This window comes from Lontra canadensis, unplaced genomic scaffold (assembly GCF_010015895.1).
Source record: "Lontra canadensis isolate GAN:19392208 unplaced genomic scaffold, GSC_riverotter_1.0 scaffold147, whole genome shotgun sequence".
Lineage (NCBI taxonomy): Eukaryota > Metazoa > Chordata > Mammalia > Carnivora > Mustelidae > Lontra > Lontra canadensis.
In genome coordinates, this window is record NW_022631141.1 from 2554832 (window position 1) to 2626920 (window position 72089).

Below are 72089 nucleotides of genomic sequence, written 5' to 3' on the forward strand. Positions count from 1 at the left end.
ACAGTGTTGATAGATACAAGTTTTAAATGTTCTATCAAAGTAATGTATGCAGCAGGCATCTAATTCAGTTGTACAGAAAAGTGCGTAATAGAAAACATATTCTCCAGTACAACTCTCCCATCTTCAGTCCCACATTCTACATGTAATTTCCCTAAATTATTCATTTTTGTTTTCTTATGCTGATTTTCAGATCTTTCAAAACATGCATATTTTATCCCTCTTTTTTTTTGATAGACCAAATACAACAATGTTCTTGACTACCTCTTATGAAAAATAAGATGTAGTTAGCTTACCCTGCCCTACTCCCCATGCTGCCTAATATTTCATGATATAATGATTTTTAATTCTTTTCTTGATTAATTTTTAAATATCAAATACTATATTTAAAAATTACAAAATACACAAATAAGGAAATAATCCTGAAAGCAGCAAAAGAAAAAAAAAAAAAAAAACCCTTAACCTACAAGGGAAGACAAATAAGGTTGACAGCAGGTCTATCCACAAAAACTTGTCAGGCCAGAAGAAAGTGGCATGACGTATTCAGAGTACTGAACGGGAAAATATGCAGCCAAGAATACTCAATCAGCAAGGCTGATTCAGAATAGGAGGAGAATAAAGATTTTCCCAGACAAACAAAAGCTAAAAAAGTTCATGACCACTTAAACACCCTGCAAGAGATATTAAAGGGACTCTTTAAGTGGGAAAAAACAAAAGCAACAAAGACTAGAGAGAATAAGAGAAAATCTCCAGAAACACCTAATTTATAGGTAATACAATGGCACTAAATTCTATCAGTAATCACTCTGAATGGGGATACCAGGGTTCAGTTGGCTAAGTATCTGACTCTTGGTTTTGACTCAGGTCATGATTACAGGGTCGTGGGATTGAGCCCTTTATTGAGCTCTGTGATCAGTGCAGAGTCTACTTGAGATTTTCCCTCTCCCTCTACTCCCCCCCATCAAATAAATAATTAAATCTTAAAAAAAAATCACTCTGAAAGTAATGGACTAAATGTTCCACACCAAAGATATAGGGTATCTGAATGGATGAAAGAAAGAAAGAAAGAAAAAAAAGACAGAAAGAAAGAAAAGCAAAGCAAGGCAAGACCCATCTATATGCTGCCTATAAGAGACTCATTTTAGACCTAAAGTCACCTGCAGATTGAAAGTGAGGGAGTGGAGAACCATCTATCACGGTAATGGATGTCAAAAGAAAGCTAAAGTAGCCATATATATATAAACAGACAAACTAGATTTTAAACCAAAGACTCTAATAAGAAATGAGGAAGGGCACTATATCATCATTAAGGAGTCTATCCAACAAGAAAATCTGACAGTTGTAATATTTAAGTCAATTAATAGTAAACATAAAGGAACTCATTGATAATAATACAATAATAGTAGGGGACTCTAATACCCCCACTTACAGCATTAGACAGATCATCTAAGCAGAAAATCAACAAGGAAATGACACCTTGGACCATGTATTTCCATGGTGATGACCACAACAATGAATGACGCGCTGGACCATGTGGACTTAACCGATACATACAGAACATTCATCCTAAAGCAGCAGAATAACCATTCTTCTCAAGTGCACATGGAACGTTCTCCGGAATAGATCACATACTTTGTCACAAATCAGGCCTCAACGAGTACAAAAAGGTTGAGATCATACCATGCATGCTTTCAGAGCACGATGCTATGAAACTTGAAGTCAACCACAAGAAAAATTTTTGAACGATCTCCAATGCATGGAGGATAAAGAACATTTTACTAAAGAATGAATGGGTTAACCAGTAAATTAAAGAAGAAGTTAAAAAAAAATACATGGAAGCAAATGAAATGAAAACATGACAGTTCAAAACCTTGGAGGTGCAGGAAAGGCTGTCAGAAGAGGGAAAGGTATAGGAATATAGGCCTTCCTCAAGAAACAAGAAAAGTCTCAAATACACAACTTAACCGAAGATGTCAACATCACTCTGAAGTACTTCTAATTGGTCAGAATGGTGATTGAGGATTAAACATTTAAATTGACAATGTGGAAGACACTGGTTACATTAATAAGAATTGTTTTTGATTCAAGGATAGAGACAAAAGAGGGACTGGAACTGATTTGAGAGAGAATAAAGGGAGTTTGGGGAACTTTGAAGAGTTATGGGGAGGAGAGGGGTGTGTGTGTGTGTGTGTGTGTGTGTGTGTTGTTTAATGGGCTCATTATAATGTGTTTTGTGGCTATAGCAATGACATCATTCAGTGGGAAAATGATGTAGGAGAGCAATGGGACTATTATTGAACAATGTCGGTCAGCGAGCATGAAGGAGTCAAGTGGGAAGGGATGCCTTAGCCTTAGAATTATAGGAGAGAAGAGTAAGCATGTGCAACCAGGTAATAACAAAGTGGTAGATCTTGAGGCTAGAAATATTCTTCTCTGAATGGACAGTTACTGAGGGATCAGCCCCCAAAAGGTGGAAATACATCCCAACACAGTACATGTCCAGAGATAATTCACAGAGCCATAATAGTATAAATGCTTTTCATTGTTTCTTATCATTTAGAATTATTGTATGAACAAAGCACAGAACACTTGGTTGTGGATGCAGAAGTCAATGAAAATCTTAGGACGTTAGACACTGGAAAACAAAAATATGGGTTAAAAACAGTAGTCTAATTCTAGGTGAAGGGAATTGTATGGGTGTGACTATTATCAGCTTGTATACAGAGAATTGCATAGGGAAAATTAAGCTACTGAGCAACATTTACAAGAAGAAATGAGGGTTAATTAATTAATTAATTTATTTATTTTTCATTTCAAGTTTTTTATTTAAATTCTAGTTAGTTAACATATGTGGTAGAATTGTTTTCAGGAGTAGAATTTAGTGGTCCATCAGTTACACACACCACCCAGGGCTCTTCATGACCCATGCCCTCCTTAATGCCCATCCCCCATCTAGCCTACCCCCTCCATTACAGGTCCCTGCAGTCAAGCATCTCTTATGGTTTCCTTCCCTCTGTCTTTTCCCCCTTCCCCTGTGTTCACCTGTTTGTTTCTTAAATTCCATGTATGGTGAAATCACATGGTATTTGTTTTTCTCTGACTGACTGATTTCATTTAGCATAATAAATTCTAGTTCCATCCATGTTATTGCAAATGATATTTCATTACTTTTATGGCTGAATAACATTCCATTGTACATATATATACCACATCTTTATCCATTCATCAGTCAACATTTGGGCTCTTTCCATAGTTTAGCTATTGTTGATAACATTACCATAAACATTGGGGTGTGTACGCCTTTGAATCTGTATTTCTGTATCCTTTGGGTACATACTTAGTAGTGCCATTGCTGGGTTGCAGGGTAGTTCTGGGGTTTTTTTGTTGTTGTTATTGTTGTTTGAGAGAAAGCATGCAGTAGGGGACGGTGAGGGGCAGAGGGACAGAGAATCCTAAGCAGGCTCCACACGCAGGGCAGAGCCGGATGCGGGGCTTGATCTGATGACCCTGTGATCATGACATCAACCAAAATGAAGAGTCAGACTCTAAACTGACTGAACCACCCAGGTGTCCCCTATTTTTACCTTTTTGAGAACCCTTTATACTGCCTACCAGAGTGACTACACCATGTTGCATCCCCTAAAAAGTGTAAGCGTTGTATTATTACGGGGGGGGGGGTGTTAAGTTTGATAATTTCTTCACAGATTTTAGATACTAACCCGTTCTCAGATATGTCCTTGCAGATATCTTCACCCATCCCACACGCTGCCTTTCAGTTTTGTTCATTGTTCCCTATCTCTGTGTGTCTTAATGGAGTCCAGTGGTTTGTTTTGCTTTGTTTCCCTTGACGGAGCTTTACATCATGTCCTGATTTGTAGTTAGGCAGTCTCCATCCCTTCAACACAAAATTGTTTTCTTAGCTCTTCTTACTGTTGTATTTTCTAAACAAGGTATACAAATAAACTATCCAGTTTGAGAAAATTTCCTGTTAGGTTTTCTTTGTTTTTCTGTTGGGTTTATAGATTAATTTGGGTAGGAAATTGAAATCTTTACATTTGTCTTCTAATCAATGTTGGGGATATCCTTCACAGTAGTTAAATCTTCTTTACATGTCACTCGGTGATTTTTTAAAAATATTTTCCATGCATACCTTGCAAGTATTTGTTTACAATTACCTTCAAATATCTCATGATGTAAATTGCTATTTGCAAGAAGAACCTTTAAAAAGCAAACACTTCCTATCATCTTTTAAATACGAAAATGCTGTTTTATTTTGTATATTGATCTGAATTCTTACAAATCCAGGGAATATATTATTAATTTGAAGAGATTTTTAGTGAATAAAATCATATTTTTCAAGAACAATGATGATTTTATTTTTTGTGTTCCATACTTCTACTTTCAGCTTTCTTGGCTTGGAACTCTAGCGCAAAACTGAATAGAAATATTTTTTACGTGTATCTTATTCAAAGGTAATCCTCAAATATTTCTGCATAAGAAGGCTATAGATTTTCACACATTGTTTTTCCTGTACTTCTATTTTGTTGGTTGGCTTCTTATTAAATATATGCATTAGATTAAGGAATTGCTTTTCTTCTTGTTTTTCTAAGGTTTTAATTATTCTTTATCATAAATGAATTCTCAGTACTATTAAATGCATTTATAAACTTCTTAAAATTATTGCATCTACTTTTTAAATTTTATTTTGAGGAAAGCTGTCCTAAATATGTCTCTTATTAAACTGTAACAACATCCTTAGAGTAAATACTAGTATCATCAAATACTAATTAATAAATATTAGTAGTATTTCAGATATGGCTAGATTTGTTTTGCTAACATGTTTTTTAGAATCTTTACATGAGTGTTTATGAGAAATCAGCCAATATTTTTCTAACTTTTCCTCTTCTTCTAACATTTTGTTTCAGTTTTATATAAGGCCTATAAAAGATTTTAAGAAGCATACTTCTCTTTTTCATGTGGAACTGTTTATTGAAAGTAGAGCATATCAGTTTCTTAGAAGTTCTGTAAGACATGTCTTTACAACCATTTGGGTCTACTCATCATTTTTGCAGATAAATATGACAAAGAAAAATTCATTTATTTAATGTTTATGGGTCAATTCAGCTTTTTATTTTATCATGTATTAAGTTTATTAATTTACCTTTTCTAGAAAGTTTTCCGTGTATTTCCTCTGTGTTATGTGTGATATTCTCTGATTATTATTTTTAAAGATATTATTTATTTGATAGAGAGAGATCACAAGTAGGCAGAGAGACAGGCAGATGGGGAGAGAGAAGGAGGCTCCCTGCTGAGCAGAGAGCCTGGTGAGGGTCTCGATCCCAGGACCCTGAGATCCTGACCTGAGCCAAAGGCAGAGGCTTAACCCACTGAGCCACCCAGGCTCCCCTTCTCTAATTTTTTTTTTTTTTTTGTATTTATGTCTGTCTGTATTCATCATACCTTTTTATCTTGAATATTGCCTCTGTGCTAATTCTTTTCTTTCACATTCAGTCTTGGCTGTCTGTAATTTCATTAGCCCTTTAAAGGGCCAGTGTTTGCTTCAGTGACCTGCTCAGTCCTTTATTTCATTACAATTTCATTCATGCGTTCTTTTGAATCCGTATGATTTGCTTACTTCTATTTATGTATTGGTTTAGCATTTTTCTGACTTCTTAAGTTGAATGCTAAGTTCATATGTTTTTCTTCCTGGTTTTTGTATGTGCCTATATGTACACATAGTTCTATGTTTGGAATCTGTGTGCGTATGCGTGTGTATTTCCATTCTGTGCTATATGCAGATGTGAGGCAGTCTTTCTTTTATTGGGTTCCTAGTATTACCACTCGGTAGTCAAAGACTGAGGCATCTGTGATACATATTTTTGAATCTTTGTGATGTGACTTACATGACTACATGAGCAGGCCAAGTCCAGAAATAAAGCCAGCATGAATTTTTGTAGTGTTAGTTAATCCTTGCAATTCAAAATTCAGTTAACCCCTACAGTTCAGAAACCCTACAATTTTAGTCTGTCCTTGCTTTGGAGAGACAACACAGCACAGATTTAATTAGATTTCAGAGTAAGTTAATAACTCAGATTTCAGAGTAAGTCCAGAACTTTCACTTGCTAACTGTGTGACCTTGGACAGGTCATTTAAGCTCTAAATTATCTGAAAACGAGGATGTTGATAGTAATTACAGGGCTGTTGTAAGGCTTAAATTAGTTACTTATACACAAAAATCCCTTTTAATAATTGAAATCTTTACAATAATATTGACATTCAATTAACCTATATAAATTTTAACTATTAAGTTTCTATTTGACATCTAGAGCATCCTTTTTTTTTTTTAATTTCGTTCAGCTATGTGCTAAAATGTCTATCCAGCATTCTCTGTGGACATGGTAGAAGTGGTATATCTCCTTACATAGTAGTTCTAGTGGCCATGTAGCCAAAATTCCTTACCAACATTCATCCTTCCAGAAGAGTGGACATTATCCAGAAGAGTGGACATTACTCCTTCCACTGCTAACACTCCCTTACATTTTCTGTGATGTTTCTAATGGTATTTGTGTGTTTGTACAAATACACTGAGTTTACACCATCTTGGACAAAAGCCCAACTTATTTTAGATGACAGTCAGGGGCTTGCTAAAGGATAAGATTTTCCTGAAATGTAGAAAGTACAGAAGTCTGGGGAAAAAATACTTAACAAGAAAAACATAGAGCAGGAAGAGAGATACGTGGGATTAATTTGCTGAACTCACACTTTACTGAAGGAAAAAAAAAAAGCTCCACCTATAATGTTGGCCAAGTAATTAATTAGAAAACTTCTTCTAGATCATTCTGTAGGTCCAGGGTCCAATAAGTATATAAGTGAGGAGCTGACCAATTTATAGTTCTTGTCTCTGGACAGGTACTGCCTCCCGTCACCCTGTTGCTAAGGTCAAGTCATGGCCGGTTATGTTCCCCCAGGAAGCACATACCCTCTGAGTCATAAAGCTGGAAAATCCAGCTCACATCTTCCACCTCATTTCCATTCAGGCACCATTTTAACGGAAATCCTATTCTCTGCTAGAGGATGTAAAAGACAGTTCATTTGTTTTCTTTTTTATTGAAATACAAAAGGTCACATGAGCATGCTTTGGTCAAGGTACTTTTCGAAGTTGGTCAAGACCGGCTGCACTGCCTGCGATAGCCTGAAGGAGAGAAAAAGAGCAGAATGTCAAGACAGCAAACCCGGAAAGACCTCAGTCTATTTCTTCTCACAGTTCCATTCCCATCCTCATCTGGGTGGCTTTTGCCACTTCTTTGGCTTATAGTTGTGACTCTTGTCGTCTACTCACCCAAAAGTACTCCAGGTGATCTTTGCAAAAATCTCTGTTACTAGATTATGTCGTTTCTTTTTTTTTTTTTTCTTTTTTAAAGATTTTATTTATTTGATGGAGAGATCACAAGGAGGCAGACAGGCAGAAGGAGAGGGGGGAAGCAGGCTCCCTGCTGAGGAGAGAGGCTGGTGCGGGGCTCGATTCCAGGACCCTGAGATCATGACCTGAGCCGAAGGCAGAGGCTTTAAGGCCCTTAGCCACCCAGGCCCCTGATTATGTCATTTCCGTACGTAAGAGCACTTGAAACGTCCTCTCTGTCTCACTCAGGATAAAATATTTAAAACCTTTACCACATGACCACCAAGATCCACGTGAACAGGCTTCCCACCACTTTTCTGAATTTGTCTCTGCCATTTTCCCTGATCTCATTCTCCCCCAGGTTGCTGCCTCTTGGCACTTCTGTAGACATGTGAGGCTCGTTTCTGCCTCAGGGTGTTTATACTTGCTGTTCCCTGAGGTGGGACACTTTTCCCCCAACAGGTACCACAAGGTCCCCCCCCACACACACAACCTGTCCATTCCTTGTTCTGACTGTACCATTTTATCACTTGAAGGAAATTCTGCCTAAATTAATCTATCTGTAGCCTGACAGCACCCTCCCTCTGGGGCTCTTTAACCTCCTCCATTTCTCTTAGCTCTTCTCCCACTCAACGCAGGATCTGTTTCCTGTGTGGTTAGAGTCTGTCTCCCCTTGCTCGAGCGCGCTTCTCAGAGCAAGGGCTCCACTTGCTTTGTTGCCTGGTATATTGCCAGCATCTGGATCAGAACCTGGAACGTATTTGGTGCCGGATACATACGAGTCCCGTAAGTAAGCCGGTCCCTCCATGCTGTTCTCTTGGACTCATTAGGCCTTAGCAGCTGTTACACTGAAGTATCTGGGCAACTGCGCCGGGACCGTGTCAGAAACCAGGGGCGGGAGGTGGCAGGGGCACACACTGAACCACTGAGATCAACCTCACGATAAAACAGAATTTAAGTGATGTTTCTGAGAGGCAGACTCATAATTGCTTATAATATAAAGCGGCTGTGAGTCAGTGAAATAATTTGGGGTCTAACCTTGGTGTACCCATTCTAAAATATTTTGACCAAAAATAATAATAACAACAATACTCCTACGTGTGGCAGTGGGTGCTCAGGGGGTTCGTGTGCAGCGTGTGCAGTCATGAGAGCACACGCCGATGGGGAGATCCGCTCCGTGGGAGTGGTATGGAACCAGAGTCTGCCTCCACACGGGGTAGCTTTTGGACCGTCTGGCAGTGGTCGCTCAGAGCGGCGACGTGACGCGTGTGCACTCAGAGGACCGAAGTCCGGCTCTCTCCCTGCTCCTGTGTTTCCTGTGTTTCCAGTGTGTGGGAACTCGGCATGTGGGAGGGGTGGGCAAGGGAGGGAATGAGAGAGATGAATGTAAGTCAGTGGAAACATGAGGACATTTCTATTTTAATAATTGCTACGCTGTGTCCTGCACAGTTCATTACTTCCTGACTTGGTTTCGCTCAACTAACCAACGGCTCGATTGTGGAGGTGGAGGTAGGATTCAGATGCACAGAAGTAGAGTAAAAAACAGCAACTAACTGCCAAACTACATCAACCAGGAACACTAATGGGACCAACTAAGCTGTCAGCCGCCATTTAGTCATTGGACCTCACCACCAATATTACTTTCCCATTTACTCCACCTGCGAACAGCTCTCGGCACTTACCGTTTTCAATTGCCAGGGAAGAGATAGAAAGGTCTTGTCAGAGAACTTCGTTCAATGGTGGGCATCTGGGCTCTGACATCTGGTTTTTCAAATGATTGTTGTACCTAAAAACAAAAAGAGGGCTAGATGATGCCTCTTATGAATTCTTAGGAAAAATTTTTCACCATGAGCCAGAAAATTCTGGGAATTCAGGGTGCTCCTAGGATTGATGCGGCCAGCCCCATGGACACTCAGACTCTTTGCCAGTGCTGCCCTACCTCTTAAAAGTGATACCCGGTGTCAGAATATGTCCTTTTTCTCAAATACTTTATGCCTAATCCAAGCCCTTTCAAACTCTATTTCCTGTTTTCTGTTTGTGATCTGACAATTAGTTTTCCCCTGGGGTCGCTTCATGAGAACTGGATCTTGAGAATTCTCTACCTTCTATGTCTACCACGGTTAACTCCTCAATTTAGTGAGACTCAAATCCCAGGATTTTGTTCTTAAGTCCAGAACACTGAGTAACTTTCATATCCCTGCCACCAGGCTGACTTGAAGTCTTTTGCCACAGGCTGATCAATGAGATCCTGCTGAACCTAGATCGATTATTTCTAGTCTTTCCTGGAAATGCCCTTCCGAGTGCAATGTCCAAATCCTACTCATCCAAAGGACTTAACTTGCTAAGTTCCTATTTAGAGGCCCCAACTCATGTCATGCTGCTGACTTCTCCAATTTACTCATGGTATTGCTTTCTTCTTCCAGAAGAGTGTAACTGTTCTCTAAGTTTTTGATTGAAAACACAACCACAATTTTCTATGTTCTTAATAGCAATCCCTTGTTCCCTAAAAAAGGGGAGAACATCTATTTATTTATTCAAGCATTTATTCATTCAATGGATATTAATTCCTATGTGCCTGAATGTCGCATTTAGCAAATCCCCGCTTTCGTAAATTCACATTTGAGTGAGTAAATACAGATTAAAAAAAAAAAAACGAACCTATAAATACATATACTAAGTGCATGGAGGGAAGAGCCACGGAGGACAGTAAACAGAGAAAGGGGGCCACTAAGGAGTGTCCAGAGCTAGGGAAGCAGCATCAGGTCTCCCCTTCTGGACCACCCCATTCACATGTCCTCGGACTTTTCTTTACAGATCCCATCACAATCCATAACCACTCATTTGTTTGTTGGCCTACTTGTTCAGTGACCATGTGTCTCACAAGCAATGTACCTGCTACAGAACCTTAAGGTCACACGTGTCTCCTTCACCCCTTTGTCACTGGGAGAGAGTCCACAAATATGCCAGCCAGTCCATATTTATTTAATAAAGTAAACAATGAAAATTAATGCAAATACCTCCCACTCTTTGAAACTTAAGAACTTATACCCCATGACATACAAACTTATATTTTATTTCTTTTATATTTTGATCTCTTGCTATAGTGTACTGACGTTTTCCTTTCTTTTTTTTTTTTTTTTTTTTTTTTTTTTTTCTAAATCAGGTTTTAAACACCTAGATGACAGGAACCAGGTCCCATTCCACTTGTGTTTGCCTGACCAGTTCCGACATTGTCACCTGGAAAAGGCTTCCTGAACAGACAAATGACTAGAAGAGGAAAGACAAGCTTACCTTCTGAAATACTTCTATTAGGTGATTACACCAAGAGTATTTTTGGAAGCATGTGATGAGTTGTGCAATGAAGAGAGATCCCTTTGTGACGTGTCTCCAGGATACATTATCTATGAAGAGAGGAGGTGGTAAGCCTTGGGCTATGGCCTTCACTCTTACTTTGTTTACAGTTTTCTAAAGCATAGCTTGGTAGTTATCTCGGTGTGTTTCGGTGAAGCAGCTATAACCCTACCTTAACTCATTTTTCCACAGACAGGAAGCAAATAGACAAACAAAAAGCTAGCAGAGGTTGAACTAGCAGGGCAGCCCATCAGGACTGCAAAAGATGACCCAGTAGTCCTATTGTATTGTTAGGACTGACTGACTTTTAACTCTGTGCCCTCTGTTCATCCACTTGGCTTCCTCTGTCTGAGAGATAATTGGAATTATCCCGGTTTACAGAGGAAAGGCGAGAAGCTCAGAAGGATTCAAGACTGTCACCACGTTTACACAGGTGGCCATTAACAGACTAATTACCGTGCTGTCTTTCACAGTGTCATCAGCAAAATAGGTCAACAGACTGAAAAGAAACTTTTGGAGGGGACGGATACGTTCATGGCATGGATTGTGGTGATAGCTTCACAGATACATTCTTATCTCCAGACTCATGAAGTCCTAGCAGGTGTCAGTCATATTTCTATAAAGTGGTTTAAAAAGACTGAAAATAAAAATTTGCAACTTAGAAACACCCAAATGTAAGGCTTCTTCAGATGATTACGTAGAGGTCAAGAACTAAACACTGCTCTACTGTTAGTACATCAAATATGCCCCAAGGTATCATTTTCTACTTGTTTTAAAGGGGACATCCATGGGGCGCCTGGGTGGCTCAGTGGGTTAAAGCCTCTGCCTTCGGCTCAGGTCATGATCCCGGGGTCCTGGGATCGAGCCCCGCATCGGGCTTTCTGCTCAGCGGGGAGCCTGCTTCCTCCTCTCTCTCTGCCTGCCTCTCTGCCTACTTGTCATCTCTGTCTGTTAAATAAATAAATAAAATCTTTAAGGAAAAAAAAGGGTGGGGGGCATCCACACTGGGCTGGGGCATGTGGTGGAAGGCTTGCATGATCCTCTGAGAAAGGGCAGCCAGTCCCAGGATCCAGAAAAACTCTTCTCAAACTGTTGAATGGATTTAGCAGAAAAAGGAATCAGTCATTTGTTTTAAAGTGGTATATGGGAAAGGAGGGTCCTTGCATTAGGTTGTTTTAATGTTTGGTGTACCTTTTACTCAAAAGCACAACCCTTATAATAAAAGTATGATCTTAGAAAGTAAAGGGAAAAAAACAGAATCTTCGTCTCCATAGAACAGATGAGACAAGATTTAAACAATATCAACAACACATAAAATTTGCCTCAGATCATTGCTGCGCGGAGCCTGTTTTGATTTTCTAGCCTCAGGCCCACAAATCCCTGTGCCCTGGAAAGATACATACGTGGGGTCGAGGAGCAAAAAGCAACGAAGTCCTTCTCCACGTGGACCCTGTGGATGGCGTCGCTCTCCAGGAGCAGAGGTTGATGGGAAAAGCTGCCGGCGGAGGCCGCTTTCGAGTCACTGACCCACACTTCCCCAAGATTTTCTGTGGAGACATCACATTTCTGCACACTGTGTGCCTCTTGGGATGACAAGAGCAATTGCCCACAACTTTGTTGTTAAGCAGTTATTCTAACCAGTTAGACACACACACACACACACACACATCCACCCACACACACAGCGCTCTGCCCTTCTCTAGGGTCTTTCAGCAATGTGCCGGTTAGCGCTGACAGCATCACAAAACTGGAAGGGCCCGTTTGCGAGGAAGACAACAGAAGTTAAAGCCTTATTTGCCTAATTTCAGAGAGCAGAGTTACATTTTTTAAGCTAAGTTATGCTTGTTTCCTTTTCCCCCCAAACACTGCTCCACAAAGCAAAAGGACAGTTGGAAGTCAGGAGAAAAGTTTTTTGATTTGGGGGGTTTTTTTGTTGTTGTTGTTCCCGCACCTTCCTACTCATTTCCCTTCCAATATGCCTGAGGAAAAAAGATGCCACTAGTACATCCTATGCTCACTTTCAAAGGAAATTCTTCTCAAGCCAGAGATTGTCAAAATGTAAAACGTTAACAAGGAAAGCCCTCATTAAGATCATTTTGTGCCAGGATTTGAATATTTGTGTTTAACTTCTATTTAGGAACGCTAGTGGTGTTCTTGAGTTGAACAGAAATGTGTCCACTGATGGGACAGATGCTCCTGACACTAGCCCCCTAGGGCACGTTTCCTGCTAATTCAGTCTAGTTTGTTTGCCCCGAATGGGGTCTGAGATCGTCTCCTCTAGAAGCAAAGCACACATCATTGTTCTCAGCAGACACCGACTTGATCTCTGGGGTTTCCCTCTTAGAACTCACCACCCCTGCAGGCCTGGATGATGATGACCTTGGGTTTGTCCCTGAGGTTGAGGCAGTTGACGTTGTTGAAGATCTGGAAGATGGTGTCATAAGGCAGCACGTCCTGATTTTTCGAGCTGAACGCCGTCCCACAGATTCCGCTCAGGATGCCGTGAGACATGAGCACCAGGAACGTGCTATCCGAGGACTTGTGCTCTGGGCGGGAGGCGAAGGCCCGCAGCTCTGACTCCATACCCTGGAAAAAACCACCAGATCTTACTTTGCTAGGAGAAGCATCTCAGTTGGTCTCACCTCCTGCTTATCACAAGCAGCAGCGTAAGAATCATCCAGAATGCCCCACTCACTACGCCTTCAGGCACTGCTTGCTCCAGGACGGGTTTTCTTTCTACAATGGAGCAGTGGGTAGAACTTTCCAGTCCTGATGGCGATATATCAACTGTCCTCTTCATATATTTTATGGTCACTTTTTGTCACTTACATACTTTTTCCTTTCCATCTCTCAGTACTCGATAGGAGCCTTGTGTCATAAATGCGTCCTCCCAGTTCCCTTGTAAAACCGTTACCACTGTGCTTAGAATAAAACCAAACCTCTGATGTACAAATATTCCTCTCTCACCGTGCCTCACCTCCCCTAGGTTCCAGCCACCTGGTGCTTCTGTACAGCTCCTGTGTGGCTTCCCCTCAGATCCAGAACACAGGTCATCCCCAGCTATCCAGGGTGTGCAGTTCCCCAGACTCATGGGTCCGCTTCCCTATTAACTCCCCGAAGAGCCCATCTAACATCAGGTTTGCTGGGATCCCCACTCACTAGTTTGCTCTCATGTTTCCTTGTTCTTTTTTCTCTTTACTTACTTTTAACTTTCTTTTCACTCTTCCATAGATGTACCAAATCTGTGACACATTCTGTTTTGCTTACAGTACGATCATCCCACACCAAGCAAGCCCAGAGCACTGGAGCTGGGAGCTGCCCGTCTCGTTACAGACCTGTGCCCAATGCCAGGAAGAGCCCTGGGACACAGCTGGGACTCGGCACGTAATGGTGAGTACCCTCCCATGACACTGACATCACACTAGGATTTCCAGGGACTGCTGGGACGGACTCCTAATCATCCCGCTTTGGAACTGAGGATTGTCTAGATACACATGCCAGCCACTTTGCCCAGTTATGGAACTGAGGATATTAGAGCTCAAAAAAGACATAAATTTCTCCCTGTTTCTTACTTCCATGTCTTCAACATACAAACACACATAAGGATGTCAAGGTGTTTGCCTAACATGCTGAAGCTAACATGTTCGTAGTAGGATGTGCGTTGAATATACACTTAGGGGCGGGTGAGGGGCCCCGACCTCAGCAGTGAGTTTCTGTTTCACGTCCACACTGTAGCCGAGGCCTTCCAGCAGATTCTTCATCCCTGCAATGTCAGTTTCGGCCCCATTCCTGGGTGGAAGATGATCGAACTCTATATTGCATATGATGAGAGCCAGCCGAGTACGATCGTTTCTCTCCTTTATTGGGTAGATCTGCAGGAAACAGACGTATGGTGAGTTTGATTTACCTCAGGCTCCTTTGAAACCCTCATCTGCTGGTCACTGTTACTGCACTAAGGGCTCCTTGAGCTGCCCAGTCCTCTATCCTGTACCAGAAGACCCTGCTCTCCTATCTCTTTGTAATGGATTGAGTTGGCCGTAGTAAGAAGTGTAGACGGGAGGTAAGTTATCTTTTAAGAGCCCACAGCAGGACCCAGTATAGAGCTGGGATGGTTCCTTAAGAATCTTCAGGAGACTAGAATACTTCCTACCCTCTCCTCCTCTCTCTTCTCCACCTAGTCAAGTCTGTCTTCACATTCAAGATTCAGATACAATTCTGTAGAAGCCAGGAGATGCTTGCCACTGGCTCCAGCTAGAAATGAATACATGAGTGGTCTTTCTTCCTTGGTAACATTATTATTTTGGTACTTTTTTTTTTCTTAAAAACACATCAACATACAATGCTTTGCAGACTTTAATTATATTTTAGAAAATGCTTCATGTCTAGGCTTTTCAACTAGAATGCAAACAACCATTACTCAGCCATATTCTCTTGTAAATACTTCGCTTCGGTAACGACAGCTAAAGTTGTCCTAAATCACAAATAGATTTGAGAACAAATAAATGAACAAGATGAAACATCTGCATTCTGTCGTGCGATTGAAAGAGAATCAGAGTCTGTGTGAGGTCCACATGATTTCCTCCTTGCTCAGAGCATCTAAGGATAAGATTGCCACTGTCCTCACTCCCCAACTCTGCCATTAGTGTTTTAGGAAGTTGTGTGGTGGAAACAGTTGTTTCTCTCTTATTCTCGATGTCACGGACCGAGCACAGCACCTCTGCAGCCTTCTTTTTAGAGAGTTTCACGAATTCTTCATGAGGACAAAGCTTGAGCGTATTGGGAGGTTCTTCTGGTTCAGGTGGCCCAGGTGTGGTTTCCTCAAAAGCTGCAGGATATAGCACGAATCATCAATTAGTATATCTGCCTTTGGGACCCAATTTTCACTTAAGAATACTGACAGAGGAGGGAGATGATGGGAAGATCTTTCAGCGCGTAGGGGTTATAATTATGTCCAACTTCTAGTGTAAGGAGGTGTATTTTGAGTAGGAAAGAACAGGAAGATTTAGTAGAGGAAGCAGATCCACCTGAAAATGCAAGTGTAGGTGTCTGATAATTCTGAGGAAAATACTTTCATGATTTGGGATCAGATTTAGCCTTTCTATATTCAGCAAAAACAGTTTGATTTTTCCAGTGGTTTTACTCTGGGGTTCTCATTTGTCCATGTGGACCTTCTATGGTCTCTGAGCAAGAACCGCCTGAGTTAAGATTTACTGGAGTACTGTCCCTTAGAAATGAGACTGAGCCACATGTGCCATTCGAAATTTTGTCATGTCCATGGTCAGAAACGAAAAAGAAACCAGTGAAATTAATTAATAGGGGTAATTAATTAATAGGATGCAAAATCACATCCTCTCAGCATGTGTTACTTGGTCATGGCTCCAGCCCAGAGTCACCGGGTGTGGCTGGCAGCTCTGCTGTCGAAGAGAGTACGATCCTGAGTCCACTCCCACCTCACGTGGCACAGACAGACACCCATGCACGCATGGAGTGGAATCTCCAACTGTGTGCATTTGTGACCTTCACGGAGGAGACAGGCCGCGGTGGCTCCTCACCCAGCTGCAAGGTCAGTGACTTAAAGGAGAGACTCTAGTAACCAGCCCTACGTTCCAGGGTTGACCAGATGGTTGTCTGTCAGGGATCCTAACATACTCTGGGTGTCCTTATCCCCAACATGTGAACCAACCAGCACAGTTTTCAACCTGTGTTTTCCAATGTGAGAAAATCCCTCCTACCATGTGGAAAAGTTTGTCTCTGACTCATCCTGACCTAATCCCTAGAGAAATGTAGGACTATCAGGCCCTGCTTGGCCTCCCTTAACTGAGACTGTGCAAGAAGCCTGGAAAGTCCTGAGCCCGCCCTTGGAGGAATGAGGAAGGGCACTTCATAGACAGAAGTGAGCAGTTTGCCAAGAGCTAATGTAACAAGGGGTTTGTCCATTAAAGGAATAAATTTTCGTGCTCAGTGACACAAGCCAACCAAGAAGTCTTACTTAAACGACAAAAGCAATGTTATCTTGTATAAAATTTTCAGTTTTCATATTTTACACTTTTTTCTTATTTCATTCGTTTCCATTAGTTTTTAAATCATATTCTTGTGATAAATGTCTTTCTACACAAATGATAAAAACCCAACCTCTGTAGATGTAGCAGATTGTAAGTCCTTAAGGAAGCTAGATGTTCTGAACATTTCTTAAACAGATACATGTGCTCTCCCTTTGTTTTCCAGAAGATTCCACCAATGTAAGGTCGTCCAGGGTCCTGGGCTAGTCTCTGGTCAGAGAGTACATTTTCCCAGCAGAAGTCACCTCTGTTTCCAGGATTGGTGAACATCCTAATTAATAAGCATCAGTTCCTAATGACCATCTTGTATCTGGATACAGATACTGCGTTTGCAGATAAAATTGGGGATCAGATAGGATTTCTATCTCACATTTAGTAGTAAAGTTAGCATGAAAATGAGTCTCTCTGTTACAACATAATATGTGCTGTAGTGCAGCCTGCTGCCCAAAGGGGGTTCCATTCGCCTGGAGGCGCACAGGAGGAAATGAGAGAATTCGGAGTTCAGATAAAATTTTTAACTTTCTTCTCTATTACTTAATGAAATGCTCAAGAAACCCCTTAAAGTGATACAAAAAGGAAGAGACTGGTGCAACGTAAGACAAAGCCATCTCTCTTGGCCAGGTGGTGTCCAAATAGCTATTCCTCAGACTAACAGTGCCCGTTGCATCATATGTACATATATGAGTTTGTTAAATGAAATGAATCAGAATGATATCCATGTCCAGGAGGCCCAGCCAAGGTCTTTTTGTATGTCAGTAGCCCAGCTCCCCCAGCTCCCCGGGCTTTGGGTGCCACCTCAGACTCTGCCGATAGCCTGAACTTTTCAGTTTGATGTTCATGGTGATTCCTGGGGGCTTCAGATTATTCGAAGCTCCTATGACTTCAGTTTCAATTCCCATTTGCTGAGTGATCTGATTTTTTTTTTTTAATCAAAAAAATTGTCTCCATTCCATCCCCGATTTAAGAGGAAATGATAAGCCTGCATAAGGACCAGCTCATGTATTAATGAGAACAGAGCCGAGGTCATCATATTGGAGATCTCTCTGACCAGCACGTGTGTCCTGGTGGACAGAGCACCCCTTCCCCATGAGGGACTCGTTGAAAAAGCGTATTTGGTACAGTGAGATAACTAGAGTTTTCTATTGCCTTTTGTTTATTATTGTTCAACTCTGAGATTTCGGGGCTCGGGTTTGAGCTTAACCTCCGTAGCGGATCAAGTCTGCCGCTGGTGAACTTGGCTTAGAGGCTATTTAGGTTCTAGTAATATTTATAATTCAATCTAGGTCAGAAGTCTTCAAGAGTTTTAATAGATTGGGCACTTGACAGCTGTTCTCCTGATCATGTTTTTGTGACACACGGGAATGAGTAAGCACTAGAAAGATCTAAACATAGAAGTGAAGTAATACTTGTGAGAACTAATATTTCCTGGGTGCCTGTTCATTATGTGTCGTGTTCATCCTGTGTTTCTTCCCGCCCTCCCGTGTGGTCTGTACTCCGCCGAGAGCTACTCTTCCCTCATGAAGAAAACATTTGTGCTCTAGATAGAGAGACTTACTGGATTATCATCCTGTCCACTGAGATAGAAAGGGATTAGAAGCAGAACAGATCTGATGGGGGGAATCAAGGGTTTAACTCTGTAGACATTAGTTTGTGAAGTCAGTGGAGTCTTTGGCTGGAAACGTTGGTTGTGCAGCTAGAGCTAAGTGTGTCTGGAGCTCAGAGGAGAGTTCTGGATGAGGGCTACTATCTTCAGAGTTGTCCGCTGTGCCTGCCATGATGTCCCCAGCCTGTGAAAAAGTTACCAGAACTGTCACTACGTCACAGATGCTGAGACTGATGCCCAGGAAGATGAAGAAGCTAGAATGAAATCATGGAGTGTCTACAGGGGCAGAATCTGGGTTCATGTGCAGATATCCTTTACTCCCCAGAGTCCACAATCAGCTCTTCTTTAAGTAACGGAAGCACAGGGACCTAACTTCCTAGCTAACTGGGAAGTGGGTCCCTTCCCACAAAAGGGAAGGTGGCCTCTCAGAGGATGATGACCAGTTTAGTAAAAATTATATGTTAGTAATGGAAAGATGGCGGGATTATGGAGGACCCTGGAGGGGCCTTGGAGTTAAGTAGAATCTGGAAAATTTGAGACACCCATCATTAAGTGATTTCAGTTTACCTTTTACACTGGTGGAATATTTGTCCGTATTAATGAAAGTTTGGACAAGTGCTTGACCTGCCTCCTGCCATTTCTGTCGCACAGAGTTCAGAAAGACCCAAGGCTTGTCTTCAGGTTTAGCATCATAAATTTTTTTTTCTTTTCTGCTTCCTCCAGTTTCAGAACATCTTTTTCCAACAAGCCATGCAAAACACCAGTAATGAGTTCTTTGTCCATAGTTTCCAAAATCTTAAGTGGGTTTTTGTTGTGTTTGTCTTCTGTCAGAAATACAAACACTCTTTCAACTATAGGCACAATTTAAAGAGTTTTGCCCTGTCTCTAGAAAGTTCTGCATGATGGGAAATACCCCTGCAAAGGCCTTCTGACTGTTTCCCCATCTGCCCCATGAAGTACATTTTCTTTCATCATCTCCATTGAGTTCTCTGGACCCATCGAATTCACACTGGGCCATGTTTTAATGGTTCATCCCCACTGAAGGTTTCGGGAGGAGCTTCTCCTGTTTCTTCTGTGACACTGGGCCTAATACTAACTTCCTGGCCACCTACTGCTTTCATATTTCTCTTTCTCACGGTGATGATGATCCTTTTGCAATATATGCTCCAAGGAAAGGCCATGTTATTGCCTAAAACTGTACATTTTTTCCACTAGATGCTAGGATCTTTTCTTTCTTTTATATTGAATCTCCTTGGTAAAAGCACATCTTTGAATCCTCATCTTTGTACCCACGTCTCATTCCCACATCTTAGTGCTTAAAATACTTATAAACACATATATGCTTGCTGAATGTATAAATTAATGAATAAATTAGTGAATGTATCTAGAGTTCTAATATTTTAAGTTCTTATCTCAATAAGAATTCTTAATTGAAAAATCATCTGATGACTAATCTTTCAGTAAGGTAGATTAGGTTAACACCAGGTTAACTTACTACTGTTTGGGATCATCTAGCTGATATGGTTGTGTGTAGTGTCATTTCCATTTCCCAAATTTTTGACTAGCTTTAATTTGATCGTAGAAATCCTTAAATACCTATTCTTTGTGTTTCATGTATTTTTATGGGATCAGTAAAAGCAGGAACCTTGTTTATCTTATTCATTCCTCTATAAACAGTCCATAGAGCAAGATCTGTAACACAGTTCACATATGTCAGATGTTTTTCTCATGGCCTAGCCCACTAGCAATTTTGATGAGATTATGCAGTGAAATAGTATTTTAACAAACATTTATTGCATGCACACTGAGTCAACTACAGTGATGGGATCTTACCTCCAAATAAATCAGATGTGTCTAATTTCCTCATAAAGTTTAAAGTTCAGTGCAAGAAAGGATAGATTTAATTCTTTAATGACAAGACAAACATAGTAAGAGTTACAGCTGAAGAACCATAGGCTACTGTGAGAACTGGGATTCTGAAATAAAGTAGCAGAAATCGAAGTGGAGGGCAGAATCTGGAGTTGAGAGAGGCAGAAATCGAAGTGGAGGGCGGAATCTGGAGTTGAGAGAGGCAGAAAGCGAAGTGGAGGGCGGAATCTGGAGTTGAGAGAGGAATCTGTAAGCTTGGCCACTGCTGGAATGTTGGAAGTAAGGAAGAAGAAAACCCAAGCTATTTCAGGTTTCTGGTCTGAATAGCTGGATGATAGTGGTGCCATTAACTAGGACAGGGGAAACTGAAGGGGAAGCAAGGGAGGGGAAGGATGACAAGCTCAGCTCCCGCAGGGAACCATGAGTGCTTGTGTTCAGTAGGCACTAGAAGAGTCAAGTGTGGAGTTCCAACGGGTAGTCAGGTTTGGAATACGTTTAGATTTGGGCATATGAACGTGGTAGTAAACTACAGGGATGGCTTCTGCTAAAGCAGGGATTAAGAAGAGAGAAAGGCCTGGGATCAATCCATGAAAGTAACCCATCACCCTCTCACCCTGGCGTCATCCCATGAACCTAGAATTAATGTCAAGAAAGATGAGGTACGAAAAATGTTCTTGCTTGGAAAATACCATTACCTGGTGAAGGAAGAGTTGCTACTTGAGTGTCTGAGTTAAGCTGATTTCCAGATGGCAGACCTGAGGAAAGATTCAGAACATAGAAATGGTGGCTTATCGTCTCTGGAGAATCTTGCCTGATGTGTTGGACCCTCCCTAGTGAACCCACCTTCTGCAGGCCTGCCTCCTAGAACCACACCGGTCACTGAGAAGCCAGAAATTTCCCCCGGATGCAGAACAAAGGAATGTCTGCAAGTGACTCTCCATTTCTGCTTTCTAAGATGAAGGGGTATTGAGACAGCATCCGAGGGAGAATCAAGAGGTCTCTTAATTCTCCTGTCTCAAGATGGCTCCTGGGGTGACCACTGCTGCCTGACAGGGGCGTGCCATGTTGAGGGTCTAACTCAGAGCTGGCCTGGACTTGGGAGAGAAAATGAAAAAGAACAGGCACGTGCCCATGGACACTCAGCTTTGCAAAGACTTATCACAGCAGAAAATGAGGATGAGGTGACCCTTGGCCGACCCTCAGTCGGTGAAGTTTGTTTCCCAAGTGTCGCTGAACAGGAAGGTGGTCAAGCCAGGATACCCATGCAAACCGTCTTCATAATCATCTATGGGCTTCTGATCAGTACGCTACTCCTCCTGCCCACCAAGGCCACCGTCTGGGGACGCACATGCCGGGATCCCTGACCATCACCTCCGTAATCTGCATCCATCCTACTAGGTAGCAGAAGCCATAGCTGGAGGAGGAAAACAGTGGGAAGCTGCAATTACAGTGTTTGGATGCATAAAATCACCAAACCTGTTCATCGATCCTCTTGGGTCACTTCTATGATTGTCGATTTTAAGGACAAAAATTGAATTTAAATTTTTTGAAGGTCTTATGAGGATCTCAGTATGACAGCACCACCCGAGAAGCTTACTCCAGAAACTTTCAGAATTGGCATAAGCTAGCACATGAGAAATGCCCCCCCCCATCTTCATTTTGTAGTACTTATTGAAGACAGGATTTCCATAGACAAAATATGGTCCATTTCCCTCCTCTGAATGGAGGGGAGTCAAAGTGTCAAGGCCAAGGCAGCACACTAGTTTCTCCCATCCTTCCCCTCTAGACTGGTGGAGTCATTAAGCATCAGTGAATGCCAGAACATTCTCTGGAGGAGGCCTTCTTATGGCAATAGAAAGTAGGTCTTCTTACATCAAGAACTTTCTTTTAGAAAGATCTCTCCCATTAAAGTGCATCCAAATATTCTATCTCATTGTCACAGCCTGTGGACCTACAACAGTTGGTGGACGGATGAGGGAGAGATGAAGCCATGACGACCCTGACCAGGGAGGCATCATGTGACGACTGGAGAGGTGGACCCCGGGCTGCAGTGTCCTGGTGGGTTGGACAAGCACCTCCAGGACTGTGCAGGGAGAGGAACGGGAGCAGGGTGAGCTCTCTGGCTGTTGTGAAAGTATTCTAGACCCTGACCATTATTCACTGGTTGTCTTTAATTTGGGGGGATTTGTTAAATGAACGAGTTACTGAAAGAAACATGAGAAACTCATCATCCATCTGTGAATGTTTGCTATGTCACCTGGAAGGCAGAGCCCTCAACCAATCTCCAGGAAAAAGGGCTTTTCGTTTTCAAAGAACATCACTTTCTAAATGGAGTTGGCAAGTGCCGAAGAGACCAGGGGCTAGACTCCACTGGAGTGTGGAGGGACTAAGTGACCACAGAAGGGGCCGTTCTGCTGGTCTCGGGCTCTTAGAAGGACTGGAGGTCAGGGGCTGGGCCTCACAGAACGTTCTGCAGCCAGAGCCACACCAGTGGACACTCCTGCTCAGAGGAATATGTGAGGAGGTAACCGGAAGGAAGCGTCCACTTAAAACCCTTACTTTTCTGTAGGCCCTGAATTTATTCCCAGGGCTCCACCGTCCCTGAAGTATATTTTGTTGCTCCTGGAGAGCCAGATTTTGGAGAGATGTTAGATAAAGTGTCCGAGTCTTTATGTGAGATGACTACGAAAGTTCCCAGGTAGCCCCGGACTTTAACAAGAGAGAGAGACTGAGAGAGAGAGAGAGAGACTGAGTCGGTGTTTCACCAGGGTGACTGGAGAATCAGGCACGAAGCTTCTCAGACCGGCTCATGAAGTCCCACAAAGGAGCTGCGGCGCACTCAGAACAGGAGAAGAGCTTCAGTCAGAAGAAGGCTGCTGAGGTCAAAGGGCCAGGAGCAAAAAGGAAGCAGAACACTTGCAGTCCAGCCACTGATACAGAAACGGGGCCCTGCTGCCAGGAACCGGGAAGTTCTCTGCAAACTAACCTGAGTGAGAAAGAAATCAAACGTTGGGCACAAGGACTCGGGCCCTCTGTGCACTGACCCTTACCTGAGAGCTCCAGCTTCTCTGCAAGGAAAGAATCCTCCACGCAAATAAAAGCAATAAGAATCTGGCAGGCCTGTGGCCCTTTCCGAGTGACAGAGTCGATCAGAGCCCGGGCCTTGTCCATCGCGGTAGCGTTTTCGCATCGCACTCTCTCCATCTCCTCCTGGTTTATCACTTTTTTGTCTAACAGCTCATCCAGCAAGCTGTTGAGGGTCCCAGGGCTCACTGAGCTGACAAACAGCTTCCGTCTGTCCTTTAGGATCTTGTCTACATGAGGCACAAGGATTTCTCAAGTCATGAAAACAGTCTCATTCCCCTCACGTCACCTCCAAGGAGCAGCCTGCTTTAGGTTAGATTGGAAAGACATCCCTCCCCTCAAGCCCTGAAGACCCCTGTGTCTCTCACTGCCCCCTCAGCACTGACCCTGGTCACTCACTGAGCAGCCTGAGGACAGAGGTCCTCTCCGGCCACTCGCAACTGAAAACCTGGACTGGTCCCCACGTGCCCCACCTGCCTCAACTCCACACAGGAAAATAATGAATTTAGGGGCGCCTGGGGGGCTCAGTCATTAAGCATATCTGCCTTCCGCTCAGGTCAGGATCCTGGGATCAAGCCCCGCATCGGGCTCCCTGCTCAGCGGAGAGCCTGCTTCTCCCTCTCCCACTTCCCCTGCTTGTGTTGCCTCTCTCGCTCTGTCTCTCTCTGTCTAATAAATAAATAAAATCTTAAAAAAAAAATGCAAGTGATGTCCTATTTCCTTTCCCGGGCCACTTCTATACCCTCTATCACCCCAGAGCCTTTGACATTCAGCTAGGAACACAGAGCAGACCCAGGATGCCAGCGGAGCCCCCCAGTTCCCTCCTGGCCCTGGCCTTGCCTTTCTTCAGGCCGTAGGGAGTCTCCGGGCCCTCCTTTTGCCCTCCCGCCTGCCCCCCAGCGGCCCCCACCCTCTGTTGTGCCCACTGGAACAGTCCCGGAGACCTAAAGACCAGCTGGGCCCCTGTTCCCCCAGACACGCCCTTTCAGCCAGCGGGACACTCACCAGCCATGGCTCTTCTCTCTCAGCCTCGATGCACATCTGAAACTGAAAGCTTACCCGCCTTCCCTTTGAGCAGGGAGTGTGCGCTGGTTGAGAAATACCCAGGGCTCCCGCACAGACATCCTGTTTTGTTTCCCTCCCCCCCACCGCCCCCACGAAAAACAGTTCCCCGAAACCCAGCCTGCATGGACGTGGAGGAGAGTATCTTTGGGGGAATTTCTTTCCAGCACTCTGATGAGGTCAGAGAAGGAGGGGAGTGGGGCTGGGAGAACTGAAAAGTGCACTTGGAGTTTGACTCACAGTGCTGTCTCTCCCGTTCCTTTGGAAGGAGGATGTGTGATCTGGGAGAGTCACTCCTCCTTTGGCACCTTAGTCCATGCAGGCTGTTAGCACGGAATACCATAGAGGGATGCTTCTGAAGGAGAGGGATTGATTTCTCAGGGCTCTGGAGGCTGGAAGTGTGCACTTCAGGGGCCAGCCAGGCCAGCGGGGCTGCGTGTGCGCCACGCTCAGGGTCACAGGCTGCTGACCGCTTGTCCGCCCCGTCCTCACTTTGTGGAAAAGGCAAAGGGTCTGTCTGGAGCCCCTCTTGTAAGGGCTCTGCCTTCAGGACCTCATGGGCTTCCAAAGACCCCAGCTCCTCCTACCAGCACGTTGGGCATCAGGTTTGCGGCACACGGATTCTGGGAGGCAGCACAGACTTCCATTCTGAAACGTTTGGAGAAGATGGACACCTGTGTCCTGTGCCCCAACCTGCAGATATGGGCGACGTTCCTGCAGAGCCCTGTTGCTTTTAGGAGTGGAAGCTGTTGGCACCGGAATTAAAGTTTTCTTTCCTATTGCCCCCCCATGGCAGATGGCTCTGTTTTTAGGGACACCACAGAGACCACACTTCAGGCTCTGGACTCGGAACATCTGACAGAGCAGTTTAAATATCCATTCTTTCTACTGCCTTATTATCAACTGAGAGAATAAGTACCCAGAATTATTAAAATATCCTCTGTGTGTATGTGTGGGGGTGTGTGGCTGTGTGCACATGTGTGAGATATGTAAATTAAATATTCGTAGCAGCGGTACTGTTGTTCTAAAACTCTTGTATAATTAAAAACAAACTTGCCTTTTGACGTGAGTCACTAGCTTAGCTCCTGCATTCCAGGCTAAGTGTTAGGTTTCTATTAATTAGAGTAAAATTCACTGTGCAGATTCTAATCTGAGCTTTTTCTCAGCGCACTTTGATTTTACTTTACTTCTTATCACATGCACTTTGGGGTGCAGGGAACGTTCCAGGAAAGGAAGCAGGAATGGTAGGTTCTTTGCTTCCCTGTCACTTTTTTTTTTTAAATTTTTTAAAAAAGGACAGTTTTTCTTCTTCTTCTTCTTTTTTTTTTTTTTAAAGATTGTATTTATATTTATTTGACAGAGAGAGAGATAGTGAGAGAGGGAACACAAGCAGGGGCAGTGGGAGCCGGAGAAGCAGGCTTCCTGCCGAGCAGGGAGCCCGATGCGGGGCTTGATCCCAGGACTCTGGGATCATGACCTGAGCAGAAGGCAGATGCTTAACGACTGAGACATCCAGGCACCCCTTCCCTGCCACTTTTATATGTATTTATTTTTTAAATGTCTTGAAGATTTCACATGAGGGTCTCTGCCCTAGCTGGTGATGCACACCATGGAGAGGAAGTCCGCCAGGATGACACCCAGCCCTGGGGATGTGGAAATGAAAGCATGGGTCCCTGAAGCGGAGCAGAGAGCCACTCCGTAGCAAGGACCATGTGCAGAAGAACAAATACCTTAGGACTCCAGTTCTATAAAGCTCTAGAGTAGGAAAACCTTACATACCATGTTGGGAGTCCCATCACTAACTGCCCAAGGAGGAGGCAAGGGAAACTGAGCGTCCAGGGCAGGAGGGCACCTTCCGAGGGGACGGAAATGTTCTGCACCCCTATGACATTATAGTTAGAACACATATTCGTCAATAATCACCTTGTACCATTAAGAGGGATACATTCTGTTTTAGGTAAATTATGATCAGGTAAATTATGATTTAGGTAAATGATCACATTGAATTTTAAACACTAAAATCAGGGCTTATAAAGATAGCCTGCATCAGAACTGATTTTCTTCCCTTTTTTCTGGATGCGCTCAAGCCACCACAAAGTGGTCAAAGCGGTAAGAGGAAGAGCTTCCGTTAGTGACCGAACCAGAGCCGCCCACAGGTAGATGGGGGTGTAGACAGAGATAAGTTATAGAGATGATCAGTGTATCTACTAAGATACGTACCTAGCTAATAGGTAGACACTCAATAGATACTCATCCTGAAAGAAATTAGCGTTGCGTCTGATTGTTAGTGGTGTTTAAATGGAACGTAACAGTCCGCAATCCTCACGTCACAATGGCCTAGGGTAGCCTAGGGTGAAGCAGTACCATTTCTGATAGTAGCCCCTGTGGGAAGCTTGCACATAGAGGGCAGAGGAACCCTAGGCTTGTATCCCCGCCCTGACATTTTCAACACTTAGAAAGTCACTTCCCTCCCAGTTATCTGTCATGTATTCCTGTTCATATCTTCAGAGCCGTTCGGACATGACAACTAATGCATCTTAGTGAGAGCTCTCACCAAATGTAAAATATTATTTTTTTCTAAGCCTAAAGCCTCTCCTCTTCTGCATCCTATGATTATGGACATTGAGACCCAACAGCTCTGGGGTTAATTTGCATTCTTTAGCTGTAGATCTTGGGAAGTTACTCACCATCTTGAGCTTCTGTTTTCTTCCTGTACGGGGAGGGAGGGCTCATAATTATTCCTACTTTCCAGGATAGAATGGCATGAATACACCTCAGGGCCCAGTGCGTCCCATTCCTCAGTAGCCCTGAGCTATATCCCAGAAAGAAGGTCATGTCAAAATACACTTCTTTGTTAAATGCTTCCAATTTTTTTTTTTTTTTTTAATTTCATGGCCTTGGCAACTGTGTGCAGTAAGTAGACGGGTTCCATAAGCATGGATTCCATTTTATGAATGAGAAGACACAGGTAAGCTGTGGGTTTGGGGACTCCATGAACGCAGGCCATGGAGCTTGAGTGAGAAGACAGGTCCCCCCCTTTCAGGCCCTGCTCAGGTGGCCGTGGAGGTTGCCCAACCACTGCTCTGGGCAGTGGGAGGACCATCTCCACACTTAGTGCTGGGAAATGGAAGGTAGTTTGAGGAGATGAGGTGTCAGCATCGAGAAGGACTAGAATGACAACAAATGAGAGTGTAGATAAAGTGCTGTGAGCTGTCAGGAGAGAGACGATTATATACGGCCTGGAGCAATTAGGGATACCCACAGAGCCTGCCAGGACATCCTGCAGCCACAGGGGGAAGATTTGGGGATTGTTAATAGAGGAGGCAGAAGATGATGAATGTGAGGTATTTCTGTGTTCTAGGTACTGAACTAGGTTCTTTCCCCCACTCAGAAATGCTGGAAAATTATTATTAGTAGCTCAGTTTTAAAGATCAAAACACTCAGGCCCAGGGTGGGCAAGTGTCTTTCTCAGGAGCCGAGTGCATGAGTACATGGTGTCATTGATCGCTTTACTCTGAAGTCTCTGACCTATCGCAATCTGTCTATCATCTGTCATCTACAAAAGGTAGCGTGTGCAATGAGAACAACCCAACCAGGGGAATCATAGAAACAAAATGCTGAGGCCAGAATCCTAGGAAGGAGGGAAAAACAAAGTTGCTTGAATCAAAGGGTATTTGGGATCAGAGGGAGGTGCGTTTTGAGAAGTAGATTAGGTCTAGAGTGGGATGATTTACAACCAGGCAGCCTCAGTGAGGAATTCAAAATGGAAACAAAGGTGACAGGCAAAGGGGAGCCAACGTGGGTTCTTGAGTAGAAGAGTCGTAAGAACATGCCTCCCAAGTAGCTATCTGACATGGAGTCTTTAACAAAAACAGGGCCCTGGGTTACCTACCCACACACCTTGTCTGGTTGCACTTCTTAGAGACTATGTTTTTTTTGTAAAGTTTCGCAGGCGAGGTAAACATAACACCAGGCAAGGTGGGCGCAAGGCAAGATTTATTAAAGGCATCTCCAGCGAAGTTTCAGGGTTCAGGAGAAGGGGAGCCAGGAAAGTCACTCTGGAAGGAGGTGGGCACTCTCCGGGAGATTCCTTAACTTTGGAAAGGGGAGTGGGGGAAGTCGCACTGGGAGGGGGTTGGCGGGGGTCTTTTATCAGGCCAAGGTAGGGCATGGGCTCACATCCATATTTGGGGATCGGAAGGTATAGGGTGAGGGCCGTCCGTGATGGGCAGTTCCCAATTTGGAAGCTGCTTTGTGGAGAGTTTCAATCTCCTGACGGTGACATGGAGGCGGCAGTGAGGGTGGCGGGAAAGTCCGCCATCTTGGAGAGGGCTGGCGGGAAGATCCGCCATTTTGGAGCCCCGGTTTCCCAGCTGGCCCATCAGTTTTGTTTTGCTTTTTTACACACTGAGGGTTTGTGGTGACTCTGCACCAGGCAAGTCTGCGGGCGCCATTTTCCCCACAGCATTTGCTCACTTTGTCTCTGTCACATTTTGGTAGTTCTCACAGTGTTTGAAACTTCTTCATCATTACTGTGTTTGTTATGGCGATCTGAGTGATTTCTGAGGTTGCTATTATGATTGTTTCAGGATTCCACAAAGCGTGCTCCTAGAAGACAACAAACTTAATCCGTAAATGCTGTGTGTGTTTCCACTGCTCCAACACCCAGCTCTGCCCCCAGCTCTCTCCTTACCCCGCAACCTCCCTACTCCGTGAGACACAACAGTATTGAAATCAGCCCAGTGCAAAACCCTCAGTGACCTCTGACAGCCCAAGTGACAGGAGAAGTCACACTTCTTTCACTTTTCAACCAAAAGCTAGAGATGATTAAGCTCAGAGAGGAAGTTATGTCGAACGCCAAGATAGGCCGAAAGCTAGGCTTCTTGACCACACAGCCCAGTTGTAAACTGTTAAAAGGAAAAACACAGGCCCAACATGGTGTCGTTTAGGACAAGTCAGCAATCTGAGGCTTCACCCCTAACCTAACTGCAGTTTCAGCCTTCCTCAGAAATGTTGCCTTACCCGGTCAGCCAAGAATTTTCTGCTTCTGTGATGTGATCTGTCACATGAGCCCTCTTCATCCCCCACCAACAAAGGAAGCAGAGGTCTCATCCACCTGAGACCTCCTGGCCCTTCCCCCCAGGGGAAGGTGACCTTGCCTAGAAAAATCCTCTCTTTTCTTTTGCTCAAGACTTTCTTGCCGCACCATCCTTCCTATAAAAACCTTCCATTTTGTACACCTCCTCAGACCTCCCTTCCACTTGCCAGATGGGATACTGCCTGCCTCATAAATTGCTTAATAAAGGTAATTAAGCCTTCAGATTCACTCAGTTGAACTTTTGTTCTTTAACAGATTTGGTGGCAGCATTGATATCCGAAGCAAACCTCTGTCAGCACCTGGGGACAAAGAGAAACACAGACATGTCGCCCTGCAAACAGGTTTGAGTTGTCTTTTTCTGCTATTTCTGAGGCCTGTTGGTGAGTGCCTAGTGGTCTGAGCTCTGGTCTTTTTGTGGTCGAGCACCAGATCTAGTCAGCTTTGCCGTCCAGGGTTCACAGAGCCCTCCAGAGTAGGAGGCTCTTAGCAGAAGGCCAGCCCTTTGCTCTGGGTTCAGCCCACAGCTGTGTGGAGGAACCACTTCTGCAGTTGTCTTCGGCAGCCTCCTTAAACTGGGTTTCCTGGCTTAGTCCCGTCCCCAGGCCTAGTCTGTGCCCCCCATTTCCTGAAGTCTGCTCATTTAGCCCACACTGAGAATTCCTCATGGTCACCAGAGTACTGGACTGGGTCAGAGGTAAGAACTCGCCTGGGTCTGGGACTGGACTGGGTTTGATTTCGGCTGGACTGGGGCCGGTGCAAGGCCTCTGGGATTGTTTTCAATAAAAGCCACTTGCTGCTAAAGGGAATGTTGGAAGCCAAAAATAAAGCCACAAACATGATGCGCATGGGTCAGCATTTAAAGGCTGGTACCGCACTTACCATGTTAAGAATCCTGAACACGGTAAGTTGGTCATGGGACTGGTTAGACTGGCACTAGGTTACCTGCCATTCAAGAACATTTCATGCAATGAGGTCCACTGTAAAGCACCCCCGAGTCCCCAGCCCTGTGGCATGTACCTTTTAGGTATTCCTTTGGCTCAGAGAAACCCAAAGGCCTAGTGAGAATATACGGGAAGTTTTATAACCTCCAGCACACCTGCTTATTTTATGTGTAAGAACAAAAGTCCCTAAAGTTGCCACTATCTAGCAAGATGGAAAAATTTAACCAAAGGTAACCTGGAATTATAATGGCCCAGTTGTGGGGAACATTCTCATTAAATAAGATCATTTAAGAAGTGCCAGTGAAAGGAAACAAAGAAACAATGGGACACTTATTTTAATCAGCGCGTAGAAGGCTCCAAAAGGTTTCAAGATTATGAAATACGTTTGTTGAAAGATTTATTGCAAAAGGCTACTGAAAATCTCAAAAGAGCAAAGCTACCTGAGACAAAAAACGTTAAGACAACTTTATAACACCCGTCCTTTTAGGAGCAGAGGTGTGGCTCCCGGAACAATTTAAAGCCCACTAAGTTTTTTTATCTTAACCAATTCCAAAACCTCCCTGTTTAATCTAAGGAGGCGCCCAAGCCTGGTAAAAACTCTGCCCTTTACTGCATGCTCCTCCTTCTAGGAGGGGCTGGTGTTTTCCTCCTGTGCCTTTGAAATGCAAATTAATTAGAAAAAATAAAATGAAAAGTTTGCTGCAATTGGCCCTTCAACAAAAAGAAATGTAAATGATCTATCTGGTCTCAGAGACCCTTATCAAGGCCATCTCTTTAAAATGCAAATTTGAAGGCAGTAATTCTTATCAAGAAAACAAAAGGGGGAAAGGTCTTTTGGAACTAGCCCTGTCAAGGACAAAGGCTTATCCTGTGTCTTTTCCATAAATACTAGTAGAAAAGGCATTAACTCTCTAGGCAGGTAATCCTAACTTTTTCCATCTACTGGAAAAACAAATTGAGATTCAACTTTGTAAGGAGCGAGTTTTGTTCATGGCAGTGATTTTAAAACAGAAGCTATGAGGTCTATGTCTGTGTGTTCCTCTAAGTATGTGTTGGAGATGTGTGGCATTGGTAAACCAGATAGTATTGCCAACATTTTGTAAAAGTTCTTTCTTTCGTGGTCTGTAAACAAACAGGCACTTATATAAATTATTATTCATAGAAACTCTAAGAGGTGTCACAGAAAATAACCCAAATGTTTTCCAAGGTCACGTTTCCTGGTGATGTGGTTTTGGAATACAGGTGAGGCTCGGTGTGGTGAGGTCCAGAGCCAATGGCCAAGAATTCTTGAGACACCTTTGGTGTCAAATTGTGGCTTAATAAAGCATAGGGACAGGACCTGGGGGCAGAAGGAGCTGCTGCCCACGGAATGTGAGGGGTGGCTGATTTTATACTATGGGGTTGGGGGTAGGTAGGGAAAAGGGAGGTTGCAAAAGGATTTTCATATTTTAAAGGAGCCACACGGGATACCTGTGGCCTTGCCATGGTCAAATTAAGGTTTACCGCTCCAGTAAGGCATTAACAGTAGGGTTGTTGGGAGCTTCCTGGAGAGACATTGCACTCTGCACACTTTCAGTATCTGTTAATGGGCTGCTGATTATAAGGACATTTCATTGTTTGTACATTTCCTTCTGGAAGCTAAGTTATTGATGGAAATGCTTTGTTTTTGTAGATTGCTAAAACATCCGTAAATGAGGGAGATTCCTGTCTTGCAGGATTAGGTCTCTCTAAATTAACTGTTTGTCCTTTCCTTAGCTTTAGGGCAGGCAGGAGTGCCTGAGGAATGTCACCTATATCCCATGGGGGGGTGGGGGAGGGGCCTCAGCTTCTGCTTTGTCCTAGGCTTGCCTTCCTTTCCGTCATCTCTGGGCTAATCTTAGGTAAACTAAAGTTTCCGTTTGTCGGTTTAGTTAAATTAGTCATGTCTTTAGAGTTATCAACATTGAATACGATGCAGTTAAACAAATTAAATGATTTCTTGTAATTACCTGAATTTCCTGGTTATGTTCATGTTACCTGTTGTAATTTACCAGCAAAAATACTGCAACAGTGGCTGATTTTGTCTGATGTCTCATGACGTTTTCCTGGGTAATCTCAACATGCTTCTGGGAGCAAATGAGTTCGGTGGGAGTGAAGTAAGAGTGTACAGATAAACTGTCAGCAGCAATTACATTTTAGGGTACGTGTACTCAAAAATAAATTTCCAAAACTTTTGGTAACTCGAAACTGTAGAGTCTTGCTAAGTTAAATCAAAGATGGACATTTATTGAATATTTAGGTCATCTCCAAATAAGATAAAATAATGAAACCGTAGTTACCGTACTAAAGAGGAAAAGGATAGGGCAAAACCTGAGTGCAACAGTGAAAGCTGTAGAGGGTTGGTGAGACAGGATTCTTTTTAATGTGTGGTCAAGCACTCTAAGATTAAAATGAATTAGAAATGAATTTTAATATCAGAGGTAGCTTAGTGCAAAATTAGAACTTGGTTTTCTAAGTGAAAGGGAGCAGAAGGCTCCGTGATGCTGATCCCTTCAGACTTCCCCCCACCCCCCACTCTTGGGTGGGGTCTGTGTGACCCTCTTCCGGGGATCTTCTAACTATCTTAATGTGAATGCCTGCTGTGGAGGGGGGGAGGGGGGGGACAACCTGAACTTAACAGTGGCAGTGCCTCCAGTGTCCTGTAGGTCCTTTAGCATATGAAAGTTCTTTTGAAACCTCCCTTTTCCTTACTTTCCCCCAGCTCCGGAGTTTGTAATCAGCCGCTCCTTAAGCCCCCAGAGCAGCAGCTCTTTCTGCCTGTGTGTCCTGTTTCCGTGGTTTGAAAAACCTTCTGCCCTTCTGCACCAAGGACACCTCAAGAATTCTTCCTTGGCCGTGGGCTCTGGACCTCACCCCACCAAACCTCACCTATATTCCAAACCACATCATGAGAGGACAAAGTTTTCTTGGACTGTTGGTCTGGTTTTGATAAGAGATTGTAAAAGGTTTTTTTGGTTTGCTTTCCTTTTAAGTGATACACCTTGAGAGCAAAATGTCTGCGTTTTGTCAAGATAATTCAGAGGTATTTGATTCTTTAAGAAAGCTGAACTCTGTTAAGAAAAGCTAAGGTTTTATGTTTTTGTTTGCTATTTCAGCTTTTAACTTTCTGTGTTTGCAAAATCTTTAACTGTCACTGTCATTAAGTTGATACTTTGGTGTTTCATTTGACCAAGTGCTGTTGGTTTTGTTTGCTTTTTTTGGATTTTTACTTTTTGGTATTTTTGACAAACTTACCAAAATCAAATTCTAAGTGAAGCCTTTTTGACCTGGAAATAGCTTTGGGATTTTTTCCAGAGTGTCTTTGGGACATTTCAAAGAATTTGTTCAACTAACCCGGCTTATTAGATATGTTAAAATACATGGGAAGTATTGAGTATTGACAAGTAAGAACCGATTCTAGGTCCTCCTTACGTTTTATTTGCACAGGTCTGTAAGTGTTCCAGAAATTCTGTAAAATACCTAGAAAGCTGCTATGTCCTGGTATAACGTTATCACTTGTAATTGTTCCCTTACCTTCTGAATTGCTGTCATCAGAATTGAGGCTCACAGTAAGAGGACTGAACCCCAGTATTAGGGGAGCCCCCGCTGACTCTCGTGGAGAGTTCATAAAGATTGTGGCACAGGGGCATGAAGTCTATGCTGCTTACTACAGCAGTGGGTTGCTGCAAAAAGCAATCCCTCGGAGACAGACTTGGGCCAACCTGATGTTCTTGTGGCATGACAACAGTCTGCTCCTGGGGCAGAGAAGTAAAGATTGGTAGACAATGCCTATAAATTAAACAGACAGGGCTCTGGGAAACCCAGGATGGCCCCCTGATTGTCCCTGGCTTTCTGGCGAATCTCATTTTGGGGGGCTTGGGGGACCTTGCAGTCCTTCTCCTTAAATATATAGTGCATTTAAGATGACTCAAATTACGAATTGATGAGGAGACTTCTACAAAATGTCAGAAACTGACAACCAGCCATGTCTGACCTGTTAGGTCTCTCGTTTTGGAAAAACTACTTTTGTTCCCAGAGATTCAGAACTTCTCCCTCTGGACCCCTTGAATACCTCCAGCTAGACTACATCTGCCTGGTACTCAGTATGAGTTATCAATATGTTCCTCACCCGTCTGTGTTTTCTGGATGGACTGGAGATTTCCCCTGCTTCGAGGCTGATGGGCTTATGTGGCAGAGAAACCGTTAGAAAATGTGTCTCCTGCTTGGGGGTTGTTCTCCGTGATCTCTGTTGACCAGAACATCCACTTCACGGGGCAGATATATGAAGGTAATGAAAACCCTGTCCACTTCTTAGGATTACCATGATGCCAATCACTTCAATCATCAGACAAGTTTGAGAAAACTGGTGGGATCCTCCAACTTTACATTTCTAAACTTGCCCAGACTACTGGACTTCCCTGTCTAAGGCATAGCCTCTGGTCTGGCGGACTGTTCCTAGTTTGCCCTTGGGGAGAAACATACACTCACTCCGCATGAGATGGGTGCCTGCCAGACCAGTGTCTAATGGATACAACTTCCTGTTGGTCCCTGTTGTCTCCTTTGAGGACGACCAGCCCCTGTAAGTCTCCAATGCCTCACACTCAAGCCTTCATCAGCAGGTTCAAGCACATGATCTTCCCAACACTGGAACACTGGAGGAGAAGCAACAAGTGTGACTGACTTCTATGGCCATGAATATCACAGAGGTTAAGCGAAAGTGGGATGATCTATGGGTGCCGCACGGAAGGAACAACAAACATTTCAGGAATTTCAGAACAGTCACTGGAAGTGGTTCTAATCCCTTAAATTTTTATCATATCTCTTAAGTAAACGGAAAGTCTGACCAAAAGAGGGGGAATTGTTACAAAGAAAACCACCAGCCTACCGTGGCATTACTTAGGACAAGTCGCCAAACGGATCTAATGACTAACTTGATTGCATTTCCAGCCACCCCCAGAAATGTGCTCGTAACATGTCAGTCAGGAATATTCTGATCAACATCAGTGAGGTCATCTGTCACGGGGTCACTCTCCATCCTCCAGAGGAAGTTGAGGTAATCCACCTAATAAGACTGGCTCCCCTTCTCCCTGAGGGAAGGTGACCTAACCTAGAACAATACCTTCTGTTCTTTTGCTGACAGCCTCTTTGCCCTGCCCTCCCTCCTTCAGACACCTTCCACGTAGCACAACTTCTTGCCACTCCCCGTCGCTTGCCGGCTGGGATCCTGCACCATTCGTGGGTCTCCTCATAAAGTCGATTCAATCTTCAGATTCACTCAGCTGAATTTTTGTTCTTTAATGGAATACAGATGGAAAGTTCTTGATAAAAATGAAAAGTGCTACTCCTGTGAACACACAAGCGATGAGCAATTGAAACAGCGCGGCGAGATGCCTGGGTGGCTCCGTGGGTTCAGCGGCTGCCTTGGACTCAGGTTGTGATCCTGGGGGCCTTGGATTGAGCCCCGAGCTGGGCTCCCTGCTAAGCGTGGAGTCTGCTCCTCCCTCTCCCTCCGCCCCTCCTCCCACTCATGCATTCTCTCAAATAAATAAAATCTTTTTAAAAAGAAAGGAAGAAAGTTAAACAGCTTTACTGCTGATATGGGGAGTGCTTCAGTGGTCTGGATGGAAGTTCATACCAGCCACAGCATTCCTCTAGGGCAAAACCCAAGCTTCAGAAGAAAATGTCGAAGCTAACAGAGGCTGGTTCATGAAGTTGAAGGGAAGAAGCCATCATTTTCTCCTAAAAGTGCAAGGTACAGCAGTAACTACTAATGAAGAAGGAGCAGCAGGTTTTCCAGAAGTTCTAGCTGAGACGATCAACCAAGATGGCTTCACCAGACAGAGATGTTCAATACAGATGAAACAGCCTTATGTTATAAGGAGATGTCATCTAGGACTCTCACAGCCGGAAAGGAAGAAGTCAATGCCTGGCTTCAAGGCTTCAAAGGACGGGTTGACTCTTCGGTTAGGGGCTCATGCAGCTGGCCACTGTCAGTTGAAGCCAGTGCTCTTTTACCATTTTGAAAATCCTCGGGCCCTTAGGAACTATGCCAAACCTGGGGCACCTGAGTGGCTCAGGTGATGATCTCAGGGTCCTGGGATCAAGCCCCATATCAGGCTCCCTGACCGGAGCCTGCTTCTCCCTCTGCCTCTGCCTCTCTCCCAGCTTGTGCTTTCTCTCTATCTCTGTCTCAAATAAATAAATACACTCTTTAAGGAAAAAAAAAAAAAAAGAACTACTCTGCCTGTGTTCTATAAATGGAACAACAAAGCCCGGATGACAGCATATCTGCTTACAACATGGTTTACCGAATATTTTAAGCCCATTGTTGAGACCTACTGCTCAGAATAAAAAGATTTCTTTCCAAATATTACTGGTCATTAATAATGGCCCTACTCACTCAAGAGCGCTGATGGAGAGGTGCGGCAAAACTTCATGTTTTCATACCTGCTAGCGCAATGCCCATCCTGCAGTCCATGGATCAAGGAGTGGTTTCAGCTTTCCAGTCTTACCATGGAAGAAATGTGTTTTCTAAGGCAGTAACTGCCATAGGTAGCGGTTCCTCTGATGCATCTGGGCAAAGTAAATCAAAAACCTCTGGGAAGGGATCACTATTCTATATGCCATTAAGAACGTCTGTGGTTCATGGGAAGAAGTGAAAATATCGACATTGACAAGAGTTTGGAAGAAGGTGATTCCAACCCTTAGGAGTGACTGAGGGATACAGGACCTCAGAGGAGGAAGTCACTGCAGACGGGGTAGAAACAGCAAGAGAACTAGAATCAGAAGTGGAGCCTGAAGATGGGACTGATCCGGTGCAATCTCATGGCCAAACTTGAACAGATCCGGGGTTGCCTCTTACGGATGAGCGAAGACCCTGGTTTCTAGAGATAGAATCTGTTGCGGCTGAAGATTGTTGAAACGTCAGCGGATGGAGAGTACAGCATAGACTTAGCCGATGGAGCAGCAGAGGGTCTGAGAGCATGGACTCCAGTGTTGAAAGAAGTTCTGCTGTGGGTAAAATGCTATCAGACAGCCTCCTGTGCTACAGAGAAACGTTCCTGGCAGGAAGAGTCAGTCGATGAGGCAGACTACACTCTTATTCTGAGAAATCGCCCCAGCCACACCAAACATCCCTGTCAGTCAGGAACCATCAACACAGAGATAAGGCCCTCTACCAGCAAGATTATGACCTTGATAATGCTCAGATAATGAGGAACATTTTTAGCAATAAAGTATTGCTAAATTTTATAATTAAGGCAATGTGCATTTTTTGTTGTTTTGTTTTTTATGTTTGCTAATGCGTACTTAGTAGACTACAGTGTTGCATAAACAGAACTTTTACAGAGCTTCATGCAGATTAGCACAGAAGGCAAACATGAGTGACCCTCTGGCTCGTATCGAGAGCACGGATGTGTTTTCTTTGACCCTCACAGATTTGATTTCTTTCGGTGTTGGTTATGTATCAGAAGTTAAAAACTGTGAGATTTTAAATACATTTCTGGATCATGGGCTTCCCTTGCCTGGATTTCCGCAGCACAGTGATTACCTGGAACTGAGTCCATACGCTACATTCCCGGATTCAGATGCTCTCCCGTTTGCCTGTCCCGCATAACCTGATTGATGGAGTTAATGTCTCTCACCAAGCCTGTAGGGTGTTTACATTTATGGCCTTTGCTGGGGAGATTAAGGGCCAGACTTTGGACTGAGTCATTCTTAACAATCTCAACACTTTACACCAGTGCCGTGATTGACAGGATAATTATCCAACTCAAGTCTCAGTTTCCCTTTATGGAAACTAACTGTGTTGGATAAGTTGTTGGATTAAATTTAATGCATAAAAATCAATATCACCTGTTGGACAGCAGATGTCCAGTAATGTTAATTATAACCTTAGTATAACTCCTTGAGTATCTATAATACTAGTAGAATATAAGAAGTGTCCTAAGAGAAAAGATCTCATAAGAGAGACACAGTGTACTTCCACAAGGAGTTCAGAAGATTGAACAATTACATCCATTTCAAGGGCAGAGGGAGGGTGGCATGGATGTTTTGTTGAGTAAGGAAGAGAAGAAATTTAAGGCATCTATAATGCAACAATACAAGTTGTGTGGTGTGTGGAGCTGATTTGGACTGTGAATCTGAGAAAATCACCATCAGACGCATGGCCCTAGAGCCCACGTGGCCTGAGCGGCCTTTAGGCACCGAGCCCAGCAAGTGGGCAGCATCCCACATCAGCCGGCATGCCTCCAGTTCTTCCTGCTTCGCTGTCAGGAGGTGGTCACCAGAGATCTGAGGGGCTGCTCAGCTGTGAGCACATCCACCCAGAAATTTGGGTGTAGGTCTGGGCTCCCCGCTGGAGGCAGACTTCAACCCATGGAGGCCAGTGGTCAGTTGGTAACTATCTCGCATTTCCCCACCTTCTGCTGAGTTAGATTCTACAATTCAAGAGGATCCTTCAGGGAGACTGAAAACTAGTTGCTCAGAATAGGAATGAATTCATTAACGAGACTTGTCTGGGTGGTTTTCTCCCTTGCATCTATCTCCCTTCCCCACCACTGCTTCCTGGGAACCGCTTCCAAATAAGCTACATGCACGCACCGCCCAGACTCCGTCTCTGCTCTCGGGAGCATCTCAGTTGAGACAGTTGGGGTCCCCATCCCAGATGTCACCATCCTCATCCCCGTCTTTGCTGAGCATTCACTGTGTGGAAGGGCCGAGCTTCGTTTCCTGCATTTGTCATCTCTGGTAGTAGTAACAGTCCTTAGAGGTGAAAATTTGTCACCAAGATCAATGGCCTATGTAGTCATACTATCTAATAACAAAGGTTGGTTTGAGAAGATACCCAGATTAGGTCAGCAACCAAAGTCTGCTCTAAGCAGAGCATGAAATTAATCTGTAACAGCTCCTGCATCTCTGCACGACGTTCTTGGCTTGGCTTGTAAAGCCTGAAACTGTGTTACTGATACATCTTACCAGAATTCTCCCCACTGCTATCCACCATATTCATTCACTAACTTTCAACAAACCACGCTGCTGAACCATCTCCGAGGTCTTCGTCTTGTTCTCCTAATCAGACTACGAGCTTTTTATTCCTTGAGTTTTGTTTTGTCTTTGTCTAGGGATCCCTACGTCTTCTTCTCGTTCTTCCAACACCCCTTGCAGAGCTCATTGAATGGTAGGTAAACTGCACGTGTCAGGGAGACGCAGGCTTGGTTTCCGTGGACAAGTTCCATGGAAGCTGAGATAGTACAGAGAGGATTTTGCATGAAACATGCAAAAATCATCGTAAAACCTAAGACACTCATTTCAGCTACCTAAATGTGCTCACTAAGGTCTGCATATTGTGAGGCCTCCTACTCCTTCCATTTTGGGATTTGCTGAAGTTTGGGTACTGGTGACTTCGACTTGTAAAAACTGTCTAGAAAACTATTTCCTTGAGATTAAAGGGAAGAAAGCAGAAAATTGTTCCTCCCGTGGGCTTTGTCAGTGGCGCATCTGGGTCCCGTAAAGAAGTAATCCGCAGTTTTCTAGTGACTTCTTCACCCATACATGTTTCTTCACAGAGCAGATTCTTTCTTTTTTTTCTTTCTTTGACAGAGAGAGACACGGCCAGAGAGGGAACACAAGCAGGGCTAGTGGGAGAGGGAGAAGCAGGCTTCCCGCTGAGCAGGGAGCCTGATGTGGGGCTCAATCCCAGGACCCTGGAATCTTGACCCTAGCTGAAAGCAGAGGCTTAACGACTGAGCCACCTGGGTGCCCCTCACAGAGCGGATTCTTTTCACTGCTTGCTACTCACTGGAAAGGATGAAGAAAATGCTGGTGTACTCATCCTATTTTCTTTCTCTTCAGTAGTCTCCTCTCATTATTTTCTCTCTGCTGTCTCCCCCCTGCTGCCCCACCCCACCCTCACATACACACACACACACATACAGGCACACATGCATACACACGCACATGCACGTATACACACACTCATTCAAAACCCACCGCCTCACTTTCCCACAAATAGTCAAGGCTATATTCTGCTTTTTCCTGGAAAGAATGCTAATTTAGCACAATAGGTTTTGAAAACGGATATAACAAACTCATTATCCAGCAGTAAAATATCAGATTAAACATTTAATTTCAAGTTATACTATTACTCTCCGGCAAGATAAATGCAGCAAGAAGATAAGGTCCCCGGGGCACCTGGTTGGCTTGGGGGAGGAGGGGGCCGGGGAGGGCTGAGGAGAAGGCCATTGTGCTAAGAGGAGATCACGTGTAGGAGGGCGAAGCATGGAAACAAGGGAAGGTTCAGCACAAGGATTAGTGCACCCCGGCTGGGGGGGGGGGTGCTGGCTGGTCACAAGGCTGCACAGAGCGACCTGTTAGTTGTGTTAAAGGCCAACAGCTGGAAGCTGCTTTTCTGTTTTCAGTACACGTCTAACATGTATTTCCCACCACGTTCTGGCTTCAGCAGCGGTGGTTCTAAAATACTTGTGCAAGAGCGGCTTGTAGGCGGCCGTCTGCTTGAGAGCAAAAGGAACTGTTTTGAATTGTTTTTCTTACATCTTATTGCTTAGGACAGACCTGGCTGGCCTCATGCCTGTGCTCTGGATCTGTGAGCCCACTGCCCCAGCATCCTCAAAGTGTGCTTCCTTGACCAAAGTGTCTATTTCGCAGAAACTATCTGATTACATAGGGAAATGGATCCCTGACACCCCTCCCCGCCGGTGTCCCACAAATACACACTTCCCTTCAGTAGACATAACCTCCTCAGGGAAGAGAAGCACTGAAAACCTTCACCTGCTGTAGGTAGTATCCACCCAGCATAACGGTTTCCCAGCAGTTATGGCCAACAAATTCCAGAAGGAAAAAGAACCACATTAAGTTTTAGTTTAGCTTCAAAAGAAACTCAACAAAAGTGCCCAAACCTGGAAAATCCAATAAATGGTTTGATCTTAGTTCCTGGTCTTCCATCCTTTGCTACTATCTTTGCTGGAAATTTAGTTTTTGGCATGCGATGACAGCATTCTGGAAGACAGAACTTCGTTATTTCTAACTAGATGCGTGAGGAAAATAGAGTGTACTTGATATTAGTGGCCCCTTCCCTGCTCTGCCACCACCCTTCGCTGTCCCTCAGGCAGCAACAGCCACAGTTTGTCCCAACCTGCACATTTGGTCCTGAAACTGTGTTTATTATCAGTACATTCATGAACAGTTTTTTGAGGAAGCTTTTTTCCTGGCCGTGGAGTATCTGTCTGTTGGTTTTGTCTGGTCCTCTCCCAGCAAGGAAGATCTGTTCATTAGCGTCGGTCATTATCGGAGACAGGGCTTCACCAAGCTAGCAGAAAGGTGAGCACGTTACCACGAGGTGATGCTCTTAAAGGCTGACTGAGGACTTGCTTGCCCAGTAAAACAGAACCCAGGAGCTGAAAGGAACCAAGTGGGCTCTTTGCAGGACTGCTGGATTACAAGGGAACCAGACAGAAAGCCAAGAGAAGGGGACACAGCGTTCTCAATGAGAATGCAATTGCCCAGGGCCTTTGCTGTTACTGACAGAGTTGGGTTGAGGGGAGGATGAGAAGGATGCGTCTGAACAGAGTAAGAGATTTGTTAAAAATCGATGGTCATGGAGATATCCAACAACCTTGCGGAAACACATTGCTTTTCTCCTACATTTACGTCTTCTTTCTCTGAAGTGGCTTTGAAAAGTGCAGAAAGTGCAGAAAGCCCACCAGCTCGTCCATCTTCACTCTTGGAGGACCAGCTGGATGCCGGAACCTGGAACTGAGCCATTAGGAGGCCCAGAAGCCAGAGGTGAAGGTGGTGGGCCTCCGAGGACCACTGACAGGCTGGCACTATGCCAGTGGGCAATATTGCACAAAATAATAAGAGTTGATTAGAGAACAGAGTCCATTGTGATGTAATGCACATGTAATTAGTTTATGCACACTTAATTTTATGTATACACTTGATTTCTGCTTTGACAACTCTAGCATCACTATATATCCTGAAAAGCACATGAATAGACAGACGGATTATACGCCAGGGGTGGGGGTGTAGGTAGAAAAAGAGTATACATTGTCTTCTCCTATAAATGCATGAGTCCATAGAGCTCCAGGAAGAGTGATATCCCACATTCATCAGAGGACTCAGGATGAAGACATCAAGACTGTTTGAACGAACTACAGTCAATGAGCTGGGACCTTGGTGAATTGTCATCAGCACTGGGAGCAGAGAGAAGGGACACGGAAGTGTAGAAATGAGAACATGTGCTAGGGACACACGTGGAACAATGGGGTCTGAGGTTGAGATGTCAGGAACCCTGTTCTCAGCTGACACGTGAATGAAGATGGTAGATCCCAGGCCTACGTTCCAGCAACTTCTTGGGCCTCAGCTTGAACCACTGGACTTTACCTGAGTGCACCCCAATGCCTGCACGAGGTCAGGTCTTCACACACAAGTGCAGGGATGGTATGCTGTCCCCATTACAGGGGCACTCAGGTCTCAGGCCTCATCCATGACTCTGGCATCTTTGTCTCACCTCTGTCCACTCTTCCTGGTGACTCAGTCCATCCTCAACTAAGTCATCGAGGCCAGAAGAGCATTTATGGCACACGTGCCTCCCCCTCTTACGCAGGACCTTGTCTATCAGAAGCACAAAGAGACTTTGAGTACTGAACACAGCACGGTTTCCCTCCCATTTCGCCAGTTCTAACCCTTTTTTAACCCAGCTTTCATCTCCACGGGGGTCAGCAGTCTTGAAGAATGATCTGCTGTCTTTGAGCCTTGCAGGACAGATGTGGAGGCGTCTTCTGCCCATGATTCCTTCTCATCTTGGCATCCCCTGCACATGCTCACTGAGTGAGCTGGGCGAATGCACGTCCTGCTTTTTCTGACAGCCTCCCAAAAGTCAGAGGTCGCTCTGCTCCCCCACACCCCACCCAGGCTCTTGGATTCTGGAGGGTCTGATGGGCTGTTTCCTTTGTGAACAAAGGCTGCCGAAACCCATCCCATCCCCATTCTCAACTGCGGGTGATTCGGTGCTGCAAATTCAAGTAGGACCAGGAAAATAATAGCAGGATTCCCCCAGAGCTGCTTCTTGCTCTTGACTGTTTACCTCAGAGATGCTGTAAAGGCTCTCTGAGCTCCTTCCCTTCCTCCCCCCACTCCCCCTTCCTCCCCAAGGTCACCCATATAAATCTTCACCAAGCCTGATGAGGACAGCGGCCCCTTCCCAGACTGAGCAACACTCCCCAGCCATGGCACCTCACCCTTGCCGTGGGTCCACGGTTGAAATGGCAAGCAAGGTGGCCCTACTTTTTTAGGTGGGGCATGAGCACAGATTGAGAAATAATGAGGACACCTACATATCTGTGTTAAAACTTAGGAGGTTTTAAATTATTCTCACTTCCCAAGATGCCTTCAGGTCACCGAAACTCACATTGTAGCAGACATTGTTCCCCTAAGACACTGGCTTCACCGTTGCTTGGGGAAGCGAGAGTATAGAACAAAGGGGAAGGCGCACACGGAGTTAACTATAGGCCTTAAAGGATCTTCATGTCACTGAGGTTTAACTAGACAGTCGACTGAAGGGTTTGGAATTTTTGTCACCTAGATCCAGTACTAAGACTTTTTTTTTTTAATTGTGGTAAAACATGCTAATCATAAAATGTACCATGTTCGCCGTCTCTAGGTTCCGTGGCATTAAGTACACGCATCCACATCCTTGTGCAACCATCCCCACCACGCCTCTCGAATTCTTCTCATCCTGGAAAACGGACATTAGCGGCTACGAAACACCAACTCCCCATTTGCGCCTTCTGCCAGCTCCTGGGGGGCCACCAGCTACTTCCTTTCCCACTCTGCAAATTCGACCCTGCTAGCTAGCTCGTCTAAGTGGACTCATGCTGTATTTGTCCCCTTGTGAGTGACCTTTCACTCCGCTGACCCATGTTGGAGACTCTGCTTCCCTTTTAGGGTTGAGTAACAATGCGTGCACGTATGTGTGTTATGCATCTCTGCCTATCCGTCAGCAGGGACTTGGGCTGCTTCTACCTTTTGCTACGGTGAATAATGCTGCTGTGAGCATGGGTGTGCAAATATCTCTTGAAAACTCTGCTTTCATTTCCTGTGGCCACACACCCAGAAGTGAAATTGCCAGATCAGAGGGTAGTTCTATTTTTAATTTTTTGAGGAACTGAACTGCCGTTTTCCATAGCGGCTGCACCATGTCGACTTCCACCAGCAGTGCAGAGCACCTGCCGTTCTCCCACATCCTCATGAGCACCTGCTGTTTTCTGGGGTTTGTTGGCTTCAGTAGCACCTGTCTTACCTACAAGAGGTGGCTGAGACACCTCGACTCCTTTCCCTGTGCTGTATCCCAGCTCAGGGCTGCCTCCCACCGAGAAGGGACCCATGTCCCTGGGAAGCAGCTTGGCTTCTAGGAATACAAGTGGTTTTTTCCTTTATCTAAAGCTCTCCCTCTTCAGATGGCTCTGTCTTAAGTGACACTATATAGGAGAGACTGAGAGCGTGGATTCCAAAGCCAGAATGGTTGAATTAACGTTTTAACCGCTGATCGTGGACAAGGAACTTCATTGTGACTTGGTTTCCCCATCTGCCAGATGGGTTTCATGATCATTCTTATATTGCAGTGTTAGTATATTTAATGTGTATCTTAAAAGTCATTAAAATAGGAAGCACTCTGTAACATTCTGAAGCGGTGTGTGTCCACGTAGCAAGCCCCGTTCGTCTAACTGGTTCATTCAGCATAAACACTTGACATGGGATGAGGACCGATTCATGCGCCAGACACTGTTGTAGATGCTAGGGATGGAGCAGGGACCAAAACAGACAAAATTTCCAGCTGCAGCACAATGTACGTTATAATGGGAGAGACAAATACTCATCAATCGCACACAACATCCTTTGTGTTAGGAGAACTCCACATAAGGAGGGGAAGCTGAATGGGGGGCGGGGCAGGGTTAGGGGGCTGCATTATATGTTGCGGGGTCAGAGAGGCTGCAAGGAGCAAGTCAGTGATCTTCATAACACACATTTAATTAAGTATCGCAAAAATAAACTCAGTGTGGCCAACTGCTTCCTCAGTGTGTGTTGAAAACTGGAGTACGATCCAGATGCTCATACAGCTGGTTTCTAACCTTTAGTAGATGTTTTAACGGTTAAAAGAAAAAAAAAATCTCAGAGGATCTGAGGAATCACATTTCTCACTAATTGCTTATACGTGTGACGTGACTTGTTATGTACTTAGTCTGAGCCAGAGGCCACAGCTCCGGTGCCTGCGAGCTGAGGGGTGAACTCACCTGAGAGAGGCAGGTTGATGAGGGGGAGGTCTGTGCCCACCTAAGGAGGACACTTGTCCTCGTGAAGATCCCGGGCTCCTTGGACACACCGATTTTGCCCGGGACAATGAAGACCCTATTTACTCTATCTTACACTTGTGTGCATTTTATCTGTCATTAAAAAAAAAAAAAAAATCCACCTGGTTTGCTGTTTTTTCAAAACACTATGCAGATGAAACAAAGCTTATCTCTGTTTCACATTTGACCCGTGGGTCACCTGTTTGTCGTTTGTGCTCTTGGGGAAGAATGGCATTTGCTTTCTTCGGGAATAGGATCCTTTGTCTCAGCAAATTGTAGTAGAAAATTGGGACATGTGATCTATGGTTTTCTTAAAGTAGTTTTTTCTTTCCCTTCCCGCTTCCTCCACTAAACTTGTTGGAGGCTCTATGTTCTCTTGTCATAGGGAATATCTGTGACAAAGCAGCATTTAGAAACGTCCAGGAAGACAGTGGGATCCAGAGAAGGAGAAAGACCAGGTGTACAAACACACACACACGCACATGCACAAAATGTCACTATGTGGAACCTAGAAGAACAGTGTCTGCATATTTTTTTTTTTAAGATTTTATTTATTTGTCAGAGAGAGCAAGAGTGAGCACAGGCAGACAGAGTGGCAGGCAGAGGCAGAGGGAGAAGCAGACTCCCTGCTGTGCAAGGAGCCCGATGTGGGACTCGATCCCAGGACGCTGGGATCATGACCTGAGCCGAAGGCAGCTGCTTAACCAACTGAGCCACCCAGGCGTCCCCAGTGTCTGCATATTAATGGAGTTTCTCTCTGTGAACAGGGAGAAGAGTCATGCAGCCGGGCCAGCAGGCATGTGTCCTTACCACAGACACTGGTCGAACCATACTTACGAGGAAGTGAAAATGTAGACGCCAGGATGGCCAAGTCAGGCATGGTTCTCAGGTTTCGGAAGCCTAGCAGAGTGCTGCTAGATGTGAGAGTCCATTCCTGGCTTTAGAAGGAAAAATGTCCATGATGATAATGTGTGCATGGAAAAGAACAGAATTTTTGTTTCCTCTTTCTTCTGGAGACTACATGGGCACGTGTAAATCTGCTAAGACTGAAGGAGAGGATGGGGCGCCTGTTATCGGCTGCTGCTGGAATCACCACTGTGTAGACAGAGACTTGGATTCGGAATATAATCTGGATTCAGAGAGAATGACCAGATGATAAATGAATGGTGGAGGAGACAATAAGCAGGTTTTATAAGACGGCTAATGACCTTAAAATTCAGATCCAGGCCCATGTCCAATTTCCGGGGTGTGATTTGCTGCTGAAAGTTCAGATCTGCGATCAGATCTGCGTGGGTGCTGGGAACGGATGTGCTACGGCAGGCAGAAGGTCCCTATACCTACCTGTATCGTCCATAACTCTTAGAGACACAGTATTTCTTTCTTTCTTTCTTTTTTTTTTTTGAAGATTTTATTTGTTTTTTGACAGACAGAAATCACAAGTAGGCAGAGAGGCAGGCAGAGAGAGGGGGATGCAGGCTCCCTGCTGAGCAGAGAGTGCGATGCAGGGCTCCATCCCAGGACACCGAGATCATGACCTGAGCTGAAGGCAGAGGCTTTAACCCACTGAGCTACCCAGGCACCCCTTGGAGACACAGTATTTCTTCAGTCATCCCTCTGTCTAGCCTATGGTGTCGATCTTCTAGAATGGATTTGGTGGACCCATCTTAGAGGGAGCACTAATCAAATATAAGATTTTTCCTTTTCTGGAATCTTCCCCTCTTCTCAGGTACGAAATCACATCACCCTTGAGTCAAGTACACTTTATAGTCCTGTAATGCTGAGTGACTTAGTTAACCCATCAAGCCTTAGTTGCCTTATCTGTACGATTACTTCCTCTGCATCATTTCCGTTATCTGTGTTTGGTTCAGTATAATCTGGATAAAGTCATCGCCTGGCCACAAGTAGAAGAAATTGTTCTCAGTGGTGTAGTCTTAGAGGCAGGTATTTTTTCATAAGGTACTTACCAATTTATTTCTTCATAGTCCTGTTTCATTTTCTTTGTAAAATGCCTCTCTGTATTAGTCAAATGTCTGTTTTAGGAAGAAGAGTACTAAGTATCAGTGGCTCAGGGACTCGCCCAGCATAAGGGGCCCCTCATGTGATGTGCACCTTGCTCCCGGCCTAGCATGATAGTAGGAAACACGGAAAACATCAGCATTTAGCATAGGACTCAGACCCTGCTCTTACGGAGCTCAGAATAATTTGGGGATGACAGGCATAAGCACAGGAAACTGTTGTGTGATGTATGGGAGAACGCAGGCTGAGAGTGCATTAGTAAGGTCGCAGAGAACAGGGGCATTAAATCTGGAGCAGACAGGAAGCTCTCACGCAGGTGGCAGGCCTCCTAGAACTTGTAGTGTGTAGGTATCTAAATAGTGCTGGGGGTAGAAATAGGGCTGATGATTTGTTCTATTCTTACTTAACCAGCAACACCTGGAAAACGGCATTTGCGTGCAGCTTGGCCCACGTGGAAACTGAGGCTTCCTGAAAATAAGCTTCTTGCCCAAGAATATAGAGTCAGAGAACTGGGTGGGGGGGGGGTGCTGGGTGGGAAACAGCACTAGGAAACAGCCCCTATGAATGGAAGTTAGCCGACACAAGAAGCCAGAAATACAGAGTCGGAAGGATTCCCAGGTATCGGGCTATCCAGATAAAAACTACAGATGACCAATGTAGATATCGCTGAAATCAGTCATGAAGAGCAAGAGCCATAAACATCAAGAAGCAATCACTTTTAAAAAGATACTTTTTATTGAAAAGGGTCTTCCGGAAGTAGAAACTACAGTCATTGCAATAAAAACTCAAAGGACAGGCTAAACACATACACAGTTGATAATGGATCAGTGAACGGCCAGATGCACGCAAACACGCTCTCTAGAAGGCAGCACATAGAAACGGAATGGGAACACCCAGAGAGAGTGAAAGATACGTAGGTTAGAATAACAAAGTCTAACGTATTAGCAATATTAGTAACCTACTGTTGCCATGACAAATCGCCACAGAAATAGTGACTTTAAACAACACACATTTATCTCCGAGTTCTAGAGGTTAAGTTTCTAACATGAGTTTTATTGGCCTAAAACCAGGCTGTGAGCAGAGCTGTGTTTCACCCTGTGAGATCTGGGAAGTCATCTACCACCATTCAGGTTGTTGGCGGAATGCAGTTCCTTGTGTTGTAGGAGTGCGGTTGTGTGTCCTTCCTGGCTGTCCCTTGGGAGGTATTCCTAGCTCCCCATGACCTCTCCCTGGTCCCCAGGTGTGACCCTCCACCTAGAATCAGCAAGGGTGTGTTAGAACCTTCTGAAACTTGGAATCTTTCTGACTTCCTCCACTGTATCTTGTATGCATCCAGCGGGAGAGAGTTCTCTGCTTTCAAGGACTCTGGTGATGACATTGGGCCCACTCAGATCATCCAGGATGGTTTCCCTATTTCACAGTCAACTGATTAGTCCCCTTTATTACGTCCCCTGAGACTCGGAACTGTGTGGCATTACATATCCACAACTGTGACACAAAGGTGTGAAGACCTTGGAGGCCAAAATTTGCACATCTCATCCCAGATGAACACAATGGAAAGAATGAGTAAGAGACTGTTTCTTAAGAGAGGTTTTCAGAATCATGTCAGAGAGCACAATATCAGAGTTCTAAAATATACAGACGCACAGCTAAAAAAGGCGCACTTCAGTAAGTGTGACAAACACAAAGAAGGCCAATGCCTTAGAACACCCCTGTGAGATGCGCATTATTTTGTTTTTCAAGATTGTATTTATTTATTTATTTGTCAGAGACAGAGAGAGAGAGGCAAAGGCAGGCAGAGGGAGAGGGAGAAGGAGACTCCCCGCTGAGCAAGGACCATCCCCCCTCCCAGTTTGCAGGACTCAATCCCTGAACCCTGGGATCATGACCTGAGCTAAAGGCAGACGCTTAACTGATTAAGCTACCAAGGTGTCCTGAGATGCACATTATTGTTCCCACTTTGAAGAGGAGGGAAAAAAGGGGCAGAGGGTTCTTTGTCAAAGGTCATCCAGGCTGGTCTAATTCAGGTCATGAATAGGGTGGTAGAGGTCCCTTCGTGCCTCTCTTCTTGTGAAATTGTGAATGAAGAAAATTCTGGAGCTGGCTTTTATGGTGTCATAGAGCCTGCAGAATGTAGGCCCATGATGCTTTGGGAGTGCTCTGTATGTATGGCTCATTTGCATACAACAGAAACCACTGTAGCTGGTTTAACTAGGAAATGATTTAGTGCTGTATGTAGCTGGCCACCACTAACGTGGCCTCCTTCCCAGTGATGTGCCCTTGTGTAATGCCTTCTCCTTGAGGGTAGGCTGAACATGGTATTTTGATTCTAATAAACAGAATAAGGTACATGTGGTAAGGTGTGTTTTGCAGAATTAGTGACCAAAAGACTGATTTCCATCTTGCCCATTTCTCTTCATTCTCCCTTATTCACTCTGATGGGAGCTGGCTGCCATGTTGTGTGCTGCCCTGTGGAGAAACTCCCATGTTAAGGAACCGAGTAGAGCTTCTGGTCAACCTGTGCTGACCTGAACCCTGCCAGTTGGTGAGCAGGACTCATCCAGTCCACCATGGGCTCGAGTCTGGGAGCAGATCTGACCCTGTTGCTGGACTTTCAGGTGAGACAAAAGCGTTGGGTGCCATCTTGTTGGCTCCATATTGCCTGGATTCTTATCACATGTAAATAGTACAATAACAAGTCTTTGTGTGTTAAGCCAATGCATTTTGGAAGCAATTGGTTACACACATGTCATTACTATGTGATGTAGAGGGTGGCAGACAAAAATCAGTATTAGAGCTTAAGAGCAGGATCTGACTGATTAGGAAAGCCACGGCCAGAGACTGCTGAGTCCGTAAGTCCAAGACTGAGTTTTCATCTGACCACGTTCTCTCCAGACCATGATCGTCATAGGAAATACACACAAATGAAATCATCCTTATGTCCTTTCTCATTAATTTTGTCATTGCTCCTTTCTTTACCCCCTTATAACCTTAATTTTATCTTGTATTTGTAGTTTTTATCTTTCTCTGTCTTATACCCACACAAACACACACACCATTAGCAACACCTTTACTCCTTTTTTTCTTCAAATATCTAAAGATGTTTTCTCCAATTTTAAACAGAATGATGAGTTAGCATTATAGATTTTGAGAAAAGGAACTATATATAAGTATGCATAGCAATAAAACATGGGAGCAAATTCTCCATGTTCCAATACTCATGGGAACGAAAGCAAGTGTAGCGCAAAGGGCAAGTCCCAGGAGGTATCTCATCAAGGGCGCAGGGACCATGTCATTATAAAACCCTCCACAAAGATTAACTTGGAAATGATTTTATATTATAAAACCCTACACAAAGATTAACTTGGAAATTACTTTATACTTCCTGCACTAAGACAACACAATCTTTTCATTCTATGATCTGGGCTGGATGATGATGATCGTCAGCTTATTCTTAAAAACTGGGGCTCGGGGGCACCTGGGTGGCTCAGTGGGTTAAAGCCTCTGCCTTCGACTCAGGTCATGATCCCAGGGTCCTGGGATCGAGCCCCACATCGGGCTCTCTGCTGGGTGAGCAGCCTGCTTCTCCCTCTCTCTCTGCCTGCCTCTCTGCCTGCTTATGATCTCTGTCTGTAAAATAAATAAATAAAATTTTTAAAAACAAAACAAAACTGGGGCTCGGTGTTCAATGTTGGGAATATGGTGTGGTTGCTAGTTTGGGGGTATCCCGTAGATGATTCTTGCCACGACTACTGTCTGGGATACTAGGAGATTAAAACAGTGAAAGCCACTAATGGAAGTCTAGAGTTTAGGGGAGGAAATGAATGGCAACCCTGATAGCACAGTCTTCACAGAACTCCAGGGCCACTGGTTTGGAGCACATGAGCCTCTATGCAGGTTTAAGCACGAATGCAGTTTACTCAGTTAAATTCCTTCGGCTCCTCCTCTCCTGTGCGCTCCAGAACACCCTAACCCTATTCCTATGGGAAACTCTTTCACCATAAGTAACACCATAGATATCCAGTTAATTGAACAACAACAACAAAAATAATTAGCATGCAAAATTATTTTAAAAAATCATGCTAGACAGGTAAATTTCCTCCAGGAAGTAGGGACACAAGGACTACACTGCTGTGGCTTTCTGCAGAATAGAGAGGTGGCTAGGTGTGATAATAGTTGTTCAGATGTAATTCCTATAATAATGAATAGTTTTGACCTTGTCATGTCCCAAATACATATTAGTCCAGGAAAGATAAGGAATATAAGGACGTGTTCATACTGGTTTCCAGTCCCAAGCTTATGCTTATACAAATATATCATTGTAAGCTACTTACATGATATGTATGAAAGAGTAATATCTGGAAAGTAAAAATGTAATTAACTAAAGGTGCATATTATAAAATCTATAGCAATTTCTAAAAAATAGTAGCATAGCCAGTAAGAAGTAAAATAAATACTAAATAGAAACAATCCAAAAGGAAACAGGAATAAGAACAGATAAGACCTACAGAAAACAACCAACGAGATGTCAGACTTGAACTGAACCGTATTAAATAGATAAGATCTGTGACTTAAATAATTAATCATAATTCACCTGTACATTCTGAATAAAAGATACCAGACTGTTAGACTAGATTAAAAAAATAAAAGAGTAAAACACAATTCTTTGCTTCTTAAAATAACCACACTGTAAATGTGTTGATAGGGTATGATAAAGTCAAAGAACAGAAAACAAGACACATTTCAAGCCCATAGCACGGGACCCAAAAGTCACAGACCACGTAAGATAGAAAAAAAAAACCAAAACAGAACAAGATTTAGTCATTGTAACTTTAAAAACCTTTGCTCCCCAAGATACAATTCAGAAAATTAAAAAGCAAGCTGTAGCTTGAAAGAAAATATTTGTAATACATGTATCTGGCGAAGATCTTGGAGCAAGAATATTTAAAGAATACTTACAACTCGGGAAAGAAAACTACTCAGTAAAAGTGGACAGAGGATGTGGACACTGGAAGAACAAAGATGACCCAACAGCCAAGTACATGGTGTTTCACAGCTTTAATCACTGGGAGGATACAAATTGAAGCCACATAGGATATTACTGTGGTAGTCAAAATCTGCAGCCCCCCAAGTCTCCATCAGCCTGTGAATGGACAAACTGATCTATGTTGATACAGCATACCACTGACTCATGTTCATATCCTAACAACACAAACTACTGACTTCTAAGTGCATCAAAGTAGAAAACTCTTAAAAATATTTTGTTAATCAAAAGAACACTTACACAAACACCCCATTTACATGAAAAGATGGAACTAACATAACTGGTGTATGGTTACAGAAATGAGATCAGGTGTTTCCTTGACCTCGGGTTGGTGCAATTAATTCTCTAATTTGACTTGTTAAGATAAAGGAAGTACTGGGCGCCTGGGTGGCTCAGTGGCTTAAGACTCTGTCTTTGGGGGCGCCTGGGTGGCTCAGTGGGTTAAACCTCTGCCTTCAGCTCGGGTCATGATCCCAGGGTCCTGGGATCAAGCCCCGCATCAGGCTCTCTGCTCAGCGGGGAGCCTGCTTCCCCCTCTCTCTCTGCCTGCCCCTCTGCCTACTTGTGATATCTGTCAAATAAATAAATAAAATCTTAAAAAAAAAAAAAAAGACTCTGTCTTCGGCTCAGGTCATGATCTCAGGGTCCTGGAATCGAGTCCTCCATCGGGCTCTCTGCTCAGCAGGGAGCCTGCTTCCCCCTCTCTCTCTGCCTGCCTCTCTGCCTACTTGTGATCTCTGTCTGTCAAATAAATGAATAAAATCTTAAAAAAAAGAAAAGATAAGGGAAGTACTCTGCAAGTAGACTTTGGCAGTATGGACTCTAGCAAAGCCCACTGAACTTTATACCTTAAATGGGGTGCATTTTATCGTGTGCAAATTATACCACAGTAAAGTTAATTCAAAATGAAGTGAAGCAAACAAGTCGAAGGACATGTTTTATAGCACAGAGGCAAGGGTTTAAGTATGAGTAGGATTCCAACTTTCAAACAGGAATTTATTCACAGGTACTAAGCCGGGCAAACGTGTAGGGCATCCATCAGGAGAGATGACCTTCATTTAGAAGAGAGGATTAACCATGTGAACCTGGCTGTTTGGTTGACTGAGTGTTGTGAGGATAGTATTGAGAGCTTGTCCATTCTAAAAGGCATTCGTGATTACCCATTTCAGTTTTAATTTACTTTTTCCTCATGACCTGTGAAAACCTTTACACATCCTGATTTGCCACAAGATATTTTGGTTTGTGAATTGTCTGGTCAAAGTGTTTGTGGCTGTTTTTGTTTAGTTTAGTTTTTCTTTCTTTCTTTGTTTTCTTTCGAGTATTATAACTTCTTTTCTTTTCATATATTGTGAATAAAAGTTTTATATATTATACATAAAAGTTCTTTTTATATTATGAAAAAATTAAAACTTTTCTCCCAATCTAGAATTGTCTCTTCGATCTCCCAAATATGTCTTGAGATGAGGAGACAACCTTATGTCTGATAAAAGCCAGAAATATCTGAGACTGTGCTTCTGATGTCGTGGCTAAGCATAGACAGAGGTCACAAAAAATTCGCTCCTAACTTTTCCTCTAGAATATTTACAATTATAGCTTTCATATTTAGGTCTCAGGTACACTTGGGATTAAATTTTTGCATCCGTTTTTAGGGTGAACAGGAGTTTATTTACATACAGGTAGCCCACTGTCCTCGTACCACTTCTTGAAAGCACTCTCTTCTCCACCAAATTGCATTCATAATGTTGCCCATATATGTTTCAGTCTGCACTCTAATATTTTTCCCCAAAAACCTTTTTATGAGGTTTTTTCAACCATACAGAAAATGTGAAAGACAAAAAAAAAAAAGTGCAATGAACATTATGTTCACCTACAAATGTTAATATCTTTCTATATTTGTTTTATTTGTGTTTCTTTCTCCAAATTGCATGTGCACGTGTGTGTGTGTGGTGTGTGTGTGTGTGTGTGTGTGTGTGTGTGTGTAACCCCATCTCCCCATCATTGTGCAGGCTTCCACCAGCCTTCATTCCCTGAACACTTGCTTTGTGCCAAGACCTGTGCTCAGGGATTTGTATGGAACATCTGATCCCAGAGGATAAACCCTCAGTTCTTTTGCCATTAAATATATTAGTTGCAGAATTTTCATAGATATTCCCCATCACTGTTAGGAAGTTTTCCTCCTAGGTTACTGAGGGTCTTTTATACTAAAGGGATGCTGGATTTTGTTAAATGGTTGTTCTGTCTTCAAATGGCCATACTGGTTTCCTTCCTTCCTCCCTTCCTTCCTTGTTTCCTTCCTTCCTCCCTTCTTCCCTTGCATTCCTGGAATGAACCATCTCCTTTTTTTAAATTGTTGGAGCTGCTTGCTAAACTTCTGTTGGGAATTTTGCATCTACATTCATGAGAAATATTTGTCTGTATTTTGCCTCTCTTATAATGTCATTATTTGGTATTGTTAGCAGTGAAATGCTGGTCCCATAAAATGAGTTTGGAAGTATTTCTTACTTTTTAATTATCTGGATGAGTGTATATAGAATTTCTATTATATCTTCCTGAAATGTTCGGTGTAATTCAAAACTGAAACCATTTGAGCCTGGCGTTTTCTTTGTGGGCATGTTTTTAAGCACAAAGTTAATTTGTGTAATTTATATAGGGCTCTTCTGGTTATTTATTTCTTCTTCATTGAGCTTTAATGGTCTGAGTATTTCGAGGAATTTATCCATTGCATAGAAGTTGTGGTAATCATTTGCATAGTGTTGTTAATTATAGTCCCTTGTTATCTTTTTACCATCTGTAGGATCATAGCGATGTCAGCTTTTCCTTCCTGATAATAATAATTTTGTTTCTCTCTGCTTTCCTGTTCAGTGTGTTTGGAGTTTTATCCAGTTTGTTAACCTTCCAAGAGAAACATCTTTTGATTCCGTGTACTTTCTCTGTTGCTTTTATGTTTTCCAGTTGATGAATCTCCATTCTGATCTCTGGTATTTCCCTTTGTTCTAAGTTTTCTTTTTACTTGTTCTTCTTTTTCTAGTTTCTTAAAGGGGAAGATGAAGTCATTGTTCGGAGACATTGCGTGTTTACTTATGTCATCATACCGTGCTTAAAATTCCTCCAAAATAAATCTCTACTAGCATCCCACAGTTTTTGATATGTTGTGTTTTGTTTTTTTTTAAAGATTTTTTTAAATTTATTTATTTGACAGAGATCACAAGTAGGCAGAGAGAGGAAGGAAGCAGGCGCCCCGCTGAGCAGAGAGCCCGATGCGGGGCTCGATCCCAGGACCCTGGGATCATGACCTGAGCCGAAGGCAGAGGCTTTAACCCACTGAGCCACCCAGGCACTCCGATATGTTGTGTTTTAATTCACATTCAATTAAAATTGATTTCAAATTTTCATTCTAATTTCTTCTTTGATCCTTGTGCTCTTTAGAGTGAATTATTTAATACCAAATATTTGCAGATTTTCTACAGGCCTTCCTATTATTGACTTCTAATTTTATTCCATTTTGGCTAAAGAACATATCCTGTATGACCGGAATTACTTTAAATTTATTTAGACTCGTTTGACCAGACTCCTTTATATGCCAATAGGGTCAAGTTGTTTGATTATGTTGTTTATATCTTATCTGTCTTCTTTGATTTGTTGGTGCCCTTTTTCTGTCGATTATTAAGTGAAGGTTAATGAAATCGCTGACTTTAGCTGTGAATTTGTCTATTTCTCTCCGTAGTTCTATCCATTTTGGGTTCTTATATATTAAAACTGCTCTTAAATGTCTAAATGTTTAGAATTTTTATGCTTCCCCTATGCATTTATCCCATCATCCTTATGGTATTGAACATTTTTATTCCTGTTAAAATTCTCTTATAAGAAATTTACTTTATCTGAATCTAATTTATTTTATTGTTGACTACAGTTAGCATGATACACTTTTCCTATCATTTTATTTTTAATCTATTTGTCTCATTATATATATTTTAATACAATCTCATAATCTCTAATATTTAATTGGGCTGTTTAGACTATTAACATTTAATTAAAATTATTTGTAATGTTAGGTTTAAATCTATCTTGCTACTTTTTATTTTTATTTATTTGTTCATTTAATTTTTAAGTAGGGTCCACACCCAGCATGGGGCTCGAAATCATGACCCTGAGATCAAAAGTCACATGCTCTACCAACTGAGCTAGCAAAGGGCCCCTATTTTGCTACTTCCTAAAATAGTATTACCTGTTCTTCTTTTGCCTTCTTTACAGTTTTTCTGCTTTCCCTTGGATTGAGTATTGTTATGATTTATTTTATTTCTTTTGTTGCTTATTAGCTAGAATTTTAAATTTTCTTCTTTTAGGAGTTAACTCAATGGTTATAATGTATGAGTTTAACTTAGAGTTTCACAAGTGTTATTGTTTTAGTTTAACCATCAATTTTCCTTTAAGGTTTTTAAATAATATATAGTTTATATTAATAACATAATTTAATATCTGATATGTATTTTATATATCTTTTATATTTTTATATATATTATATATTTTTATATTGTATCTTTTATATACATTTTTCCTATGTAGTTATCATTTCTGGTACAACGATTCACTTTTATAAACCTTTATTTCTGTATGGTATCATTCCCTTCTGTCTGAATGACTAACACTAACATTGCTTTTTTGTTTACTTATTTATTTATTTTTATTCACATATAATGTATTATTTGCTCCAAGGGTACAGGTCTGCGAATCATCAGCTGACACATTAACATTACCATTCTTATAGTTGATGTCCACCCATGATGGAGTATTTCAGCTTTTTTATTGATGAAAAAGTCTTTACTTCACCTTTGATCTTAAAAAACATTTTTATGTTTTTTGCAACGTACAATTTTTGGATGACTTTTTTTTTTTTTTTGTCTTTCACTACTGTTTTCTAACGTTGTTCCGATAGTTAATCTGCTACCATTCCTTACTCTGTTTCTCTGTATGTAGCATGTTTCTTTTTGTCTTTATGTTTTATTTCCTCTCTCTTTTAGGACTATCTTTTTACCAGTGGCTTATAGAAATGTAATGATTGGCCGTGCTGTATTTTTTCCCATTTTTTGATTTTTATTTAGTTATTTATTTATTTTTTAAAGATTTTATTTATTTATTTGACAGACAGAGATCACAAGTAGGCAGAGAGGCAGGCAGGGGGGCGGGGAAGCAGGCTCCCTGCTGAGCAGAGAGCCCGATGTGGGGCTCGATTCCAGGATCCTGGGATCATGACCTGAACTGAAGGCAGAGGCTTTAACCCACTGAGCCACCCAGGCGCCCCTTTCCCATTTTTTTAATACTCGGCTCATCACCCTTTTTAAATCTGTGGGTCTGTAGTTTTCTCTGCATTTGGAAAAATCTTGGCCAGTATTTCCTCAAATATTATTTTTCTCCTTCTTCTTCATGACACCACTTACACACCTCTGAGGCCTTTTGAGTGTGTCCTAGAGCTCACTGACACTTCATTTTTCATTGTGTCATTTTCTGTTCTCTGTGCTTCACCTTGGGTAGTTTCCTCAAATTCACTAATTTTTCTTCCAACACATCAGATCAGCTCCTCATGGCGTCCAGTGTATTTTCCACCTCACATGTTCTAGCTTTCATATCTCAAAGTGCAATTTAGATCTTTTAATATCTTCCATGACTCTACTTACCTGTTGTTTGAACATCAGGCATACTTCTACGGGAACTATTTGTTGTCTTTCTTGTAATAGTAATGTCCTTACCCGTTATGGGTTAATTTTGATGGATTGATTATTTCAGCCAGCTCTACTTTATAGATGACCATACTTAACATGGAGTTTTTCCTGTATTCCCCCTCACAGAACTCTCTTATTGTTTCCCACAGAAATGGGAAATGGCATTTTTTAATAATTTTTTTAAAATTTTTTAAATTTAAATTTTAAATTTAAAAAAATTTACTATTTATATCTCCTACTAGAATGTTCGCTAAGCAAGGAAGGACTGTGTCTTCCTTTCTTCCTCTCTTCTCTTTTATTATTTTATCTGTATCAGGTAGCCCTAGCTCTTGTTTGTAAAGAAAATTAATAAATATTTATCAAAAATAAATTTTTATACCAAAATTTTTCTATAATCTGAATAGTTAAGTAAATAATATTCTATACCACATGTGATCTTCTTGGAATACTTCATAGTATTTCTTGATAATAGTATGCATTCTTTGTTTCTTTATCTTTATTATATCCCAAAATTTTAAATATTTTGGATACAGAAGTTTAGCACACATTAACTGTCTTTGCCTACCAGAACTTAGTACTTTGCAAATAATTAAAAAGCATGGTGTGCCGCAGTATGAATAATACCCTATCACTTGTGTAAAATATGTGGGTGGGTTTTCATATACATTGACTTTGGCTTATATGAATATGAATAAAAGGTATAACAGGTAATACAGTACTAACTGTCACAAATATTTGTGTCGGGTGACAACACCAAGGATATTTTTGAACATAATTTATGAATTGTGTAACAATGATGGTGGGGTTCCTTGCAGTTCTCCAGGAAACATTATCTGTGCGTAAAGGAAATGATACATTTTGAGTTCTAGCATTTTTCCTTTCAGAAATATCATATATTATATTTCTCTCTAGACAGACTTAAGCAGGTAGGGGAAATAAAGACTCAGATTTCTGTGCCTGACTTTATATACAAAGTAACATGTTGAACTTAGATTGAACCATGAAAGATATCACATAGGGGTTATAGGATCACAGATAAAGGGATAGGTTCTAGAATCATAGTTCTGAGATTCAAACTATAAAATATATATATATATATATATATATATATAATTTTTCTTTAGAGGGGCACCTGGGTGGCTCCATTGGTTAAAGAGTCCACTGCTCAGGTCATGATCCCAGGGTCCTGGGATTGAGCCCCCTGTCGGGCTCCCTGCTCAGCAGGGAGCCTGCTTCTCCTTCTCCTTCTGCCTGCCACTCTGCCTACTTGTGATCTGTCTGTCAAATAAAGAAATAAAATCTTTAAAAAAATGTTTTTTTCTTTAGAGATGGGGAGAGAGCAGTGGGGGAGGGTCAGAGGGAGAGAGAGAATCCCCCATCTCCATGCTGAGCACAGAGCCTGATGCAGGGCTCCATCCCACAACCCTGAGATCACGATCCAAACAAAATCAACAGTCAGATGTTCAACTCACAGAGCCACCCAGGCGCCCCTAAAACTGATATGTTTAAATTGATACTATAGATAGTATCTTCCAGCAATGAAAATGTTGTGGGGCTGGAATAGCTACAGACTGATGGAATGTCTCAGGGGACACTGTAGCAATGCACCTGGGACGCCGTCTTCAGAGCCCAGGCCAGCCACCCTGTAAGCCTCCGAGCACGCTTTCTGAGCCCACGCGGGTGGGTCCACTTCCCACATCAGCCACAGACGGAGACTGCTTGCGCTAAGGCGGCTGTGTTCTGGTGTTTGAATAGCCCATTCCTGGGAACAAAGCCTACATGTGTCTGACGTTGGAATGGGCCAAGGTTCTAAATAATATAGCCTGTCTACTGCTTTTGTTGGTTTAGCTAAAGGAGTCCGCACTGCAGAGTCCAAGTGTCTTGGATTTATATCTCAGCAAACGTGGCCAGTGTTGTTTATTCTGGCGATTTATGACTTCTGTGAGCTTTCGTTCCCTTTTTTCTGCATGAGTGAGATAACAGTGTTTACCTAATAGAGATGTGCGAGAGATTCCCTTATATATATTTATGTATGTGTTTATTTATGTGTGTAACATTTATTTATACTCATATATATACATACACACACACATGCATACATATGTATGTGTTGGCATAAAATAAAATGACATATATTATGTAAGAATGAGCCTTTTAGAAATTCTGTCTGCCTTTTTCCGGGCCTCAGAGTTTTCTCTATTATACTATCTTCTAAAAAAAAAAAACAAAAAACAAAACATATATATATATATATATATATATATACATATAAAAATTACATCATCTTAAATAGGATTGTTTTTAGAATTGATCCTCTAAAACTCTTTCCACCCCCTAGGTTGTAATCTCACTTTACCAGATGCTACTAATTATTTGATGATTTTTTACCAATATTTCATATCTAGATTTCTTATTTTCCAAACCAGAAAATGCAGTGTCTACTGAGCAGCAGAAGCAGTCCCTTGTGCACAGTAGACCCCCTAAGCCCGTACTGCTCTGTGGAGTGATCAGGAACTAGGAGGACACGGCAGGCTGGCGTGTAGCTGGCCGGGTCGGGGGGGCAGAGCAGCAGGGCTCCCTGGAAATCCACAGCAAAGCTAGAAAAGAAGCTTGCAGGAACCTGGACGGGTCTCTCTTCCTTTAACCTTGCTTTCCAAGATGCTCCGCCTGTGTGCTTTCCTGGGATATTGGGCCAAATCATGTAGGCATGCAGGCCCCAGTCACACAAATCCTGGCTTATACGGGGAAGACATCCGTGCAGGGTTGAGGAGCAGGAAGTAGTGAAATCTTTGCCACATGGATCTTTCCGGTCATCTGGAGACTGTGCAGAGCTGTCTCCTGAGGCTGCTGGGCAGTCACCCACCCACAGTGCTCCACCGCGTGCAGAGGGGACGCTGTCCTGCTCTTCAGTGCTAAAGCCATCTCAGCCGTCTTGGGCAACTGAAGAGATCGGGTGCCCCTTCATGAAGGTGTTCTAGTTCACTGTACACATACACACAGAGTAAAGCCCTAACACCACTCTCCTCACATCTAACAGGCTATCAGTGAACAGCAGCCACTGTACCCAGAAGATGCCCATTCACCAGGGCAGTAACGATGCCAAAACTATTGACTATTCCTAAGTAAAGGGAGCAATTTCCAGTTTATTGATAGGAAAGGAACAGCCATGCAGTTTCAGGGAAGGGAGTATGTGCTTCATTCAATCGCAGACCCGAGATTCTGAAACAATCTTTCCACCCTCTTTTTCTCATGGTCGCTTCTTCCTTGTGAGTTCTTCCCCCATTTGCATAATTAAAGTTTGAAGTAAAATATTTATGGGAGAAAGCAAGGTCATAATGACATGGCTTATTGAGGCATAATGTACATGCAGTAAAATTCGTGCTCTGTAGGTGTACAGTTTAAATAGGTTTGAAAAATATATACAATCATGTAACCACCACTGCAATCAAGGTGTAGAACGACCCTCCCATCCTCTACCTCGGACCTTCATGGACCTGGTTTTGTCCCTATACTTTTTCCATTTTTCTGATGCCATATAAATGGAGTCCTGTGATATGTAGACATCTGGGTCTGGATTTTTTCACTTACTTAGCTTTGTTAAATGTTGATCTCTGATTCTCGTGTAAAATACTTCTCAGGTCAGGGTCATCAAATTTTGATTAGAAATTGTTGGAATTAAAGCCTTTTCATGCCACAGTTTTAATGATTCTATAAAAGGATAATTTACAGTTTACGCCATTGTGGTCATTTACGGTTGACTGAAAGCGGATGATGTCTGTGTTGAAGCTGGATACCAGTCTCTGTTTTGCCATCCTCTGAATTCTCTTCCCAAAGACATCTATTTGGTATGGTTGCACTGAAGTGAGCCGTAGGGTCATGCGAACCCCAGTACTGCCTTCAGCCTGCATGAACATATCTCCCTGAGCTCCAGACCCCATCTGCATTCGCCACCTCCGCGGCCTGGATGATGGTGACCTTGGGTTTATCCTTCAGTGGGAGAAGTTGTGGTTGTTGAACACCCAGAAGATGGTATCATAAAGTAGCACATCTGGTTTTTCGTTACTGTGCCTAGTCTCATAGACTCCTGTCTAGGACACCAGGAAATGGGAACACCAAGAATGTGCTGTCTGAGGACTTGTGCTCTGGGTGGGTGCAGATGTCCATAGCACCCAATCCATGGCCTGAAAGAGAGTAAATCTTTAAACATCAGATCAGAATACCTACACTTTCTCCCAGCCGTGCTTTGAGCAACAGAGTAAATGGAAAGTGCCTGGCACAGTGTTTGATACATTAACTGCTTGTAAGTGTACAATTCATCAGCATTAAGTATATTCACAGTGTTGTTGTATAGTCATGATCTGTCCTCAAAACTTGCATCATTCCCAACATAAACTCTGTACCCATTAAACAGTAACTCCTTACACTATTGTCCTGGCCCCTGGGAATCTGCTCTCTTTCTCTAGGAATCTGCCATTCTAGGAGAATCACATGGTACCCATCCTTTTGTGCCTGGCTTGTTTCATTAAATGTGTTTTCAAGATCCATTCATGCTGTAGCATATGTCAAAAATTTCATTCCTTTTTGTGGCTGAAAAATATACCACTTTACGTATATGCTAGCTTTTCTTTATGCATTCACTTGGTTTTGGATATCTAGATTGTTTCCACCTTTTAACAGCTAATGCTGCTGTGAACACTGGTGTACAGATATCTGTTCAAATCACTGCTCTCGGTTCTTTTGGATATACTCTTCAGGGTAGAAGTGGTGAATCATCGGCTAGTAGCAAATTCTGAGAAACCACAAAACTGTTCTCCGCCATGGGTGCACAAGTTTACATTCCCACCAGCAATGCTCAGATTTCCAGTTTCTCCACGTAATCATCAGCATCTGTTACGTTGTGTGTGTGTTACGTTGTGTGTGTGTGTGTGTTTTAATATATCCAACCCCTACCCCCCAAAGGTGTGACATGGCATCTTACTCCGCACTTATCTGCACTTCCTTATGGACTAAGGATATGAGCATCTTTTCATGGGCTCGTTCACCATTTGTATATTTTCTTTGGCGAAATGACTATCCAAGTCCTTTACCCACTTATACATTGGATTGTGTATTGGTTGTTGTTATTGACTTTAGATGTGCTTTATATATTCTGGATATTATTCCATCATGAGGTATAAGGTTTGCAGAATATCTTCTGTTCTGTAGATTACCTTTCCTTTCTTGATCATAATCTGTGAGGCATAAACATTAATATTTTCAAAAAAGTCCAGTTTATTAATTTTTTTTCTTTTATTGCCTGTTGTCTTGGTGACATATCCAAAAAGTTGTTTTCAAACCCAGTGTTGTGGAGATTTCTCTAATGTCTTCTTTTTTCCAACAGTTTTATAATTTCAGCTCTCAAATGTGTATCTTTAATTCATTTTGAGTTAGTTTTGTATATGGTGTAAGCTAAGATGCAACTTTATTCTTTTGCATATGGATATCCAGTTTTCCCAGCACCACTTGTCGAAAAAATTGTCCTTCACCTTTTAAATAAACTTGGTGCCCATGTTGAAAAACAATTAATCATACATACAGGAATTTATTTCTAGGTGCTTTATTCTAGTCCGTTGATCTATATGTTGTCCTTATGCCAAACAAGCATATTGTTTTAATTACTACACTTCAAAATTGAGAAGTATGAGTTCTCTAACTCTTCTTTTTACTTTTTTTTTTTTTTATGATTACTCTGTTTATTTAGGGCCTTGCCTCTTGTAGTTTCATGTAATTTTGAGAATCAGCTTTTCCATTTCTGCAAAATAAATAAATATAATAAAAAGACTCGGGATTCTGATAGGGGTTGTATTACAACTGTGGATGACTTTGTGTGGTATCAACATTTAAAAATATCATCTTCTCCATGAAAGTGAGCCGTGTTTCCATTTATTTAGATATTCCTTAATTTCTTCAGTGGTGTTCTGTAGTTTTCAGCATGTAAGTCTTTCACATCCTTCAGTAGATTTATTCCTAAATGTTTAATTATTTTGAGGGCTAAGTGAACTTGCTTTCCTAATTTTCTCTTCAGATGTTCATTGCTGCTGTACAGAAACAAAATTGGATTTTTTTTTTCTGCATTAGTCTCATACCCTGCAACTTTGCAGAATACATTTATTAGTTCTAATAGATTTCTTGTGAATTCTTTGGGTTTTCATCTGTGAATGGAGATAATTTTACCTCTTTATTTACAGGTCATATGTCTTCTATTCAATTTTCTTATGTAATGGCTCTGGCTACAATTTCCAGTATGTTGAATAGCATTTAGTGTAAGTACCCTTGTATTGTCCCTAATGTCAGTGGAAAGGTCTTCTGTCTTTTATCATTGAGATGTTAGCTGTGGATTTTTCATGAATACCCTTTATCATGTTGAGAAATTTTCCCTCTGTTCTTACTTTCCTGCGAGTTTTTATTATGAAAGAGTGTTGGATTTTGTCATATGTTCTTTTCTGTATCAATTGAGATTATCATATTTTTTTCTCCACTCTATTAAAGTGATATGGTACACTGGTTGATTTTTTTTATGTTGAAACACCCTTACATTCTTGTGATAAATCCCACTTATTGAGGTGAATAATCCTTTTAATATGCTGTTAGAGATGATTTAGTAGTATTTTGTTGGAGATTTTTACACCTATATTCACAAGGGATATTGGTCTGTAATTTGCTTCTCTTAATGGTGTCTTTTTCTAACTTTTTAATTTTAGCCTCAGAATAAGTTAGGTGTCACCTACTCTTCAACATTTTTTGAAAAGTTTGAAAAGGATTGGTGTTACTATTTTTTTTAAATGTTTGGTGGAACTCACCAGTTGAAAACCTCTGGTCCAGGACTTTTCTTTGTTGTGCCAGGTTTTTTTGCTGAATCATTCTCTTTAATAGTGTAGGTTCATTCTGAATCTCTCTGTCTTCACAATTCAGTCTTACTAGGTTGTGTGTTTCTGAGAATTTGTCTGTTTTGTTTGTTATTCAGTTTGTTGGTGTACAAGTGTTCATGGTACCCTCTTCTAATCCTTTTCATCTCTATAAGGATAAAAGAACTGCCCCCACTTTAACTTAGGATTTTAGTTATTTGAAACTTCTTTTTCTCCTTTGTCCATTTGACTAAGTGTTTCTCTATTTTGTCAATCTGTTTGAAGAACCCAATTTTGGTTTCATTAATATTCTCTCTGATTTTCTTATCCTATTCAGTTATCACACTTCTCACCTTCAGAATTTCTTTTCGGCTCCCTTTCAGGATTTCTCGTTGATACTCTCATTTTGCTCATATATCTTGTTCCAGTCTTTGCCCATGTCCTACTTTGGCTTTTTGAGCATCTTTAAGTTGTTCAAAGTCATTGTCTAATAAGTCTGCTACCTGGAATTCCTCAGGGATGGTGTCTTTACATTTGTTCTCTTCCTTTGAATGGCTCATGCTTCTCTATTCCTTCATGGACCTTGTGATGTTTTTGTTGTTGTTGTTTGTTTAAAACTGGATATTTGAAATTTATAATGCTCGAACTCTGGAAACCAGATTTTCCTCCCAACCCCAGGGCTTGTGGCTGTTTCTGTTGTTGGCGCCGTCATTATTGCTTATTAAGCTATATTAGCTTATCACTACACAAGAGAACTGCCAAAGGTGGAAGCTTAAGGTCTCCTTAGGTATTTTTTGAGTCTGGGCACAAGTAGTGCCTTCCTAAATGTTTCTGTATTTGCGGTTGATTTTGAACGTCCCAACAAAACAACAGCTAAACAGGTGCAGCTCCTTTAAATTTTCTGGACGTCACTTCAGTCCTCTTGGGATTAAAGCAATGGCATCCAGCTTTCCCGCCCAGTCGGTGATCCAACACAGCAATACACAGTGAGAACACAGAGCCCTGACACTGGAGGACAAGGGCCTTATTGCCCACTCTGGGTCCATCAAGTGGCCCATAAATGCAGGCTGCTGCCAGCCCTGGGCCTGGAGGAGGGATGAGGGATCAGTCCCTAGCAGGGCACTCACAGCTGAAATTGATGGAAATGAACTGCTGTTCACCAGTGCCCTGCAAGCTGTAAGAGTCAGATCAGCTCCGGAGTTCCAAACTTATCACCTCAGATTCTTGGCACTTCCTGCTCCTCTGTCCTCTCTGCTGTCTCTCCAGTGCTCGTTCTTTTTCACTGGCTGTTCCTAGATCCATCCCCTGCTCTCATCCCTGTTTGGTTGGTTTATGGGTCAAACTCATGGGCTTTCTTATCAACAAAGTTTAAATTGTGTTTGACCAAAAGAAGACACTAGTAGGAGACCGGAGAAGATTGGAGAATGGTAGGAGAGAGGGGTGAGGGTGCTCTACGCCCGACACACCGCGTATCCCAGTGTTACCACAGTTCTGCCAGAGGTTGTGTCCTCTCTGACATCAGGGCCTCCTGGGAGCACCGCTTGTCCTGCTCCCACCGTATCATCTCATTCTGGAACAAAGTGTGTGTGTGTGTGTGTGTGTGTGTGTGTGTGTAATGTCTAAATAAAGGGAGCAATTTTTGGTTTAATAATAGTAAAATACTACACGAATAATGGTGTTGTGGCTGACATATATAGACACATGCGCACACACATGTCTGTGTCTGGATTATGTGTGTGCACATGTATGTGTGTGTACATACACCACTTAAAGGAGTTATGGGTTATAGATACCAGCTCTTTCTTCATTTTAAAGTTTAAGAAAGGTGTTCGAGAAGATTTTAATGAACAGCCTGCAGTTACGAAGCTGTTTCGTCATTAGGCTCATCACAGGGATGGTGGAGGTATCTGTGCGCTACTCGGGGCAGGGGCTCTGCCCCTGGCTGGGAGACGCTCCTCCACGTGCACAGGTGCTCCTCTCATCCCGGTGATGTCATGCTGGGCTCCTCAGGCCGGGGACGTGGTCAGACTCCTTTATAGGTGGAGAGCCGGACAAGTGTGGCTTCCCATTTTCTAATGTCGAGTAAATCTGCAGAGCGAAGGTAGGTTCAGTGTATGGTGTGCTGCTTCTCACACAGAGGGTCACAGTCCCTCTATCGAAGATAAGATAGCTGTTTGTTTAGTGGCTAATTTTTGCCAGAACTATTTCATTACTGTCTCCTGCTAACAGATAGTTGGAGGAATTTCTGAGAAGCAGCAGAGGGGATGGACAATGGACTCTAACACAAGGTAGGATTAAAAGAATCAAACTCCAGAGTAGTGATTGAGGGTACATGTAAGCTTTTTATTTGGTGATTTTTGTGGAATGGACTAGAATATTTCCCTTTTCTCCCATTTAGCTCAACTTTATCTAATATTCAAAATCCATCTCAAATTTTCTTTTGAGCCTTCTAGGGTATTATTCTTATGGTTTCTTTGTCTGAAAATAAAAATTTGTAGCATCTGTATATAACGTATTCCAGAATTACTACTTATTTCATTATTGCATATCTGTTTTTCCTAATAGAAAAAATCCCTGCTGGTAATTATTTTTTAACACTTATAGTACCTCAAGACATCATTGAAAAAGATATTTTCACCCTTGAGACATTTTTTTTTTTTTTAATCTAGGGAACTACCAACTTCATCATAACCTCCCCTCCCCCATTCCACGTATTGATCCTCTCACCCTTCCAGCCTCCATTCTGCATAGTTCCAGCAATCTGTCATGAGAACAAAGTTTGGGTCTGCCAGTGAGTTCTGTGGATACTGACTCTGCTTCCAGCAAGAGTTTCTGCAAGAGTATTAAAAGTCACGGCATTAAATTGTGGTATCTGGTAGTCTATCTGTCTTGTTGGATCCCACACTCTATTCCTCCATAGAAAACATCACAGAGGAGGGCACTCTTTCTCCTGAAAGAGAGAACACTTTGTAAGAAGACCTCTTAGCTCAAAAGAGTTACACATTTGCCCAACATCTTGTTTACAGAGATGGATTGTGGTCAGATGAGCTTGCACTCCCTTGTGGGGAAAGTCACCTGATGGTGAGATCTAGCCAGGAAGCAGAGATGCATTCATGTGAGTCTTTGCTGAAGACTAGAAGGAAAGAGGGCTAATGAGGTTCTACTGATCTGCCTCCATTCTTGGAACTGTCAGACTGGCCCTTAAATGTAGTCTGTGGTTCCTAGGAATTGTCTGGCGACTCCCTGAGATCAATGGAAGTGCCTTATGTTTTGCATCGGTACCTCCCTCCCTTCTCCCCACAACACACATAGATAGATACTGGTTTGACTTTTTTTTTTCCCCTCAATATGATGTTATTATTAAAAATCTGGGTTTTTACCTCAAGTCAGTGATGAAGGAGAGGCTTTAATTGTTGTCACTGGTATTACTGTTGCTTTCCTTCCCCGCCATTATGCAGCAGCTAGGGGACAGGGCAGCATGAGGTGAGGTCTGCTTTGGTGGTGTTGGGGTGGGAGGAGACCCAGGGCTTGGGACAGAGGGCAGTCTCCCAGGATGCTGGGGATCATCAGGAGGGGAGCTTCAGGCTGGAGGATCTCAATAACCACTTCTCTTCTGACTTAGTCTTCACTTGACTTTTTGGGAAATGATCCCCAAAAGTCCTAGGTGAGTCCACAGAGAAAGGAGAAGAAGTGGGCAGAAGGGCTCTTTCGGCTTTACTTATGATGAACCTAGAGTGGAGTAAGGACATAATCCTAATTAACAGTGTGGGCGATCCAGAGTCACAAATAACAGGATTTTCATAGACCTCTATGTTTTCAGTGTAGTGTTGTCAGATAGAGAAGATGGCTTGTTTAAGAATCACTACATCTGAATAAACCCAAGGATGAACTCTGGGAGCAGGCTTGAGTTTTCTTTCTACCACCGAGTAGCCATGTGAATTTAGATTTCGTAATGTCCCTGTTCTTCAGTCTTCTTCCATGGAACGTGAGGACAAAACTAGCACCATCCTGTTGATTGAGGTGAGTCATTTGAGTCTAGAGTTCAGTGATCTCTCTACTTCTCAGGATACGGAAGTCATCCTGGTGCTTTGCTCCAGAACCCCTTTATTTTTCCTACCTTACTGACCTCATCCAGTCCCATGGCATTAAACTGATAGCTCCCAAATTTATGTCTCTGGTTCTTCTGATGTCCAGATTTATGTAATCAACCCTCTTCTTAACATTTACTCTTAGGTATGAGATAGGCATCTTGAATTTAATGCATCCAAACTTTTGATAAACTCAACCATCCTCACTGACTTTCTCTTATGTTTCTGCTTCCTTCATAAATGACACTATTAGCCACTCATTTGCCAAGCTGAAAACTTAGAGGTGCTTCTAGATCCCACTCTTTTCCCCACCCTCTGCCTACTTCATGTCCAGATCCATTCCACCAGCATATCCTGGTGACTCTACTACCAAACTGTATACTGTGTACCAGTTCTCCGGTGCCCACTGCTACTCTCCTCGTCCCAGTGCTGGTCGTCTCCCATATGGATCACTGAAATAACCTGAAAACATGTGTGTCTGCTCCTCTCCCACTGCATTCCATTGCCTAACAGTGACCAGAATGGCCAGAATTTTAACAGGTGCATGAGACTTTCTCTTTCTTCATTCCTGAAGCTCATTCATTGTACTTTCTCCTCCTTAACACAATGACTGAGTGCAAAGATTCAATGAAAATGCGTGCAAATATCCTTGAGAATAAAACTTACATCATGATTACAGATACCCATCGGACAGTTTTACAAGCTCTTCTCTGAGGAGCCACTGCAAATTAACTCTTCCTTCTGGGCACTTGACACTGAATGAAACGCTCCGCTAGATTCTTACACATTTAGAATAATATCTGTGTGGTTTTTCCACTATCTGAGGACACATATGACCAAATCCCTGCCTAAACGTGGACTTCCTTTCATTCTTGTTCAATGACATAAACAGTTTCCCTCTGTATTTCTCAAACACCCCATGCCTCTTGCTGCCTTGAGAACTTTGCACTTATCTTCTCTGCTTGTGGTTTTCTTGTCCTACTGCCAGGTAAGCCTGGCTTTTGTCTTTCATGTCATTAGCATGACTGTAACTCATCACTGAATCCAGGTAGCCTTCCGTTGCTACCTACCTTCTCCTGTTATCATTTTTTGTTTTTCCTTATAACTCTTACCAGTGTCTGCAAATGTTTCACTTACTTTTTACTTCTGATTGCCACCCCTTTCCCACCAGAGTCTCAAGTCCATGTGAGCCATAGAGTTCTATATGCCCAAGGGGAGGAAGAGTGATTGGCAGTAGTTACTCAATGTTTCTATTGGGGGGGGGAGATATGAATGAATAAGGGAAGGGACAAAAGAGGGGAGGCAGGAGCTGTATGTTGAAAGAATATTAGATTAAATTTTGACCTACATGTTTCACACACTGCTTCCCCCTGGCAAGGTTGGGGGCAAGATGTCTGGGCTTTCCCATCAATTAAATACATGGCCCTTGAAATGAGAGTGTGTAGGTTCTCTTAGAAGCCCAGTGTGACCGGAGCGTGGAGAGCTGAGTGAGATGGGATGAGAGCTGTGAGCAGAGAGGCAGGGTGCGTGCCAGCTTAGGAACTGTGGGCTGTGGTCTCTGGAAAACTAGAGGACAGCATGTTTCGAGGCATGGAAAGACATTTTCTTGAGCACTCTACTTTGTGCCCTGTTACCTGTTGCCATGAGTATTTAGTAGGCTTCCTGAAGCGAAAGTGTTGGATCTGGTACAATGAAGTGTGTGAGAAACATTTCTAAGACTTCTAATTGTAATATTAAAACAATTACAACAAACCAACAGAAAACCAAAAAGTAGGGAAATGAATAGACCTTGGTTTGTGCAGAAGAGATGGCGTATTGGTTCCATCCTTATCCAAAAACTTATGTTGTTTATTTTAGGGGTGGGGGAAGGGTGCCTGTTGGAAGAGAAATGGCTTAAAAACATACCTACAACCTGTGAATAGAGAGGAAGCTAGGGGGAAGCTCTTGTAGTGTCTCTCCAGGAACCATCATGAACCGCAAGGGCATACCGTCCATTACCAAAGTAAGGGTCTTTGCCTTGTGTTTCCTTGGGGAGTTCACAATGAAGTCTTTCCAATTATTTCCATAGGACTGAACTGCTACCCTCTCATCAAGACTTCAAACGAAGATTAAGATATGGCCAGTCCTGAAGCAGAGGACTGGAAGAACTTTGTAGGGACAAAGTAAAGGGGAACGAAGAGAGCATGTCCACATGCTCTGTGGCAGGTGGATGGGAGCCTGAGGGTGAGTGGATAAGTGGTCAAGAGGCATCAAACCGTGTGTTACCTGGTCAGTGAATAAGAAAGTAGATGCCTGGTACGGATACAGGCAAGCTGAGACACCCCTTAAGCGGAACTGAGGAATCTTACCTAAAGAGAATCCCACCTTGTAAGCGAGGATGGAATCTGTCCTGCAGATATAGTCAGGAAACACGTGGCTGGCACGGAGCCCTTGGCAAACTACAGTGTCAGACAAGTCACGGGCCCTAGCTGCAGTCGCAGTGTTTCCCTTT

The 72089-nt window shown here is 42.9% G+C and overlaps 1 protein-coding gene across 1 annotated transcript; it reads right to left on the reverse strand.

The window, feature by feature from the left end:
* Positions 1 to 7084: 7084 nt before the first annotated feature.
* On the reverse strand, positions 7085 to 24445 carry LOC116859080 (caspase-13-like). Its single transcript, XM_032844095.1, is given in 12 exon segments — positions 7085 to 7189; positions 9079 to 9182; positions 10688 to 10797; positions 12151 to 12294; positions 13099 to 13333; positions 14446 to 14619; positions 15463 to 15572; positions 18977 to 19112; positions 19115 to 19233; positions 20974 to 21033; positions 23329 to 23592; positions 24368 to 24445. Coding segments are annotated over 11 exon segments (1458 nt in total). The 5' UTR covers positions 24375 to 24445; the 3' UTR covers positions 7085 to 7189; positions 9079 to 9083.
* Between the last annotated feature and the right edge of the window lie 47644 nt (positions 24446 to 72089).